At 38.4% G+C, this 72,089-nt stretch overlaps 3 protein-coding genes across 4 annotated transcripts in view; 2 read left to right on the top strand and 1 right to left on the bottom strand.

The window, feature by feature from the left end:
- The window catches only part of LOC308696531 (protein NLRC3-like), a gene marked incomplete at its 3' end in the record, with an annotated part of 54,263 nt that extends 48,264 nt beyond the window's left edge, over positions 1 to 5,999 (bottom strand). Inside the window, exons 1-3 of the mRNA XM_081375323.1 lie at positions 5,926 to 5,999; positions 5,537 to 5,699; positions 1 to 1,172 (exon numbers count right to left, since the gene is read on the bottom strand). The exon at positions 1 to 1,172 is cut by the window's left edge and continues 778 nt beyond it. Coding sequence (XP_081231449.1) covers positions 1 to 1,172; positions 5,537 to 5,682 — 1,318 coding nt within the window. The 5' untranslated portion in view covers positions 5,683 to 5,699; positions 5,926 to 5,999. The remainder of the gene's footprint in view (positions 1,173 to 5,536; positions 5,700 to 5,925) is intronic.
- Positions 6,000 to 27,886: 21,887 nt separating this feature from the next.
- Positions 27,887 to 36,697, top strand: LOC308688285 (uncharacterized protein). 2 transcript variants are annotated; one of them, XM_081361252.1, is made up of 8 exons: positions 27,887 to 28,219; positions 28,767 to 28,860; positions 28,940 to 29,562; positions 31,755 to 31,872; positions 31,948 to 32,038; positions 32,954 to 33,401; positions 34,022 to 34,227; positions 34,527 to 36,697. In XM_081361252.1, the coding sequence occupies exons 6-7, from the start codon at positions 33,132 to 33,134 to the stop codon at positions 34,217 to 34,219; spliced, it is 468 nt and encodes a 155-aa protein (XP_081217378.1). In that variant the 5' UTR covers positions 27,887 to 28,219; positions 28,767 to 28,860; positions 28,940 to 29,562; positions 31,755 to 31,872; positions 31,948 to 32,038; positions 32,954 to 33,131; the 3' UTR covers positions 34,220 to 34,227; positions 34,527 to 36,697. The 2 variants fall into 2 exon arrangements, with proteins under 2 accessions (XP_081217378.1, XP_081217377.1); XM_081361251.1 differs by having other exon boundaries at positions 28,940 to 31,872.
- Positions 36,698 to 38,424: 1,727 nt separating this feature from the next.
- Positions 38,425 to 48,452, top strand: LOC308688230 (proteasome subunit beta type-7-like). The gene is made up of 8 exons (XM_081361170.1): positions 38,425 to 38,660; positions 39,869 to 39,962; positions 40,173 to 40,270; positions 40,384 to 40,524; positions 40,724 to 40,839; positions 40,919 to 40,977; positions 41,351 to 41,502; positions 47,627 to 48,452. Exons 1-8 carry the CDS (start codon positions 38,602 to 38,604, stop codon positions 47,736 to 47,738), a joined length of 831 nt encoding a protein of 276 aa, XP_081217296.1. The 5' UTR covers positions 38,425 to 38,601; the 3' UTR covers positions 47,739 to 48,452.
- The last annotated feature ends 23,637 nt before the right edge of the window (positions 48,453 to 72,089 follow it).

Raw genomic sequence — 72,089 nt, 5'->3', positions numbered from 1 at the left:
CTTCTCTGTTGGACTGCAGGAGTTTCTCTGGATCTCTCTCTTCATACTTCTGGTTCCTCATGCTAGTTTGAATGAGGAGGAAGTGTACGTACATTTCAGTCAGAGTTTGAGGGATTTCTGCACTGAGATCTTGTTTCAGGATGTTTTGAAGCACAGTTGCAGAGATCCAGCAGAAGACGGGTATGTGGCACATGATGTGGAGGCTTTTTGCTCTTCTGATGTGTGAGATGATTCTGCTGGCTTGATCCTCATCACTGATTCTCTTCCTGAAATATTCCTCCTTCTGAGGGTCATTGAATCCCTGAATTTCTGTCACACGGTTGATGTATTTTGAGGGGATCTGATTGGCTGCTGCTGGTCTGGTGGTGATCCAGATGAGCGCAGAGGGAAGCAGATCTCCTTTCATAAGGTTTGACATCAACACACCCACTGATGAAGACTCAGTCACATCAGAAACTTTCTCACTGTCTGAAAACATCAGTGTAATTCTGCTTTCATCCAGACCATCAAAGATGAACACAACTGTACATTCATCATAAATCTTTGAGTCCAGATGTTGAAGTTCAGGATGAAAGTCCAGCAGAAGTCTGTGAAGACTGTATTGATGATCTTTAATCAAGTTCAGCTCTCTAAATGGAAGCACAAACATGAAATCTACACCCTGATTGGCTTTTCCCTCGGCCCAGTCCAGAATGAACTTCTGCACAGAGACGGTTTTTCCAATTCCAGCGATTCCTTTAGTAAGAACAGTCTTGATTTTGTCCTTCTTCTCTCTTCTCTTCTCCTCATATCCTAGTTCAGGTGAAGGATCAAAGATGTCATTGCAGTTGATTGGAGTGTCTTGGAGTGTCTTGTAACTTTTCTCCATCTGTAACACCTCATGTTCTTCATTCACTCCTTCACTCTCTCCCTCTATGATGTACAGCTGTGTGTAAATTCTGTTTAGGAGGGTCTGATTCTCTTGTAGTTTGATTCCCTCAAATAAGCTCTCATACTTGTTCTTCATGCTGGTTTTGTGCTGGTCTTTGACTCTCTGCAGATCATCATGCACTGGCTGGTGAGAGTCGAGCTGCAGGGCTGCTTCTGTGTCATGATGACTGATGTGTTTCTGACAGGAGGAGGATGTGCTGGTCTGACAGGACACATCTCTGATCTGGTCAGCTCTCCCACCACTGAAAACACATTAAGAAGACAGAGACACAAAAACCTCTGTTAAAATAAATATAAAAACCATACTACATGTAGAAACTGACTTTCTAATATATTACATTGAGATCCTCAGAGTTCTTGCACAGATTTTATTTACCCATGTTGCCAACAAACTGTTAATTAATAATGAACATCAGGCATTTGGGGGCAGATAATGACCTGCATATTAAAAGTAATGAGACATCAATATTTCAGTAGTCAAAATGTTCGAATAAAAGAGAAAGGCGGCTAAAATTCTTAACCAGATTTAACAGAAACCATTATTTTAAAATATCACAGAAACACTGACATGAAGAAAAAGCAGTGTTCAAGTGAAATGATTACATGCAATTGATTTACTTGTAAATGCTGACAGATGATACTTAAATTTGAATTTTTCAATTTGATTCAGATGGTAAATATCATATTAGGTTGGGTGTCCAACTTAGAGATAATCACCATATTTATAATGAATCCATTATATTTAAAAAAATTATATTAATCATATAAAATATCACAATTATTGTTACTACTGTAAAGCCAATATCATTTTTTATGGGATCTCCTTCAAAGCTTTCAGAATCTTTAGTTTTTAAATATTTTTTCTGTGTTTTTATAATGAACAGTTTAATTTTAATGATAGTATATTATTAAACAAAAATGCATTTCCTTTATTTATTAAAATAAACAGAACTTAAGTGATTGTTTTGAACAAGTACTAACTTAGATACTATGCAAAACACATTACTTTATTGCTAAAGTATTTGTATCAATACTGGGGGCCTTTTGCCCCATCCTGGTGAGTCTTTTAAATCTTATGGCAATAAGGTTTTTTTTTTTTTTACCCAGACTCTGGATAGTCGGGGTAAAAGGCTTAAAGGTTATTGCCACCTCATACATGTATAAGATTTTTTACCAAAACAAACCACTTTAATGATTTATTTTCCCACAAAATGTATTGATCCATCAATATTCAATAAAAACATGTATTTTTTCTGTATTCATATACTATGCATAAAGAGCAAATGGCTCTGAATAGAGAGTGAGATTCTAGAGGCAGCCAGAAAAACATACTCAGTTAATATTAGATCAATACTATTATTAAATCTTCAACTGCAGACCTGAGTTCACCTTCACTGCACCACAGTTTGACAGTGTTTAGACCCTCAACATAACAATAATCTCAGACAGCAGCGATTGATCAGTATCATCAGCTCTGTCGGCCTAGAGAAGTTTTAGATGCTGCTCTGATCAGACTCTTCACTGATAGCAACATCATTCCTCTGAACCTCAAATAATATTGGCATTAATCAAAATAATTATGCTGATTTGTGCATATATGATACATACATCTTCTGTTAAGCTGCTTTTAAACAGTTTATATTCTAAAAAGTGTTAAACAAATAAACTGTAGTAACTATTTAGATGGTTCACTTTAGACATTCTACTAACTAGAAGTAACTTTGCAACAACATGTGAACTACAAGTCATTAGAGTATGAGTAGACTGTTTAATATCTGCTAAGACTTTATTTTGATGATCCTCAACAGACATTTTACTGACTATAAGCAACTTTACAATTACATGTCAACTTATTCTACTAGCCCGAACCCTAACACCTTACCCTAACCTAACAGTCTACTAATACTCTAATGGGAGTTAGTTGACATGTAGTTGCGATTTACTTATAGTTAGTAGAACATCTAAAGGCACTTTTCCACTGCGTGATATATTGTATTGATTTTAACCAATAAAAAATCTATTGCAGTTTTCAGACACGATTATCTTCACCTTTTTTATAGTTTATTTGAGGCTGTTTCTATTTTAATGACAAATGGCGAGAGCGCATCCAAGTAATGCGCGAGCACAAATCTCTCGACTCGCAGGCGGATCTCCTTCACTCTCACACAGAACTGGACGCTCGTTCTCAAATATACAGTCTCAAGCTCTTGTCTGCTCTCACTCAGATATTACGTGTTCATGCTCAAACTCAAAATCTCTCCTTGCTCTTTCTCTAGAATGTTCTTCTCTCCTGGATTTAATGTTGCCAGAAGCTTTCAACCACCAGACTTTCACGACTGACTGACGAAATAACACGTGTACCTTTCAATAAAGAAATTACGGATTCACCTTTATTTCATGAGATAGCATTTTCAAGCTGATTTTAGTCAGCCAGTTCTCAAGTAATTTTATTATTTAATAGTTATTTTTGAGTGAAGTGCTTATTGTAAATAGGTATTTACTGAATTTTATTTAGTGAACCATTATGGATCATCAGATATCAGCGAGAGCGCGACTCTCAGAGCGACAACACTCATGGAGAGAATGTGCTTGTGTTTGGTTGGTAACATAGGCGTAACTTGCGTGTGGGACATGTCCTCACCACTTTTTGCCGTGGGCACCGGCAGAAACATAAATCAGCACCTATGGGTGGGATTATAGCCTGATCGTTATAGTTGTGCCGCCACCTTGACAACGATACAGACATTTCTTTTTTCAGGTTGCGTGCGACGGTCGTTTAAAAAAGTCGTGCAGACAAATGATCCTGCGGTGGCTGTTGCTGACTATTTAAATCTGTAGGGTTTGGCGTCTCGTGTCGCAAATCCAGTGATGCTGCAGTGAAGATCCTCTCTGACCCAAATTAGTGATCTGCAGTGTTTACACGTCACATTTTAATCTCGGTACGGCTCGCCTGGTACCTCAACTGAGGCGGTACTAAAAAAAATACCAGGTACTAGGAACTTTACACAGTGGAAACCCCCCAAAAGTGGGCCGTACTGAGGCGTATCATGCAGTGGAAAAGCACCATAAATTGGACCGTCGAAATAAAGTGTAACCATAAACTTGACATGACTTACGCATGTTGCTTACAGTAAAGGAAAATTCTGGGTTCAGTAAAATTGAAGTTCAATCAACATTGGTGAGATAATGTTCATTACCACAAAAATGCATTTATACTCTTCACTCTTCTGTAAAAAAAATAAAAATAAATAAAAAATCTTCAATTGTAAAGTGCCTCACCGTAACCTTGATTTTGCTTTTTGCAGAGAAAAAGAGTGACGAATCAAGAGTAATATTTGCTTTATGCTGAAATATAATTGAATATGTTTGGATTTGGTAGACGGTAATTTGTCTGAGAAGTTTGAGAACCTCTGATGTTGGTTATCATCTGTAGATATATTCAATTTGGATACATATTTTATATAGCCTTTTTGACCTTGCAAAGTAAGTTATTGCAAGGGGTATATAGCTCACTGAAGAAACTGGCTACTGTAGTAGATTTTTAATTTGAAAGAGAAGTAGCAAAAGCTTTAAGTTCATTATGAGGAAAGGACAGAGTTTTTCATTTATGAATGAAGTGTTGAAACTGATTTTATTTTACTGGTAACAGCCCTATAGTAGTGCCTTATTAACTGAATTGATCAGTAAAAATTAAGAACTTATAGGCTACATGATGATGCATATTAATAAGGTTTTAAAAAATGCCCCAGGAAATCAATTTATAGCGGGAATAGCACCTCTTTATGGAAAAGTTTGTTTCTGTTGCTGTCAACATTGTTTTTGGAAGATACATTAAAATGCAGTTAGCTTCTGTGTACGGATCTACAATGCATGGCATAAAATGTGGTTAATAGTGGATAATTTGACGCGCTTCCGTGTCACAGTGTCTGTTATCAGCGGATTCTGTTCATGTGTGGCCAGACATTTTAGAAATCACGACCAGCTGATGTTTTACGGCCATGTCCGGAATAAATGCCTATGTATGGTAAACCTATATACAGTTAGGGTGATACAAGCTTTTGGGCATATTGCCCATCAAACCTCTTGCGTATTGTTTGGTCACACCACAAGGTGTCACTGTGGCCTCAAAGCTTCAGCACTGCCACTCTGAGCTTGATTGCTATGTCTGAGGTAAAACAGACATACCCCCCCCCCCCAGTAATATACAGAGCAATAAATGTATAAATAAATATATAAATAAATGTGAAAATAAATAAAAGTAAAAATAAATAAATGCATAAATAAATAAATGAAAAAATAAATAAATGTGGAAAAAATATATTTTTATCCATAACTAAGGAAAAAAAAACTATAAATAGTCATTTATTTTTGTTTTTACATTTCGTCACATATTTAATTATGTATTTATTTATATATTATTAAGCCAGGTTTGGCATTCCATACTTATTATCACATTTATTTATCTATTTATTAATTTATCTATTAATTTATTTATTCATTTTTAATATCTGCAGGTTTTGTCCTCCATATGTTATTGACAGTTTTTAGAGGCGATGAACCAATATAATATCTTGACCCAGACAGCCCTGAACTTCATGATACTCACACAGGGTCAGAGGTCACAGCAGGTCCATCACTGAATTTAGGGGGATCATGCATGGAGTTGTTACTCTTCATGGACACACAACTGGATCCTGAAGATGGTCCATCACTGAATTTAGGGGGATCATGCATGGAGTTGTTACTCTTCATGGACACACAGCTGGATACTGGATATGGTCCATCACTGAACATAGGGGGATTATACATGGAGTTGTTACTCTTCATGGACACACAGCTGGATACTGGATATGGTCCATTACTGAACATAGGGGGCTCACGTATGGAGTGGTTACTTTTCATAGACACACAGCTGAATCCTGGATATGGTCCATTACTGAACATAGGGGGCGCATGCATGGAGTGGTTACTCTTCATGGACACACAGCTGGATACTGGAGATGCTGCTCTCTGAGTGTGAACAGACGCCTCCTCCTCTCTCTCCTCACACACACACTCATTTTACAGGTCTGGTTCTCCTCCTCTCTCTCCTCACACAAACTCATTTTACAGGTCCGGTTCGCCTCCTCATTTTACAGAAAGTTTGCTCCTTCTCTTCCTCCTTGATGAGAGACTTGATTTCAGGCCTGTATGTGGACACAGAAAACATGCGCAAAACACAACTGAATTTTGACACATTTGATTTAAATGGAATTTAATTCACTATAACTTAATGTCAACAGTCTTTCTCCAGTTAATGTAATATTGTTGTTTAGAGCAACATGTCGGCCACACTTTCAAACACTACAGTGTTTAACAAGGCTGCTGTGTTTGAAAGTGTGGCCGACATGTTGCTCTAAAAACCAACATGACTGTTGATGTGGGAAAATCCATCTTCGCACTGCAGATGTGGGACGTGCAGACGCTGACTCTGAATGGCATTAGATATTATTTACACAGACTGTTAATGCAGAGGAGCTATGGATGCATTTACACTGCAATTACAATTGCATAAATAATGTTAGGAGATTAATTTTTTAATATAACATTTTGAATATTGAAATATGAAATGATAGAATCAATGAAATGATACGTTTAAATATGAAACTAAAACAGCCAGTATAGGTGGTGCCAAGCCTCCATCGTAACGAGTGAGTTCAATCATTAACTCATCATTAACGAACATAACGAACATCATTAATCATTAACGAACATTTGATTCGTTCAGTAAAAAAAAAAAAAGTGTTTTCACGCAGCGGCTCTGTGGAGTTTGGAACTTCTTTTTTTTTCTGAAGAAACAGCAAAAAATAAATAATATTTTTTCAACTCTCTTACCGTGTGATAATATCATATTATAATAAAACTATCACATAGCCTACATAGGATTTGTTTTAATACAATTTTTAATTTTGGTATTTATTTATTAATTTTGTTGTTTGCAAGGTGACGGAAGAATTTTTTTTGCGAAATAAACCAATTTACACAAAAAATAGGCATTGAACAAACAATAGGCTATTAACAATTTACAATTCTCAAAAGGCAGACATAGTTGCAAATTACAATAAATAACAGCAATGAAGTCTCAAATCATATTTACAACCATGAAAGGCAAGGAAGAGAAAAGAAATAAATGAATTAAAAAATATATAATTTAAATAATTGAAAGAACAACATTTATAGCAAAGTAAGTTATTGCAAGGGGTATATAGCTCATTTAAGAAACTGGCTACTGTAGTAGCTTTTTAATTTGAAAGAGAAGTAGCAAAAGCTTTAAGTTCATTATGAGGAAAGGACAGAGTTTTTCATTTATGAATGAAGTGTTGAAACTGATTTTATTTTACTGGTAACAGCCCTATAGTAGTGCCTTATTAACTGAATTGATCAGTAAAAATTAAGAACTTATAGGCTACATGATGATGCATATAGATTGCTATTTAATAACGTTTTAACAAATGCCCCAGAAAATCAATTTATAGCGGGAATTCTTTATGGAAAAGTTTGTTTCTGTTGCTGTCAACATTGTTTTTGGAAGATACATTAAAAATGCAGTTAGCTTCTGTGTACGGATCTACAATGCATGGCATAAAATTACATTTTAGAAATCACGACCAGCTGATGTTTTACGGCCATGTCCCGGAATAAAGAGTAGGCCTAGGCTATATATGGTAAACATTTAGGGTGATACAGCTTTTGGGCATATTGCCCATCTCTAAGTCATTTATTTCCTGCGTGACCTGTAAAGTCACGTCCACAAACCTCTGGTGTGTGGATTCACCTGCTGAACTCTTGCAGGTGTTTTTCACAATCCGTCTTTCGTCTCGCATTAAGCAAATATGATGTTATATTTTTACGCGTTTATGTGATATCCTGTGACTACACGGCCAGTCTTACTGCGTCACTGAACACACATTATAATATACATTACTTAAATAATGACATAGTTTCAAAAAGTCAACCAAAGATTTAAACATTAAACTAAAATTCTTCTGTTAACAGAAAAAAAGTGTAAGTGTAAACCATTTTCGGCTATTTAATGAGTGTTACAAAAGACGTGAAGTATCACGAAAGTAACTTTACACTTTTATTATGTGTTTGAGTTCGGCATAAGGTCTGTTTAGAGGCAAAATACTCTATCGATATTACAGCTATGAAAAGTTTAACGAACTTACTGTCACATGTGAAGCGATTGCTGATTTTCTGTCTTCAAATGGCGTCTTTACAGTCATCGACTGATTTTTGATGTCACTGTGAGACAGGTAGATATCACAGGTTAATGTCCACCAGCCTCTCCTCGAGTGGATTCTTTTCTCACTTCCGGGTTTTGAACGAAGAAATAAATTACAGCAGGGCCACTTGTATTGAGGTAAATGCGAGACCTTTTTTGCATTTTCACTTGCACAATTTTATTATATAAGAATAGAAGACTTTGAAACAACATTTTGGGGATTAATTTGTTAATGGACAGCATAAACACAAACAAAAATGCTACAATTTTGGTAACAATTTATTTTGATGGTCTCTTTTAAACATTCTGACTAAGTAACTTTGGAACTGTATGTCAACTACCAGTCATTAGAGTATTAGTAGACAGTCTGCTAAATATAAATATCTGCTAACACTTTATTGTGACGCTCCTCCAACAGACTAGCCATAAGTAAAAAGAAAAGGGGGGAAAAAAACTTTAAAAAAATAAATAAAAATAGTCAAAGAGTCTCTAATTCTGTTGCGTCTTCTGTCAAAAAAAAAACAAAAAAAAACTTTGAAATGGTTTATGTAAAAATTGTAAACCTTCATATATGGATGTAGCCTAAAATTATAATAGCATTATTTGTAATGTTGGCTATTATACTGTAGTGTATTAAGAGTGTTAATGTGATATATCATAGATTATAAACATTGTAATCAGTTATTTCTTTATTTAAATGTATTTTTCATTTTTTGTTTAATTTTGGTAATGTCAGTCTACTGAGGCTGATGAGCACACGCAATGTTTGCTTCTCTCTGTGAATAGGCTTGTTTGAGATGTGCCTTGCCTCGCCTTCTCGCAGTGGATCTGACACCTGCGAGATCAAAGATGGATATCGCGGGATTCACGCTCGTGTACAGTGTTGCTAATAAACTGGATGTAGACGGAGGTCCGGCAAGATGGCGGCGATGGCGGTAACTTACTAGACGTCTCCTAATAAAAATCAGACTCCAAACTTAACAAACACTTAAGAGAACCTGAACTACACTAAACCAACTCAGCAAAATACCAACTAAAGACCCGAAATTCTTTAAAACTGTGTCAATTTGATTCACCGCGAAAGAAAGAACTTCAGAGTAAAACTGCTCGGTGAGTTGCAAGCTAGCAAATGCCTCAAACAAAACCTGCAAAAGAGAAAATGAGTCACCAACTAAAAAAGCCTGAACTAAAGAGAAAAGAGCCCTCTCCAAAAGAAAAGAAAGTTGGCCTCACGTCGCTTGGAGACCATAACTACCAGGGAGGTGCAGAAGTGGAAGAAGTGAATCTTGTCTCTCTTCCTGATAGCCTACCCCGCTAAAAAGCCCAGCACCCAAGAAACTTAACAGCGGGCAAACAGAGCCATCAATGTACGAGTTACAGATGACCATATTGAAGACTGTAAACGATCGAGCCGATGAACTGGCACGTCTGATAAGCAGCAACGCAGCAGATATCAAAGAGCTCAAAGTTTCTGTCGAGTTTGCACACGAAGAAATCAACGACATAAAATCAGAAAATGCTGCGCTTAAGAAGCAATGTGAAAAGCACCAGATGGCGATAGTGTCACTGAAAGAGCGCGTAACTGATGCCGAACGCTACAAGCGAAGATGGTGCCTGCGACTTTATGGATTACCTGAGCAAGATAATGAGAACGTCAAACAGAGAGTGGCAGAGATCTGTCAGAAAATCACACCAGAAATGGGGGCCAGAGCAGCTGAGGGAATTGACATCGCACACAGGCTGGGAAGACGAACGGAAGGCAAAACCCGTGGTGTCATCATCCTCTTCACTTTTCGCTCAGTGAGAGATGAGATCTGGAGAGCCGCCAAAAACAACGATTACCTACGTGAGAAAAAGCTACGTCTTGGGGAAGACTTGACTAAAGAAGACAAGGAGAAGAGAGCTGCGCTGTGGCCAATTATTGAAAGAGCACGTAAGAACGGAAGTAAGGCGTACTTTGTGGGAGTTAAAGGATTCATAGATGGTAAGGAGATTCGCCATGTGTCTGAAAACTAAACCCAAACTGCCGTTTATGATGATGTTTTTGCTCTCTTACCCCATATCTTACTCGCACTGATTAACAAGAGAGATTCGGGAATAAAAGAACTATATAAATGCAAGTTGGCAGAATTCGTTCTAAATGTTTAGACCAACCTAATGGATATGTTCATATGGTTAATATGTGAGGAACAATTTTCCAAAACTGCCAATATACTATATAATAGGCCTATGATTATTATTTTGTTATGTCCGAATGTAAAATACATAGGCTACTCGATACAGGAGTCATTTTATAGAGATGACGGACAAATTCAATGGAAAGGTTTTGGACAAAACAATTGATGATAAAGGACACTATATATTTTTGGTCTTGGAAATACATACAAATTTTGTTTTACTAGGGAACATTTATGGATATAACACTGACTTAATAAACTGTCACTTATTAGAGGAGGTTGAAAATATTATTAATTCCCTCACCTACAAATACCCTTCAGCCAAGGTTATTTTGGGAGGAGACTTTAATATGGTATGGTCTCAGAACCTGGATAGACACCCTTCTAAAGCTAGAGATAGAGAAAACAGTCTTACCAAATTTTGTACAAGATTAAACTTAGTAGACATATGGAGACACCGCAATCCAACAGAGAGGCAATACACATGGAATAACAATGATCTATCACGCTGCTCTCGAATCGACTTTTGGCTGATCTCTAATGACATAGAGAAACAAGTCACAGAAATTAAAATTTGTCCTACCATAATGACAGATCATAGAACAATTTTTCTCAAATTAAATTGGTCACAGCAAAATAAAATAAACAAATTCAATTATTGGAAATTTAACAATACTTTGTTAAATAACAAAAACTTTACAGAATCTATAAAAAGACTTATAAAACAACATTGGGAACTAGCAGTCTCTGTAGATGAATACGGGAAACAATGGGAATTGCTCAAATATGAAATCAGAAAATATGCCATTAGTTTCAGCAAAGACTTAACTAAAAGAAAAAGAGCAAGAATAGAATTTTTAATCAAAGGTATCTCAGACATTATTCTAAATTCAACAGATAATGAACAATCTTTGCAGTTAGACTGCTTTCAAACAGAATTGGATGAAATTTATAAGGAAAAAGCTAAAGGGGCATTCATACGATCAAGACTAAAATGGTTGGAAGAAGGAGAGAAAAACAGCAAATATTTTTTTGGCATTGAAAAAAGAAATATGGAAAGAAGTTCGTTAACTAAACTAAAAGTAGGAAGTACCATAACAGAAGATTATAATACTATATCCAAGTTTGTATCCGTATATTATGCTAATCTTCACAAGATGGACATATGTACTGAGTCATCGGTTATTTTTGATTCGCTTGTAGATGTCAAGAAAGCGAGCACCACCTTCAGAGAGGAATGTGATGAATTGTTATCTATCGAGGAAATAAAATGGGGAATAAAGCATCTTAAACTCAACAAATCACCTGGAAATGATGGCCTTATAGGTGAATTTTATCAAGCATTTCTTGAAGAAACATCTAAATTTCTTTTGGCAGTATATAATGAAGCCTTGAGTAATGAAGAATTACCCCACTCAATGAAGCAAGGCCTTATAACGTTAGTCCCAAAACCTAATAAAGACACTATATTGATTGATAATTGGCGTGGTATTACATTATTAAACAATGATTACAAAATTTTGGCGTCGGTACTAGCCAAGAGATTAAAATATGGAATAAACGACATTATACACGAATCTCAAAGTGGCTTCATGCCTGGACGTCACATTTCTAATAATATTAGATTAGTTTTGGATTTGGTAAATTACAGTCACCTGCTTTCTGGAGACCCAATTATTCTTTTTCTTGATTTTCAAAAAGCATTCGACACAATTAGTCATAAATTCATATTAGACACCCTATCCTTCTTAAATTTTGGCAATTTCTTCATTAAAGCAATGAAAACACTTTACAAAAATAACAATAGCTCAGTTAAACTTATGTATGGAACATCTCAGAGATTTAATGTAGAAAAAGGGGTTCGCCAAGGATGCCCAGCCTCCCCTTACATCTTCTTGCTTGTTGCCCAAATATTGAATTACTTGATATTACAAACTCCTTTTAAGGGAATTGGAGTACTTGACAAAGAAATCAAAATCTCGCAACTTGCAGACGATACCACTTTATTTTTGCAAAATATCGAACAAGTACCCCTCATTTTTTCTACAATATCTAAGTTCTCAAAAGTATCAGGATTAAAACTAAACGTTAAAAAATGTGAAATTCTGCCCCTAAAAGACAGCAGCCAATCTGAAATATGTAATATCCCGCTCAAAAACACTATAACTTATCTTGGTATTAAAATATCGAGAAATCCTAAAGAAACTCTGGACCTAAATATGCTCCCGGTGACTCAGACCATCAAAACCAAATTTAATTGTTGGTCTGCCAGAGATCTATCCATATATGGCAGAGTTCTGTTAAGTAAGGCAGAAGGGATGTCAAGAGCAGCTTATGTTTTCTCATCTCTAGATGCTCCAAAATCCACTTGTTCCCAATTAGATAAAATTCTCTTCAAATTTATATGGAAGAATAAGCCTGACAAGGTTAAAAGGTCTGTTCTCTCAAACCCTCTAGCTGAAGGTGGTCTGAATGTACTAACTTTTACTTCATTTAACCAAATTATAAAAATCAACTGGATTAAAAGATTCCTCAAGTGTCCAAATAGCATGTGGAATATTATTCCAAACAGCTTATTTGAAAATATTGGTGGTCTTAACTTTCTATTGATATGTCCTTTTTCGGTAGGAAAACTCCCAGTGAAATTAAGCAATTTTCATAAACAAATCTTGTTATGTTGGAATCTTATCTTTAAACACAATTTCTCCCCTCACAACTGTATTCTTTGGAACAATGCATATATACTACACAAAAACAAATCACTTTTTCTGAATAATTGGTTTATAAGTAATCTGAATGCAGTAAACAATTTGCTAAATACAAAAAATGAATTTTATTCTTATGAGCACTTCATGGAAAAATATGGTATTGATACATCTCAAGAAGAATTCGTAATGGTGATTGAGTCTATTCCTGTTAGTCTTGTTTCTTTAGCGCAGAGCATACAGACAGATACTTCTCTATCTGTAACAGTCAGTTCTCCTACTATTTCTGGTATTCCACTCACAGATAAGAGATGTAACAATACTTTTATTAGAAACATACTTGATCCTGCCAGTACTCCTATATGTAGACACCGATGGACTTTACTGGACAAGAAATTATGGAACATGATCTTCCTGCTACCTCATCAGTATATTATTGTAAATAAAATCAAAGAAGTTTTATTCAAAATTGTTCACAGATATTACCCTTCAAAAGCAAACATCTGTACTTTTTTTTCAACTGTGTGTAACATTTGTACATTCTGTGGCTGTGAAGGAGAAACCATTGAGCATGTTTTTGTTGATTGTCCCCTTCTAGCTTCCTTTTGGTCCCATCTACAAAGATTTATTTCCCAAAAGATAAAAAAGAACATTTCTCTAAGCAAATTTGAAATACTTCTTATAGTCACTGAGCCAAATTTATCAGCCAATGAAAAATATATAATTAACTTTATTATTTTAGCTAAATATTATCTGCACAAAATGATTTGGCAAAGAAGCAAACCCTCCTTTTACAATTTCAAAATTACAGACCTTAAAAAATATTGGAACAGCATTGAAAATTTAAAAAAAAAGAACAACAAATTAAACAAAACAATCAAATTGTTTCATTATTTTAACTTTAATGTATAAGCAGACCCCTAAGTGTATCTATGTGTTTTTATTGTTTTATTTTCAATTTTTTAATTTTTTTTTTTATTTTTTTCTTATTTTGTTCACCTTGTTAAGATCAGAGATATGAAGCTGTATATTGATTATATGGTGTATACGTGTTAAAATTGTAATTTGACAAAATGTTAATAAAAAAAAATAAAAAAAAATAAAATAAAATAAACTGGATGTAATTTAAGTTCTGTTGCTCTTATATGAAAATAAATATAATGAACAATACACCCAAAGTACTTATTTAATTCCATTCCAAATACATGTTTGTCAATCATTTTTTCTTTAAGATGTACAAATGTGTTTTCTTTTAAAATAAAAATTAGGCCTACAATGCATAGCCTAACCCATAGAGATCGCACGATAGTTTGGGAATATTCACACATAACACATAAAACATGATATCAGAGTTCATAAAACATGATATCAGCAACTGCGCTGGACTTTGTGCCCCCGATGCGGACTTCGGCCAAGCAAGAAGCAAACATTGCGTGATATAAGTGCACTTTCGCACCCTCCACACGAGTTACCTACCCAGAAATCATTGTGAACGCCCAATCAGATAAATGAGGGGAGGAGTTTTGTTGCTGTTTGACTTTCGGTGGCATGGAAGAGAATAAGATGTTTAGGTGTAAGTTTTGTTAAGATATAATTACAGAGATTATCATCATAAACCCCCCAGACATGGCTTTGACCAATAGCACAATTGATAATGAACACATTTAAACATATATGTTGCACTACTGCCTGAAACTGAATACTTATAGTGGGTAATTAAGGCAATACCATTTCCCATTATATAATGTGCTGCCAGTGGACACCTTTTCATCTGGTCACAGTTCCCAGATCAGCACCCTGACAGAATTCAAGGCTGGTCCCTCTGGTGCTGTTGATGCTGATTTACTGGAGCCTTTCTCCACCTTTCCTGAGCCAGGACCAGCAGAAATCGATTGCCTCAAATTTTTTAAGTTGATTAACTTAAAAGTCACAATTTTCCAGAACTTAAAAGGTTGGATTACTGCTACTTAAAAGGTTGGATTACTGCTTGTACCTTTTGATAACGGTTAAATTAAAGTGCTCATTTAGCTCAACTCAAACCATTTGAGGAAACCGATTGCCTTAAATCATTTAAGTTTATTAACTCAAACAATTTAAGCATAAAAAAAATATTTGATTTGTGTCCAAGTAACTCAATAACTTATTGTTAAGATAACTTGGGTAAATAAAGTTAATAGTACTAAGTCCATTCAATTAATATAACTCAAATCTATGAAGTACACTGTAAACCCGAATAAGTTGGCAGAACTCAAAACATTTAAGACAATCAATTGCCTCACATTTTTTTAGTTCTGAAATTCAAAGTACATTAATTCATACAATTAACTTAAAACTTTTATGTAACCTCAATGTGAACACTTTTATTAGTATAAACTTAGCTTTTAAAAGCTAATCTGTTAACATTCTAATTTGCTAACATATTAGCAAAAGTATGTTACAGAAGCACTTGCTGTGTGAGCGCATTAATATAAAGGTATTATTTGCTCTCAAATCAAGCTGCATGCACCACTTGTCACCATGATGGTAACTATCCTACACCGTAAAAAAATCCTAATTTTACAGAAAATAACTGTGATTTTTTGACGATCATTTTCTTTCATTTTAAATTGTTCTCAAAACACTGTAAAATTACAAATAATATCTGTAAAATAAAAATTCAGCTGTTATTTTAGGTATTGTGACATTAATGACAAATTCCAGTAATTCACATTTTTTATACAGAAAATTGATTGTATTTTTCATATAGTATTTTTTTCTGTTTTCTTAAATTACATAAAAATGTATGTAAAATTACAAATATAATCTGTAATTAAACAGTAACAGAACAGTTAAATGATAAAATGGTCAACTGACTGTCAGCTCCCCAAAAAACTGTAAAACATCCTAAATTAAATAAACTGAAAACACTGTTATTTTACAGATATTTCCTGAATAATCACGATCATATACCTAGGGTTTTGGCGGTCATCTCACAGCCGTCACCATGGTAACCCGGGACGGAACCACAATCGCGGGATGCGCAACAAGGACTGTATCGTGACAAGAACATCGCCGGATCGGATGATCTGGGTATGTATTATTGCTTGTGTCTATAACCTATAAGTTAATTTGACTTTGTTGTCGATTGATTAGATTATCGATTTTGATTGATTTTCCACTATGGCAGGATGTTTAAGCTGCATTATGATTTAACATTAACTTAGCAGCTACTTGTATTTGCTAGCACTAGCTATAGGGATGCAAACAGCGCGCTTTTCGGCGCCCCGGCTTTTTTCACGTCAGTTTGGGTGACAAAGTCATCTGAAGCCATTCCATAGCTTAATGTGAGGGACATAAGTCTATTTACATCATTAAAGTTTACAGAAACTCGTTTTCCCTCCTCTGCGGCTGTCAATCATAGTCTCCATTCAGTAACGTTATTCAAACAGCGCGCGCGCCTCTTGTGGTTACAGCAGGATGCACGTTAAAACTCTCTCCAATATGATATATTCACATTATAATGCTTGATCTGTGGATAAAAGGCTGTGCATTTGCATAAAATTACTTTATTTTGTTGGAGTTTGTTGCTGTTTTTAAACGACTCGCTACCGTGTGCTTGTTAGATCACACACATCACAAGGAATCGGCATCAAACGCGCACAATAACTGGAATTTAAAACTGTGAAGAAACAAATGATCAATAAACTGTTGGACAGATAACACTAGGATTTGTGCGCTCGACATTTCTTGGCTTTGTGCCGTGAACTTTTAAATGCGCACTTGAGCAGCGCTACACACTGACTCTATGTTGCTTTGAGCACATATTCTGCACCCGCGATGCGCTTTGTGCGCTCTCTGTTTTGAAGCGTTTCATATTTTCATGGTTTTGCGCACTGAAAGATTATTAAAAGCCTTTAAAATAAAAAATATATATATATATATCCTGCTCAATACATTTAAAATAAGCATAATTTAATTGTATGTTATTTCTGTGTAGTGTAGTGTAGTGTAGGCTATATAAATATAAACACTTCGGAATTCTTGACATTCATATATAAATATATAATTGTGAAATGTATGATTGCCTGATTCAATTTTATAAGAGTACTAATAGTAATGTGTTTTTATTAACATGTTTAGATTTTATAAAATTACTGTGCAGATTTTTTCAAGAATTACTTTTTGCTGCTGATTTATACACTCACTAAGTTTAATAAAAATACATAATACATTTATGTAATATTTAAAGTTGTTAACTGTAATTTATCTTACACTGCAAAATAATAATTTACAAAGGATTAAATTCATCACAATTATGTAAGTATCTTTGGATATTTGCCGTGGGGCGAGGGCTTTAAAAAACCATGGAAAGTATTAACTTTCTAAGCTATAGCAAGTGTTATTCCATTCAGCGCTCGCGCACCTCTGCTCTAGTTTTTAACCTTTCTGAAGAGCGGATAGACATACAGTACATAGTCAAACATGTAAAAATTAATATATTTTTTTATATGGATTCTTACATTCTAATGAAAAATTTCCATTATTCTTGATTTCCAGCATACACAGACTCATGGCCAAGCTAGCACTGAACAGCCCTGAATTAAAGTCTATCGAACAGGGGGTCAAGAATCGGTTCAAATGGAGCTGGTTGCTGGAGACTGTCCAAGTTGAGGGAAACACTTTCTCACTCAATTGCTTTAGCAAAATTAGAGAACCAGGCAAAGCTATTTGCAACATTTGCAACCACCCTATTAACTATGGCACAAGTGGGAAGATTGCACTCCGGAAACATATGATGCATCCAAAACATGTGAAACTGTGGAAGATACAACAGCAGAACATGCACATTGAGATCGCACGAGCTGATAACGTCATTGTTGCGGCTCCGCACAACAACTCGGCGCAACCCAGATCAATTCCTCCTCTATGCAACCGTGTTGCTCAGGATCAAGTAAGTGTTTTCTGATTTTGTAGTAACTCTTTTTCAGTCAACTCTTCTTTTCTTTTTTACAATGTTTGAAACAGGTGTTTATTAACTTAGACATAACTAGAGGTGGACTGAATTTAAACAAATCTACCAATTTGCTATCAAAAGCAGCAAATAAGATTGCTTCCAATGGGGAGAATACTCAAAAACAAATACTCCTACTACTCCTTTAAAATAATTATTTTGACTACATTATAATCAGTGAAGATGATATTATAAACCTGTTCATTTAATTATTAAAAATGATTTTATTTAGGATGTATGGTGTTTAATCAAATTCTGTTTTTCAGGCACTCATTCTTGGATTCATTGCTGAGAATTCTCTCCCCCTGTCAGTCACGTCTGGGATTATTAAATTGGCTCAAGAGTTGGCCAAAGATCCAAAAGCACTTGCTGAACTGTCAATGGACAGGACATCTGCCTCATACAAGCTCACCCATGGTGTGAAGAAGACTATCCTGGATGAAGTACTTGAGGAAATCAGAAATGTCCCCTTCTCCCTCAACATAGATGAGGCCACAAGCAAGACAAACAAAAGAGTATTAGGTGTGCTTGTCAGCTACTGGTCAGAGAAACACGAGAGGATGGTTGTCCAACACCTTGCAGCTTTGGAGCTCATATCTGTAACGGCAGAATCTCTCTTCAGTGCACTGGATGGGCTTTTTGAAAGGATGAATCTCCCATGGGATAATCTGGTGTCAATTCTCATGGACTCCTGTGCTGTTATGAGGGGCTCTAAAAATGGCTTGGAAAAGAAGATCAGAGACCGCCGTGCCCCTCATCTCCTCGACATCGATGGTGACTCATGTCACCACCTTCATAATGCCAGCAAGAAATTGTGCTGTCCTTTTGAGCGTTGGGTTGAGTCTTTGCTGTCAGACCTGCACACAGACCACAAATGGTCAGCTGACATGAAAGATGGCCTCAGAGAAATTTGCAGCATATTTGGAATCCATTTCTCGCGGCCAGAGTGCTATATTCCACACCGGTGGCTCTCAGTCTTGGATGTCAGTCTGGAAACACTGCGAATGTGGGATGCACTGGTCATGTTTTACTATGCCTTCCTGAGCAATGAAGATAAGTGTACATACAAGGACATTGTCAGTGCTATTCTCAGGCATGTGATTGGCTAAGGACAAAAAAGCAGGAAAATATACTGAGACGACACCCCCCCCCCCACCACCCAGCCCCCCGCGCGACCCCGACCCCCCGCCGCCAATCAAACTGGTGGCGGATCTATATGGATAGTAAAGCAGGACCCATAACAACTTATTTGAACAAAAAATACATTTTAATTTATTTTACAGCTAGTTGTGCAACATGCAACTTTTTTTGTACAGTATGACAAATGACAACTTATTTGGTGGATGTGTCGCAGTGGAAATCAAAGCCAAGTGTCTAATCCACTGCGCCATCAACACCATTCTATAATAATAGAATAGTAATATAGTAATAGTAATTACTATACTATAGTAATAGTATAGTATAATAATAGTAGTAATAATAATTATAACAACAATGACAATAACTTTTTTGAATTTTAAAACATAATATCTTTTTACCAAACCTATACTGCTAAATGTGCAACATCCAACTTTTTATGACACGACAACAACTTATTTGAATTTAAAAAATAAAGTATATATTTTTAAAACATTTTTAAACCAAACTTAAACTGCTTAATGTGCAACATCCAACTTATGTCATGAGTATGACACATAACAAAAAAAATGCAATATTGTGATATATTATTACAATTTAAAATAATTGGTTTTCCATTTATTAGCCTATACTTTAAATTATCATTTTTTTTTTCTGTGATGCAAGATGAATTTTCAGGATCATTACTCCAGTCCTTTAGAAATCATTCTAATATGATGATTCATTATCAAAGTTAGAAACAGTTCTGCTGCTTAATATTTTTTAATAACCTGTGATACTTTTAGGATACTTTGATGAATAAAAAGTAAAAAATTTAAAATTAAAAAAGAAAAAAAAAAAAGAAGAAAATGTTTTAAAAATAGAAATCTTTTGTAACAACAATATACACTACTGGTCAGTTATTTGGGGTCAGTAATTTTTTTCTTTCTTTTTTTGAAATATTGTTAGTATTGTGAAAAATTGATATTAAATAAGATATAGATATAAGAAAGAATAAGAAAATATATATTTTTAATTTTGAATAAATGCAGTTCTTTTAAACCTTTTATTCATCAAATATATTAGGCAGCAGAACTGTTTCCAACACTAATAAATCAGAACATTAGAATGATTTCTAAAGGATCATGTGATTGACTGGATGTCACATGTGACACTGAAGACTGGAGTAATGATCCTGAAAATTCAGCTTTTCATCACAGAAATAAATGATAATTTAAAGTATAATAAATTGAAAACCAATTATTTTAAATTGTAATAATATATCACAATATAAAAAATGTTTCTGTATTTTTGGTCAAATAAATGCAGGCTTGATGAGCAGAAGAAACTTCTTTCAAAAACATTAAAAATAGTAATGTGTCCAAACTTTTGGCCTGCACTGTATTCCCCCCAAAACTGCACAACTGTAGAGTAAAACATTAATAAAAAAGTGATAATAAATCAAGTCTTAAAACTGACATGATTGTTACAAAATCACACAGTCTGGAGACTCTGGATAACTCAGAACAACTGCTAACATTAAGTTTAAGGTAAAAATAACTGCCATGAAATTATAGTATCTTACTCCTATGCAATTAGATAAACTGTTCATTCACTACATCACTTTACCTCTGTCTTTATCCCCTTTTATCCTCTTCTCTTCTTTTTGGCACTGTATCTATCGCAGACTATAATGCTCATTTATAATGTGTCATGTAAATTCGGCCATCCGTCACAATCAGGAAACTTTCACCGTGTCTCGAACTGGCGCGAGGCCCGTTTCTACGAGCCTGTGTGTTAAGCGCCCTCAAAAAAAGCAATGCTGTCTACATTGGATGCGGCGTCGCGCACGCTACACAACAAATTACCAACAACTGATCGCGCGCGCGCTCTCTTTCTGACGCACTTCAAGCACTCGCTGGGCGGGGGAAAATTGCATCTCTTTGCCATCTGTAACCATGTTGACGTGCCGCCCGGTGTGGCCCTGTTGCGCGGGCGGGGACGGCGATTCGCGGCGATTGTGGTTCCGTCCCGGGTTACCATAGTGACGGCTGTGAGATGCCCCCCCCTCCCCCCCTCCTTTTTTTTTTTTTTACAGATCTGCATGATTTACGTAGGTCACATTTTCAGGTCGGAAAATCCGGAATTCCGGATTAATCCGGAAAAATCCCATCCCTGTATTCTACAGAAGCGTGAAGTACAGGGAACAGGCAGGGCCCGGATCAAGGAGTTGTGGAAGGAGTTGGGGAACAGGTCCAAGAACTTCACAAACGAGGGGAAGATGAGGAAGGTCAGGATTTGCAAGAAGGTGAGAAAAAAAACGCCCTAGACATCAGCTGAAGCTGTATTGGTGGGGGGAGTGGGCAAATTAAAAAAATTCAAACATTACATTTACTTATTGGTTATTATCATTATTATTAATAAGATTATTATTATAGATAATTGTAGCGATGGAGCAGAGGATATGACACTTGCCTTTGATTCCCACTGCGACATGTTCACCAATATGTCCCTGAGCAAGACACTTAACCCCTAGTTGCTCCAGAGACGTGCAACCTCTAACTTATAAGTAAATTTTGATAAAAGCGTCAGATTAATGTTTACATTACATTCAGCTGACTCTTTAATCCAAAGCGACTTACAATTGCAATAGATGTCAGAGGTTGCACGCCTCTGTAGCAACTAGGGGTTAAGTGTCTTGCTCAGGAACACAATAGTGTCTCACAGTGGATTCGAACCTCGAATCTCTCACACCAAAGGCATGTGTCTTATTCACTGTGTCATCGCCACATTTAAAAGTAAATATTTATTTATTTATTCAAGGTGCTTGTTAGATGTACATTGCTGTGATTGGTGCAGAGAGAAAATATGTTTCTATGTTTTAACAGGTGCTATTTGAGGACAAGAAAACCCTCCTTGAGCTCCACTTCTATTCAGCAGTCCTTCCCATGCTGAAACATTATGTCTTGCTTTTTCAGTCCAAGGACCCAAAGGTTCATAAACTCCATGATGAGCAGGAGAAACTTGTCAGGGAGTTTTTATCTTGCTTCATCAAGCCAGAAAAATTAATTAACAGCAAAGGAAGGAATCTGTCTGGGCCAAAGATGAAGTTGCTTGACCTGACATCGACAGAGGCCCATCTCGCAGCACCTTTTGTTGGCTCTGAGGCCTCATCCCTCCTTGACCAACTAGGGAGGGAACACCCTGTGGTGAAGGCTTTCAAAACTAAGGTATGGTATGGCTTTATTTAGGTAAAACATTTAAACATGTCATCGTAAGATGAGAATAGCCTGTGAAAGCGAATTAAACACTTATTTCCAACATGGTCCTCAATATTAGACACGACATAATGACATCACACCATAAATATACACATTTAATTCATTTAAAAGAAAAACACTTCCTAAGCAATTTATCTTGGAGCAGGCTCCACATATACAGTATGTCTTTACTTGTTTCTTAAACTGTACTCTATTTATAAAAGGTAATCCAAGCCTACACCAGCTGTGCAGGTGACCTTCAAACAAAGCTACCTCTTGACAGTCCAACCCTAAGGACTCTGTCATGCTTGGACCCAGATGCACGGGGAAGCCATCACATTCTTCCTCATCTCCAGAAGTTGCCGAACATGTTTCCAGCTGTGAAGCTTAATGAACTGGAGAGAGCTGGATTTCAACATGAAATACACAGGTGTATATAATTGTTGGAATGCCATTTACACAGATTCTTAATAAGTCAAATGTTTGATTATTTTGCTAGTAATTGTATAATGTAGCCTGTTGTTTGTAAGGAATTATTTTATTGTCAAATAATGAGCTTAAACTGTTGTTTCCCATCCTAGATATGCAAGTGACATGACACTACCTCAGATGACAGAGGAGGCAAGAGTTGATTTATGGTGGAATGTTGTGAGAAAGACTCAAAGATACCCAGCGCTCTGCAAGCTTGCACTGTCTGCACTATGCCCATTTCATGGTCCACAGGTGGAATCAGCATTCAGTGTAATGTCCAACATCCTGCAAGCCAAAGCTGCAAACCTAAGTGTTGAGACATATGAGTCCTATCAAGTGGTCAAATACAACCTGAAGGCCATGCAGGTGTCGGCCATTCAGCACTACTCCCGGAAGACAAAGGAGAGTCCTGTTAATGTACAGCTGTGCAGAAACGTAAAACGATCGAGCCAAAGGTACAGAGCTCTGCTCAGAGATAAAGAAGAACTGAACAAAAGGCCTTATCACTCTGAGAAGCCAACGGCCTGCAAGAAAATGGCAAAAGATGCCATCGTGGCAGCAGCTGTGAGTGCCAGGCGCAAATTCCAAAAGAAACGTGTAGAGGCTCTAAAAAAGCTTGCTACAAAGGCTAAAGAGTCATACAAAAATTGAGGCCTTCTTTTGGCATGAAAATGTGCATGTTGCACAAGCTGTTAAAGTTGGGTAAAAATGCATCCACCAAATAATTTGTTATTTTTCATACTGTACAAAAAAAGTTGCATGTTGCACATCTAGCTATAAAATAAAATTTTTTTGTTCAAATAAGTTGTTATGGGTCCTGCTTTACTATCCATATAGATCCGCCACCAGTTTGATCGGTGGCGGCGGCGGCGGCGGGGGTGGGGGGTGGGGGTGGGGGGGGTTCCTCAGTATATTTTCCTGCTTTTTTGTCCTTAGCCAATCACATGCCTGATTCTAAAACTGGGATTACAATGAATGGTTCTGGATTTGGGAAGAGGACATTTACCCACAATACAAAGTAATAATAAAGTATAATCAAGATGCACATCCTTGGAATGAAAATCTGACTAAATAAATGATAGTTTCTGTAATGTCTTACAACACAGGAATACTAACATGGTAACTTCTGACCAACAAGACGTAGAGAAGGGGCAATGATAATACAGAAGTATGAATTTATGATACTCGGGATAACAGCAAATTCTAAAGCTAAACCCTGAAAGATGAGGCTGTGATATTAATGTTGGCCACTAGAGAGAGACACAGGAGAAGGAGTCGTTTCAGCCTAATGTTTTTCACTAGTTTCGATTCCTTTGAATGGAATTAAAGGCATTGATTGATCTAGTTAATTTGTTTAATTATGGTGTACAAACAGTAGCCTATAGTACATAGAAATCTGTGAAATGTGAATCACTAATATTTTATATAACGGGTGGAAAATATTTACGTCATCATTTGTGTTTTATCTGCAGGTGGGGAATCAGGAGAGAGCAGATGCGGGTGAAATATCCAAGGCTATTTTTAAAATATCAAATAATGTTTATTGTTTATAATATTTTATTTACAGAATTGATGCGTTTTAAATGACACCTGTTACCGGCTGCTACATAAAAAAAAAGGATTTTTTTTTAATGCTATTCACTTTATATGAACAGTTAATTTTCATTTAACTTCATTGTATCAGGTTTCTCTTTCAAACACGATTGCATCATGTTAATAATACCCAGCATGTTGCTATTTCACATGCATAATCTGCAATTTCTGTCATATTGCCACAAATAATTTCAGCCTAATGTATCCCAAACTGTAACGTTAAATGTTTTCTCTTTAGAGAAAAAGGTAGTTTCAGCATTAGTATCAGATCACAACAGTTTTACAGCTATCCAAAATATTTAAATTCAGGGTATCAATTCAGCTAGATATAACATTTTAAAGAATTAAAATATATATAAAAAAATGCAGTAATGGCAAAACCGGTTGACGGAATCAAGTTCAGATTCATTGTTATTGCCTATTTTAGATTATAGCCACAAGTCAAGTCACCTTTATTTATATAGTGCTTTTTACAATACAGATTGTTTTAAATCAGCTTGAAAAAATGAATAAAAAATGAGTTAATGAAAACAGTGATGTCATCATCCAGCTCAGTTCAGTTCTCATATAATGGTGCCAATGCAGGCAGATCAATAATATTGTTGAATATTAAGTGTCCCCACTTCACATGCAAAATAAAATGTATTTAATAATACCCACTAGTGCATTCAGATTTATAGACACGCACAGGTTGACAAGGACCAGTCCGTGCCTACTCTTACAGAGCCCTGGTTTGTTCTGTCTAATCATCTCATCTGTTTGTTTTCAGGTTTTTCTACCCATCCTTTATCACTGAAATATTTTACAAATCAATCGGTTCTTTTAAGAACCTGTTTCTTTTTCCTCCTCTCTCTCTCTTTCTCTATTTCTCTCTTTCCCGTTTTGTATTTCTTTGTGCTTTTACTTTATCCTTCAATTATTTCTATTTAAAAACATCTACAAATGGCATCAGAGTCATTAAAACAATTTAATGAATGGCTGGAAGCAGCAAAAACCATGGCTGATGAGTTGGAAACCCAAAAAGTAAAGTTTTTCATTGTTCATTATACATATTTCATTATTTCTCTATCATGGTATTTACCTAAATTTAAAAGAAAATGCCTCTGCAAATGCTTCCCCCAAATGTATAATTTAGTTTTTACTTTCAGACTAAAAAGAAAAGGAAAAAAAAGGGAACTGAAGTCTCCAATGTTTCCTGGAGGAAGAGAGACCAGCATGGGTACGTCCTACCACAACGTGTTCAGAAGAGTCGATCTGGTCAGTAAAATACACTGCATACTGTTGTTCACAAGTGTCTCAGCTTTTGGTCAGCAGTGATGTTTTCTATATCATTACATGTTGTATTTGCAGTTAAAGCTGCCGGCACTAGGGTGATCTCAGAGGTCGAGGAGCTGCAAATTAATGATATTACGCAAGAGGTGCCAAGTCTTGGTAAGCATATTGAATTAAAAGCCTAAATAATTTCAGCTTTTATATTTAAATTTAAAATGTCACATATAGGCAACTGTAAAATTATGTAATTCCCATTTACATCATGCATATGAAGTGACAAAGCCATATAAGAAATTGCTAATTTGCTTTATTAAAAGGCATCATTGCAACTGGCTTTTTCCTTATTATTATTATTTATTTATTATTAATTTAGATCAATCAGAGGCTAAAAAACTGCTGATGCTGTTGTCCGGTGCTTAGACTGTGTCCCCTCAGGAAATCAGTGTTTCTGTTCATCATGTGACACCGAGATCCACAGAAAAACTGTTTTCCATGATAGGGAAGCGATGTTTGATGGTTTTTTAAAACCCATTCCACCAACATCCGTAGTGGTGGCTGATGAAAGTGGCCAATATCAACTCCGTGAACAAGGCATGTTCAGATAATGTAGTAGGTGCCCTCTGCAGTTTCCTTTAACTGAATCTTTTGTTGAGTAAATGTGTAGACATTACTGATATTACTTTCTGAAGTTTGATTTACTGCAGTGTGTGTGCTTCCAGTTCCTCCACCGATACAAATCTGTTCCTGTGGTCCAAACCAAGACTTCACAGTTATCCCAGGAAAGCAGACCGTATTGGTGACTATCAACGGCATGTCTTGTCACTTCCTTCTACCTTTTTATATCCGACCAGATGAAGTCAAGCATAATAATGGCTGACTATATTCTTTTGTCCTGTGCTGTACAAATACTGGTCAAATAGTAAACACATGTTTGTTTTAAGGTCCACACAACCTGTGTCTGCCGTGTATAAGCTGTCCACTTTGTTCTTCCAGATGGACTCCTGGGATTAGTGACTTGCTTCAATACAGACACTGGCCAGCAACCACCAGCTGCCAAATGCTGTTTAAGTTTGATCTGTTCACATCATTTGAGCAGATGAAATTAGCCAGCCCAGCTTTATCCCAACAAGCATTTCTCAGAACGCTTGAACATCGATGTCTTTGCACTGGTCGGGTAAGGACTGTTTTTATTTCCAAAGTTTTTAAATTCCAGACTTCAAAATCTTTTATTAACCAAAATAATACCATCCTTCTTTCCAGACGGGTAGTATTTGTGGTGATACCTTCTTCCACAGAGTCTTTCGGGAGTTTGCCTTCTGCAGTTTTAAGAGAGAAGATCTGTGCCTGATGGAGCCTTTAAATGCCCACATGCACACCAGACACGCTGGCTATATCTGCAGATGCTAATAGAAAACATCACTTCAAGAAATCCAAAGGGTAAGTGTAATCTTCTTTTCTTTTCTTTTTTTAATGTGGATATAGGGTGGTGCAGTGGTGTTTGTGTGTCCATGCTGCATCTCTCCTGTCACCCAGTGCTAGATGCGATGGGCTCTAGACCCCCCATGCCATGACCCTCTGAAGGAAAAGCAAGTATAGCTATTGGTTGAATGGTTACTGATAGTTATTTATAGAGAAACTGTACTTTACCTTATTTCTGTAAAAAATAACAATCATTTTGTGGCATCTAAACATATTTCTTTAAAGGGTTAGTTCACCCAAAAATGAAAATTCTGTCAGTAATTACTCACCCTCATGTTGTTCCAACCGCGTAAGACCTTCGTTCATCTTCGGAACACAAATTAAGATATTTTTGATGAAATCTGAGCCATATCTGAATCCTCCATAGGCTGCTAGTGTGACCGAAACTTGCTGGCCCAGAAAAGTTATTAAAGAGATCGTTAATATAGTCCAAGTGACTCCAGTGGCTCAATCTTAAGTATATCAAGTGACGAGAATACTTTTTGTGCGCAAAAACAAACAAAAATAACGACTTTGTTCCACTATTCATTTCCTTCTCTCTGGACCTGTAGTTGGTTTGCGTAGTGTTTTTGCGCAGCGCGTCCGTGTTACACGTCACCACGTAGGCTTACTATTGGCCGACGCGCATCATGTGTGTGATGCGTGATTACGTGGAACACGGACGCGCAGCGCAAAAACACTACGAGGCCCAGAGCGAAGGAAATGAAAAGTAGAATAAAGTCGTTATTTTTGTTTGTTTTTGCGCACAAAAAGTATTCTCGTCGCTTGATATACTTAAGATTGAGCCACTGGAGTCACTTGGACTATATTAACGATCTCTTTAATAACTTTTCTGGGCCAGCAAGTTTCGGTCACACTAGCAGCCTATGGAGGATTCAGATATGGCTCAGATTTCATCAAAAATATCTTAATTTGTGTTCCGAAGATGAACGAAGGTCTTACGCGGTTGGAACAACATGAGGGTGAGTAATTACTGACAGAATTTTCATTTTTGGGTGAACTAACCCTTTAACATAATTTTCTTTGGCTCTAGTCATTATATAATTTTACTTTTATTTGAAATTCATGGAAAGTAACAAAATGTGTCAAATGTGTGATTGCTTCACATTCAAACGTAAATGCTTTTACAATTTAAAGAGTGTTTTCAAAGATATAGCACTGTTTTAAACAAGCTTGTTATATGACAGCAATCTGGTCAATTGTTCAGGATCTTTTTCTCCCTTCTGTAGCCTGAAGACACAAACACAAATAAAGATTTAGTTATTTATTTTTGTACTTTAAACAGTATGTTTTTTACTTCTTACACGAGTTAATTCCACATTACAGCATTCATTTCCACAGGACAAACACAAGCTGATTCTCTAAACACAGTGTTCCAGATCAAATGTGATTCATACAGACTAAAATGTGTGGCACCTTTGTGGTTAATTGTCATATTAATTTAGGTGAATGCAACATTTAATCATTATTATGTAATTGTGTTGGAGATGAATTCCTCTTATTTAACAGGACAGACGAACCATCTCTTTTTGATGGACTGTTCATCGCACAAGATGCCAAAGTATCTGCCTTTGTTGACCACATTAGAAGCCAGATGTTAAGTGTAAGGATTTCTTTAACTCTTTTTAATTGAATGTTTTCTTGTCCTGGGATTACATGTAACATATTGTTTCTACTTTCAGAGGACAGGTCATGATGTCTGCGGACCGGCAACATTTCCAGCAGGCAGAGAAATAGCACAGAAGTCCAGGGCCAAGGTGGATGAAGAGGGCCTTGAAATAGCTGTGTGCAGACATGAGTCTCGCTGCAAGGCTTGAGCCTCTACCGTGGTGAAATATATGCCGACCCAATGTTCCTGCAGAAGGAGCCGGCACACGCTGCAAATGACACACTCTTTTGTAAGGACATTGCTTGCAGGGAGATAGCCATTGCCAAATGATAACTGAAGTTTTTACTGCTGTTTTACCTTTATTAATATATGCCATGCATGGGAATAACACCATGACTAGCTAAAAATCACACATTTTTTTATATTATGGAATTAGAAAATTAATATGGCTACTTCCTTATCAGTACTGATATGACAAATTACCATACATATGACTACATACTGTAGTGTTACAGGAATTGTACTAGTCACGTAGATCCTGGTTTGTCTCCTTACCAGTTTTGGTAGTTTTCCCTTTACAGGCACTGGCCTTGTTTGGAAAAGATGGCAGAAAAGTTATCCGAGCTCCAACCACTTCCCATGATGAAGCCTTTTCTGTCTGTAATGCATGCCAAGGCTCACACTGGCAAATGTGAGGTACTGTGTGTGAGTTAAGGTTATGTTTGAATGTTTTAATGAGGTTCTAAATTAACTTTTTTGATCATCAGCCAATGTGGCTGGTAACTTTCTAAAGTTACCAGCCAATCAGAATATCCACTAGCCAAATATTTTTTTTTTTTTTTTTTGAGTAGGCTACATGTGGCAATCCTGACAATACATGATGACATCATTTTCATTTCATTCTCTCGCAGCTAGTAACTTCACGAGCGTGTCTTTTCCGCTCCGTGTGTGCGCCGTTCTCTTCCGTGTGTGTGTGTGTGTGTGTGTCGGCGCGCTGCGCTCTCTGCTCTGTTCTGCTCTGTTCTGCTCTGTCGTTAACGGCCCAAATGCTCGAATCATGTACCGATCAGCGATCACGCACTGGAAAAGCGTGAAATTTAGAGGTGGATAAACACACTTAGAGGTGGGTAAACGGCGTTTAAGTGCGTTTAGCCTCCACTACATCCCTGCATGTAACGTTAAAGGGATAGTTCACTTTGAAATTAATTTTTGATATGTTTTAGCTTACCTCGAGGACATCCAAGATGTAGGTGTCTTTGTTTCCGCAGTAGTTTCAATTTTGATATTTTTAGGTCAAACCGTTCTTGTCTGTCAGTCATGTAATGCAGGTCTGTGGTCACTGTCTCAAAACACAAGCACAGAGTCCAAATTACAGTTTTTACCAACTGCTTACACACAAAATCTTTTCATGTCACACGATTTTTGAAACCTCTCACTCAAAGTGCAAAACTACATGCCAAATCTTTAAAACCATAAGCTATTTCTCAGCCTTTGACTCAGTTTTCAATTGCATAAAACACTTTTTTCAAAACACTACACTCAATTATCTTCCTAAAACACAAAAATCTATCAAGAAGTGACTTGCTTTCCTTTTCCAAACACAACCAATCAAAATGTTACACTTATTCACCAGGTCACACAGACACACTCCTCATATGTGCAAACACTAATTGCTTAACTGATCACTAACCAATCACTGCTTTACTGTAGTATAGGCCTAAATAGGTCAAAGGTCAGATGATCTGTTTTGAACAATGGATTCCTGGGACCCCCCGGGATATACTTTTGGTTTACAGTACATACATATGTTTATGGTTTTGTTGTATAGTACTGTAAACAACAATAATGTTAGACCTAATAAATATTTTCTGTTTCTACATTGCATTTGGTGTTTACAGTGTGCTTGTAACTTGAACTTGTACTTTCACTGTAGAACATTGTATTGAAATGTAGATATAAGCCTATGAAAGACCAAAGAGCTTTAGATTTAGAACAGCAGTGTTTACATGCTATATACAAAAATTTACTATTATGAAAGAAGTGTTTGCCATTTGATGCAAATGCATCATTCTGACTTATGTTTATGGCATTTTGAATGCAGTGTTGCATTTTGAAGGAGATGTGAGGCATTTTGCATTTTGTGTGTGCAGTTTTGAGAATTGTGTGTAGAGTTTTGAAAAAAGGAGACTTAGTTTTGAAAACGTGTGTAAGCAATTGGTAAAAACTGTAAAACAATTCCCCATCGTCCAAATGAAACAATTCCCCATCATAAGTACACATTGATGGCCTAAGACACGAAACGAGCGGTTTGTGTGAGAAAACGAACAGTATTTATATCGTTTTTAGCTCTTGAAAACAGCACAAGTCCAAATGATCTGACGGCGCGGGCGGGTATAGATGTATACTTAGATGTCGCCTTGGCTACGGTTTCGTTCCAATGAACTGCAGTAGCCAACTAATGAGCTGATGAGTAACATCAAGTGTGTCATATAAGAGAGATATACAACATGTGTAGTGCTGCGTATCCTCAAGGACAAGTTTAAAACCACTTATTTAGTGTCTGTGTGTGTTGGGGGTGTGTGTGTGTGTGTGTATATGCTTATGAACTTTTTAAACATAGTTAGCATTACTATCAGTGATCACACTGGTACAACAGTACTGGTCATTCTGGTTTAACAGCAGGGTTGTTTGCAGGATTTGCTTCCTGATCCCGTCCAAAAGTTCTGACTGCACAATTGCAGTTGTGAAAGCTTTTCCTTCATTGTTATCCTACCTCAGAACATTTTATATTTTCAAAATTTGCTCATGGCACCAAATTCAACTGATGATACACAAACTAATAAATAAGATGTGAATGATAAAGGTCTTGGTCTTCTTCTTGGGAGCAGGTTAGGTGGGGCGGGAGAAGCCAGGAGGGAGCAGGAAACACTGTTGGTGAAGAGCTGGAACAGGTCAATAGCTTCCTTTCAAGGGCAGCTCTTACTACAAACTACAGGACCAAGTCAGGTAAAGGGTTAACCAGTGTGTTTGACACACAATGCTAGATTGTACAATTGATTTGATCTTATTGTTTTTTTATAGGCAGAGGAGATATGATTACTGTACTTGCCATGGGATGAACAATAGGAAGGTGGAGAGTCTCCACAAGACACTGGCGAAAAGATTAGTCAAAGTAAGAAGCCTAGACCGCACGTTAAGGTGTTTCCTGGGCCCTCGAGACACTATGATTATCTTCTTCTCAGAGAAGATATTTTTCCACTTTTTCTAATTAAATTCATGATTTTTATGAAGCTACAATGAAATGACAGCATAATAAAATATATTCTGACAGGATTTGGTCTCAGAGGAGGGGTTCTGACTGAAATAAGTGGATAAATTACTTCAGAAAATAAATTTTTCAAATTAAATTCATGATTTTTATAAAGTTCAGTCACAACCTCCTCAGAGAAGGGGGTTCTGACTGAACAAGTTATTTTTTTAAAGGTCCCATTTTGTCAAAATTGAAATTTCCTGGCTTTTTTTCATAATAACAGAGCTCTAGGGGCTATGTAACTACCATATAAGTTTCAAAACAATCAAACCACAGACAAATGCACACAGTCTGCATAAAGTAGCTGTGCCTTTTCACAAGCCATTGTGACTTCCGTATAAATGTGATGTCAGAACTACTCAGTCACCACCCCTACCAATGGTGGGTCACTCAGAGAACAACAGGCCAATCAGAAGAGAGGCTCATGAATATTAAGTAGACAGGGCAAACTCGACCTGTTCTTGGCAGAGCTCCTGAGAAAGGAGCTGTAAAATATATATTGAGATGGTTTTTGGTGCTTATACAGCAAATATATATTCTCCAGGAAATAAAAAACCTAAAATAAAACTTCAGAAAGATGTATGGAACCTTAAAAGTATTTTTTTTTTCACTTCAAATAAATAAACAGTAGCGTTTTATTTTTGGATGAACCATTCTTTCAAAACTCAACACAATTTCCTTCAAAATATTGCTTTGACTTTAATTTTATGAACAAAAAGTAAATAATATTTGCCAGAGTATTCACATGTACCTTTCTCTGCCTTTTCTTCTCGTCAGCATGGCAACTCCAACATCTCCGGCAGCATTTCTGCGTTGCAAGTGCGTTGCAATGAGGTTGAACCAGCGAGCCCTCAACTTCACAAAAGGAGGAAAGATTACAATTAATAGGCTTAAAACAGAATCTTTAAGTGCTTTAAGCGATGGGACACAGATAAAAACTATATAAATAAAAAAGATGGGTTTACCCAAGAGTTCGAGGAGGGGGTTAGCTATATTTTACAACAATACACCCTGTCCAATGCATTTGGACAGATGCATTTGTTTGTTGGCCACAAAGGTTGGCCCTGGAACCCTGAAATTTAAAACTGTTCCACTGGAGATCACAGAGGAGGTGGAGAATCAGGCCAAACATGCCCTGTGTCCGTCTTCTCCCGTGATGAGTGGTGAAGAAGCGGACATCTTCTCGAAGGGTGGATACCTCAGCCTCCAGGGGAAGATCATGGAAGTGAGTAAATCTTCTATCCGTCTAATACATTTTGCAGTGTTAAACTAATTCTTTAAGCTTTTAACCTAATATAATTTACTAACTTGACAGCATACATCCTCATCATCCAGTTCCAAGTTGCCTAAAACAGAAATTTTTAGAAAAATGAACAGTGATAATGACCGTGTTCTGCAATACCTGTGGCAAATTCAATTATATTGCTAATTTTGTATATTTGAGCTGAATAGTCTAAAAAATATACTAAATACATTACAACATTGTATTATATTTATTTTGAAATAGTTTGTGTATCTAATGGGTGATTCAAAGTTATAAGAAAATTCGCAGGACATAACAGTTGAGTATATTGACACCATATACGCTTTTTCACCCCCAGATTTACTATCTATCTCTCTATCTGACCGTCTTCATCTGTCTGTCACTATGGCACTGTGATTTAAACACACGTTCAGGAAATCTCAACACTCCATAATTTGGATTTTTTCACTTATTTGTAAAACAAATCATGTAATTAACAAATTGAATAAAAAAAAATCTAAATGTGCAATGTTGAGGAAATCCAGGAACAAAAATAAGAAACAGAACTGTATTATGCTCACCCATGAATTGAATTTTTCCAGTTGCGTGGCGTGAGGATGACACACACTAATGTCCCCGTTCTGGACATTCAGCTGCAGTGTGGAGGAAAGTTGTTTGAGGTGTCGCTGTGGAGGGATGAGGCACTGACTGACATCTACGTGGGTGATGAGGTGGTGATTACTCACCTTCATCCCTGCATCATCCACAACGGGCGAGGAAAATTCCACTCCTCACCCTAACTGTGAAGGTACATAATGTACAACACTACTGCTGCCATAGTATACACTGAAACAGAGTAAAATATGCATTTTGGAGTTGTAAACCTACCTTTCAATTTATAAGTATCACATGAACAAAATCATAACTGTTCAGATTATCAGCAATATTGTAATCTGATAATAATGCAAGTGTGTTTTTTTTAATACAACAGGTCAATAAACAAGAATTTAATATACAGAAAAGCTAAATTGTACAAAAAGAAATACTTACAGTGAGGTGTTTCAGTACTAATACAATGAAACTCACCATAATGGTTTGTTTCCACAGATTCCTGAGGGGCAGGTCCAGGAGACAGAGGCGGACATCATCGGCATCTCTGAGGTCAAAGACACCTGCCACTTCCTCAGCAGTGAGTCGGTGGTGTACATAATTCCAGTCACCATCTTCTCTGGGAATCCTGATGACCTCATCACCAAGCTGCCGATGAAAGTTGTCCTCAGGCACATCAACAGACGGGTGCTTCAGATCCGTGCCGTGAATGAGACGGAGACCTCATCAGATTAGCCAGCACCCTCATCCCTTTTTCCACTTTTTTTTTTTCTAAGACTTCTACTTTAAATTGTTCTTGTTTAGTTTCTATAGTTTGTTCCAAACAACAACACTTTATTAAAGATAATAAAATATAATTTTACATGTTTCAAAGTGTTGTCTTCTCTATCATCCATATATTTTTGACAGCAATGCATACCCTCTAATTACCTGCAGAAAAGGTACACTGTTTTACTGTTGTGTTGTGATGCAAGGTTCTCATCTTGGATCTGAGGTGTGACCAGCCACTCGTGGACTTTAGTCACCCATTTGAATGCAACACTGGGAGAAAAGAAACAGAAAATTACAATCTTCAAGTTACACAAGTGTGAAATTACACAAAAATAATGCAAAACCCATTAATTGAGATCAACAAACTCATACATTTGTCATGCGTTTAACAGGATGTAGTCCCTGTGTTTCCCATTAACTAAACCTTGATGTTATAGACTACACAGAGAGCAGCCGATCTTGAGAGTCTCAAGCAGGAGTTGAACATCTCTATGGAGGATGCAGATCGGTGTGTGTGTGATGGCAAGCAATGGGCAGCCACTGGTGTGTAATATAGTCGCTGGTGTGTACATTTCCATATATACTTATCTACATTTTTGCTGTGATACTGTGTTTTCTGTAATGGTCGACTTTGCTTATTTCTGGTTTTCAAGAGAGACACAGGACTCACAGTAGCAGGAAGAGCTCCAGAGTGAAATCCATGAGATTATTTATTCCATCCGAAGAAAGAAGCATGATCCGTATCGACAAAATGGTATTTCAACTTGCATTTTGTAATTGTTATTTTTTTTCTAATGTTTTTTTTCTTTAAACTTGCAGACAGCAACCAAACAAGGCAACGCAAATGGAGAAGACTTGGTGAGCTCAAAAAGACCCTCAGAGAGAAGATAGTGCTGTACAACACCATTCCTGGCTGTGAAGAGAAAACTGACACCGAAGCAGCGTGCAGTCTCTCTGATGACTTTATTCTGCCTTGGGAAGCACAAGGAGATGCTAATTAATGTGTTTTATTTTTGTGCTGTTTTGAATTCACAAAACTCAGTTGATTGTTAATACAAGTAATAACACTCAGCAATTTAACACTGCCACCCAGTAAAAAAGGTGCAACATACAGTAAAGAATAACACATTATATATTCTGTTGCTCTCTGAAAAATGATCTGTAATGTTCCCATATGAAGACATAGGGCCAGTTGTTCAAAGGTAAGCTGATTGGATTTTGGTTATCGGATTGGATCAGATCTTGAAAATGGGTTGTTCAAAAGGGAAAGAAGGAATCTGAAATCAGATTAGATCACGCAATCCAATCCTAGTTTTAATCTGGATCAAACCTTCAGTTTGTGTTGTTCAAAACTTGTCAGTAGGATTTGGATAACTTTGATCCAAAAAAACAGGATCATCCTGATCCCAACAGGATTTCAAGGTGGATTCCAGGAAGAAAATGTAGTAAAACTTTAAAATTGGTCAAATAATACATTTGTATAATTTAGTGTATACACTTTTATTTATATTTTGCACTTGACTTGTGTAACCGTTTTAACAGTGATAAAGTAGACATAGGCGACCAATTAAGCTATTCAGTATAGTATAGTAAAGTAAAAATAAAATAAAAATGATCTTGTCCCCATGAAATAATCACCCAAACAGATTTCAATAACAAACAAAAATAATATATTTCATTTTTCTGTCATTCATCTCCATATATTAATTTCAAAGAAACAATCATCAGAGATGAAGAAGAACCCTGAACATTCTTTATTTTGTTAACTATTGGACATTTAGCCATTTTATTTTTTTTTAAGATGTTTTCAAAATATCCACAATGTATTTGTTAATGTATGTATGTGTGTTTTATTTGTTGTGGCTCAGATGAGGGGTCATAAAAGAAATTATGAATGGAAGTGGATGTTTGTGTTATTTCTGTGTTTTGTCTCAAAGTAAGAAACACTTACAGTGACCCCATGTTGGCTCTTCTGCCTGTTCTTCACATCGCTGCTAGCCCACATTGTGATATGTTGTCCCATTTAGAGCACTGGTAATCCGGATTTGGTAATCTTGAAAACTGTGTATCTGGATCAGGGTGATCCAGTCCAATGTTGCTTTGAAAAACCGGCATAAAAGTAAGACGGATCACCTGATCCTGAACAAGAAAAAATGGGATTTCCAAATCCGGATAATTTTGATCCAGATTAAATGTTTTGAACAACTGGCCCATAGTGATAATCTGATAGTTATTGTTACTCCTGTAACACACACTCTATACTAGTAGTGGTCATCACTTTTCTTTTATATATAAGAGCTGCAATAGCCAAACACATTTAAGAAGAAAACCATATCTATTCTGAAATGGCAAAATCCAACCCAAGCATGAAATAACTCTGCCTACCAATTAGATATCCTTTCAATATGTCTTTAATAATAATAAAAAATCTTAATACTGGGATGAGCATTTCTTTATCTTTCTGTTATATTGTAGTGTGATGTTTCAGTTGTTGTCAATTATGTGTATTGGCTGCATTATTATATGCATACTTAAGGGATGATACAGTTAGGATATTGTTATATTACAGTTTTTCTCGATTGTTTACGCACATTTTCTGAAAGCATGCCTCATATTCTCAGAACTCTACACACAAATCCAAAAACACACACACAATGGGCAAAACCCCTCAATTCTCCTGCAAAATGAAACTTTACATTCAAAACAATGTTATTTCTTCTCAAATGACACACACAAACCATCATATGAATAGACATTTATAAGAACCAGTTGAACACTGATGTGCTCAGTGTAAAACACTATGGTGAATGGAAAACACTTCTTCTCCATTCATCATAATGATTTAGGCCTTTTTTTTTTTCTCAGTGTTACACTTTCTACAGACAGTACATACATAAGTGTGTTGTTAAATATTTGAGAATATTGTTTTTATACTCAGAACACACAAATACATGGTAACAAATATATTTTATTTTTCCCACAAAAACAATGTACACAGTGTACATCCCAACCAACACAAAGTTGTACATACAGTACAGTGGTCTACATACAAAACAACAGAAGAATTTACTGTATACAGTTACAGTAAAAAAAAAAAAAAAATCCAGTGTTGTCATCCTTTGCTCCATTGAAGAGCTCACCTGTGGCCCTTTCATGCTAAAGCTCTGATTGCTAATTGTAAAACTGTGTGACGGGTGTTTGCCCATGTGATGAGTCAGTGTGTGGATCTGAATGGCAGTGTGTTCCTTGTGAAAACAAGATATTTTCTGCATGAAAATTGTGCCAAAAGCAGAGAATTGTGTGTAGTGTTTTGAAAAAAGTGTGTTTTAGATCTGCAATCTGAGTGTAAAGCAGGAATTGTACTTGTAGTTTAGCAGAATTGGTTCAGGGGGTTGGTGAATGAGTTACATGTTGTGCTCATTGTGTCTCAAGTACCAGAATTTGTGTGTAAACAATTGAGAAAAACTGTAAATTGGCCAGATTAAATAGATCAATAATAGAATAAAACTTTCTTACAAGAAAATAGACTTACCTATTTGTATGCACAAATAGGCCTAACCCCTAACCGTTCGGTTAGAGTAACTGCTTCATTCGACTGAATGGCCTAGAGAAGCGATCATGTGTCAGAAGTGAAAGTGAAAGAAGGAACTTCTGCAGTTTGGGGCGTTAAAAGTGCCGACGCACCGACTCTTTGTGTAAAGCTGAAGCGAGTAAACGTTCAAAAGCGGTGATCAGAAAGAGCTTTACCCAAAGCTGAGTGTTAGAGCCATACTTTACATATTATACAGTGTGCAGGTGAAAGATGCTGCACACATCGACAAAGACGCCGACCGGAGGATTCTCTTTTGAGAACACACGCAGGTGAGACATCTATAACAACATGATCAAGACGTAAACAATAAATAATATGATCAAGACATTACTACAATTTACATTGATTGCCAAGCGCTAATATGCTGACGAAGCCAAAACGATTGCAAAACATCAAAGTGTTTTGACACATGAATGAGTATGGGAGCGCGGGGCACAACCTAACGCGGGGTTAGTTGTAACACGCTTGTTTTAAATACTTCCGCACATGCTAGGATGACGGAACTTTGTTTATTTACTAGTTGCCATATCAACAACACTATATAGAAAAAAAAAATCCGCCAAAATTATTTTCTTTTTGGAAGATAGGGCCTATTCATAGACATTTATTAAACCATAGCAAAAGTAAATTTCTTACTTAAGTTAATTTTTCATCTCTATTTTTTTGTGTTTATTTAAAATAAGACAAATCTAATATTATTTTAATCTCCAAGATGTTATTTAACAGTTGAGATAGTTCTTTAATGCTTCGCTAACTAGCAGAAGACACTAGCAGGGTTTAAATCCCAGTTGTGCAGGCGGGGGCATGTTGTCACACTGCGTTAGAAATATGCTATTATATTCTATACTTTTATTAATTTTATTGAGAAAACGTGAGAAAAGGGTGAATAAAGACTGAGAGTCAATGTCCAGAAATTACTAATTATTTATTTGTTTTGAACTATGTTGTATAGCTGTGTTTTCATGTGTTCGTGGTCAAAACTCAAAAATGAGTTTATATTTAATTATTAAAAATTGCCATTATTTTATATGAAAAAGTTTTTTAATTGTATTTTATTTAGAAAATATTTTAGTTTGTTTTGTATATATTTTTTTATTAGATCAGATAACATTTTAAGCTGCCATATGTCATGTTACAATGTGCCCCTCACATGTTATGTACCCCACCTATGGGGCATGTTGTCACATTTCACTTCCATTTTTCAGGCTATATCAAGAAAAAAGTATATACTGTATTAATAAAACAAAAACACATAATTGTACTAGACATGTGGGAAATTAATGTGGGGAAAAATAAATACTCTGAACCATAAGTAGATTTACACAAACTGAGAAAGTCCAAAAGCGTTAGGTTGTCCCCCGCTCTCCCCTAAACATGGCCTACTCCTAAAACAACATAATAGTAACAAAAAGTAGGCCTAACTTAATAATGCCATATCTTTTAATTGTATTGTATCTGTTTGTTTATTCATTTATAGAAATGCTGTTCTGGAAGCAAATTTATCAGAGAAGGGTTACAGTGCACCAAACGCCAGGAAGACTGGCACCACCATTGCTGGCCTGATATTCAAAGTCTGTTTTGACGCTGCAAAAGCATGATTTGTGTTGTTAATTACTGATTAAATATTTATAATTTAAGTCTATGTTGTAATTCATTTCCATATCATTTAAGTCTATATTGTAATTCAAGTAATTGCAAATAAACTTAGCTATATTAAATTAATATGATGGTATGTAATATTTAGTTATAATAAACCAAAAAATAAATGGATTCTATTTTAGGATGGAGTGATTTTAGGTGCAGACACCAGAGCCACGGATGATATGGTCGTAGCTGATAAAAACTGCATGAAAATCCACTACATAGCTCCCAAAATCTAGTGAGTGAATCTTTTGGTTGCTCATCATCATAGTTCAAGTCTCTATCTAAACTAAATTTTATAGTGCCTGTTTTTATTGTTTTCTTTTTCTTTGGTTCTTCTTACCACAATAGCTGTTGTGGTGCGGGTGTTGCTGCTGATGCTGAGGTCACTACTCAGATGATGTCTTCAAATGTAGAACTGCATTCGCTGAGCACAGGACGACCTCCTCTTGTGGCCATGGTGACCCGACAGCTCAAACAGATGCTGTTCAGGTGAAAGTGTCATAGTCGTTCAATCTGATTTAAGTGATTAAGGCAAAGTGATTGATACATCAAAATACATCATTCTTTCTTTATTTAAGATATTGCTCACTAGTTAACTGATAATATTAGTGTATCTTAAAGAGCTATTTAAATATATATTATCCAGGTCCAGGACTAGGGCTGACTGTTTCCCTTTTTTTTTTTGTAGGTATCAGGGGCACATTGGTTCTTCTCTAATTGTGGGAGGTGTGGATATTAACGGCCCACAGCTCTATAGCGTCTACCCTCATGGTTCCTATGATAAGCTTCCTTTCCTTACCATGGGTACTTTATCCCCTTTATTTGAATGAACACAATCAAACATGTTTTTTCTGCACTTATTTATCAAAACTATATATTACAGGGTCTGGAGCAGCTGCTGCCATTTCTGTATTTGAAGATCGTTACAAGCCAAATATGGAGGTCAGACAACTGTTAAGACATTCTTATTGATATTTTCCAACATGGTATTGTATATGCTGTTATTGCAGTTACATTTGCATTTTAACTAGGGGTCTACGGACCCCTGAGGGCCCTTCAAAAGGGAAGTTGCTTGACGCTCGAGAACAGACCTCATTGGTCCCTGCAGAAGCTCAATGAATGATCCTCAATCATTCTCGTGTGTCAAGCAAGCATGTTTGATCTTACTTTTACCAAATTCAATCTGACATTTATTTTTATTCTTTGCTTCTTACCCTCAATGTAATCTTTATTGTTGAATCCCACTTCCCAAACACACGTTCTGTATTTGTTCTTGTCAATTCCACACCTACATAAACGCTTGGGAAATGTAAAGCTAGAGGAAGGAAAGCAGCTGGTGAGAGATGCCATCACTGCAGGCATCTTCTGTGACCTTGGTTCTGGCAGCAATGTAGACCTATGTGTGATCACAGAGAAAGCTGTGGATTATCTGAGGGGATATGACCAGCCTGTTCAGAAAGGACTGAGGTACGATGAATGTGGAAGTGTAATGTGGAAGAATGCAGTAACATTAATTCTTCATCATTTTAAAATGAGAATTTGTTTCAATGTATCCATTTTCCTGGGTTTTCCAGAAAGCAGGGTTACTCCGAACTCTTGGTTGATTACATTTATTATTATTTTTGTTGGCCAACCCAGAAGTTAGCATCACCCTGGTTCCCTCAACAAAAACTCAATAGGACATTTTCATTGGCTTTTTTGTATTATTGCAGAAAATAAGCTCTGTGAAAAAAAAAAAAAGAAGATTCTTACACTTTTTGTTCATCATGATAATCTTCACAAATTAACAACTTTTAAATCTGAAGCCTATAAATACAATTGCCAGAAGGCTATAAACAAACTACACCACATCGCAGGACCTCAGCTTCACCATCACTAGCTTCCAACACATTGACAATTTCCAACTAGCGAGTAGATGATTTTTCCAGTACAGTGTGATGACATTTAATGTCCCTGACAACCTTTGTAGTCCCATTCACAAAGCCACTTGTTAGCAATGCCTTTTTCAAGACAAGTAAAAACTTTTTAAAAAATTGCAATGATAACCCTAATCCCTAACCCTAGCCACAGACCTTATTTCTGGCAAAAAAAAACAAAACTTTAAAAATCTATTGACTTCAGGACGGTGGAACCAGAAGTGCTAAAATGCTAACTCATTTCTGGGTTTTGGTCTACAAAATGTCATCCCTTCAGCACTCTCTATTCACTTACTTGACTTCCTGCTCAGCTACTGTTCGGACGCTCTTGCCTACTGCTCCGCGCTTTGCTCTATCGCTTTTACATTTTATCTCCTATTTTTTTTATATTTTATTTCCTTTATTTTATTTCCTTTTATCAACTAATTTTAACTTCAGCAAATCAGCACAGTGCTCATACGAAAAAGTTTGGATTACTACAAAAACTGAGAATTCTTTTACCCGACCAGCTTACATTCCGGGAAAGGAAAACAAAACTGCCTACAAGGATAAGAGAAAATGCCTCTTCTGGAATCTACTTGCTGCACTAACTGCCACAGACTTTTACAAAGGATTGCAGTTCTTGAAACAAAGTTACTAACGGGACCACCAAACCAGACGGAGCACACAACAGAGCCTCGTCATGGACACCCTCAGCATACCGGTGAGTCCCATGAAACTAGTGCTCCTCGACAGGTAGAGAAACAAGCCGATCGACTTACTAATCGATGGCACAAACAGGGAGCGAGACCAAAAGGCACTCGAGACATCAGATTGTCACGAGCAACACATATTGCCGCAGTAGCATCCTCTACCCCAGATACAGCTCTGACAAGGATTGCAAACACTGGCCTCCTACCACCGCCTATACATCTTGAGAACAGTTTTGAAGTGCTAATGAATGTAAATGAGGAATCCCCAAATGTGATGAATGTGATCGAACACAGACTGAATGGGCCCGTAGCTAACACTGATGCTAACTGGCGCTCAAGGTCGAGCAGACAGCGGCACTCAGCTCAGAGCGCAGCCGAGCCCAGGACTCTGATAGTGGGGGACTCCATAATCAGAAACATTACCGGCAGGGATACAACTACGTGCTGCCTTCCACAAGCAACAACTTCTGATGTAAACAGGGAACTTCAGAACATTCTGAGGAAACATAAGTGTGCAAATCGACTCATCATACATGTGGGGAAGAATGATATTCATAAAGAGCAGTCAGAACTCCTTAAGAAGGATTTCAATGAACTTTTTGAAACACTTAAAAGACTGAAAGTTCAAACATTCATCAGTGGACCTCTCCCAGCAAGAGGAACAAACAGGTTTTCACGGTTGCTTGGGCTAAATACATGGCTGCAAAAAACCTGCAATATAAAAGGAGTGAACTTCATTGACAATTTCAATCTTTTCTGGAGTCAGAGACAACTTTTTCATCGGGATGGCCATCACCCAAACAAACTTGGTTCAAGAGTGTTAAAGGACAACATCTACTTCTCCATCAATCATCCTTCTGCAGTGTGTGCCAATAAACTCAATCTGAACAGCACACACACACCTGGACACAGTATGAATGACCACGGAACTTCACTTCAGCAGCAAAATGGACATGATAACACCACTCCGCCACAACAACCTGTGCTCACGGACACAATCTCAGCTGAGCCCTGCCCACAGAGCTCACCACAGACAGACATATCAGAACTGCTTGAAGATTCAACTCCCAAGGACGACTTCCTGGAAAACAGCCAGGGAAGCCAGGTCAGCATATCACAACCTCCTATAACACCAGAGCAACAGCCCCTTTCACCAGATACACTCTCTCTCTCCCCAGCAACTCCACTTTTGTGCTTCTCACAGAAAATGGAAGAACTGGTGTATGCTGGAACCAGACTATCCCACTCTTTTGCTGCAAGCCTCCAGATACCAACCAAAAAAAGACAGGCACCGCAACCACCCGCACCAAAGCCTGCACCAAAGCCTGCGGGCCCAGCTCGCCCTCCCCCTCCTGTGAGAGCTCTTCGGCCTCTGCCACAACGCCAGGGCCCACACCCTCCTCCATCTGCTCGAGGTGAACCAAAAACAACTGATACCAGCTCTCAGTGATGTGTGTCGGGTCCCCGTTTTGATAACAGTAACTTTCTCAAATGTTTACAAAACAAACGGGAACCCAGTGTGCCTGTATCTTTCTCTATTGCTGTTTTATTACAAGATAGAAAGTCTAAGGCCTTCAATAGCCGTACAGCAAACCCAACTAATCTGATGCCTATTACACGTCAAACTAATATTGCTGTGGGGAAAAGTAAGTCTGTTAAGTTAGCACTTTTAAACATTCGCTCACTTAAAAATAAATCACTTCTAGTCAACGACTTAATAACCACAAACAACCTGGATTTTATGCTTCTAACTGAAACCTGGCTTGAAGACAGCTGCAGTGCAACAGTCCTCAATGAAGCAGCCCCTCCGAACTTTACTTTTATGAGTGTCTGCAGAGCTGTTAAGAGAGGTGGGGGTCTAGCTGCTCTTTTTAAAGATGTCTATCAATGTAAGCAAATATCACTTGGGAATTACCCGTCTTTCGAATATCTGGGTATTGTGTTAAAAGGTGCTCCACGCATTTTACTTATCATTATTTACAGGCCTCCAAAATACTCTCCAGCCTTTGCTGAGGATTTTACAGAACTGTTATCAGCAATTACATCAGAGTTTGACTGTTTTGCCATTGCTGGAGATTTTAACATCCACATAGATAGTGCAGAAAACAACATGGCTAAAGAAATCAAAACTGTTTTAAAAACTTTTGACCTGACTCAGCATGTTCATGGACCCACACACAATCGTGGACACACTCTAGATTTACTTATCAGTAAGGGTCTAAACATTTCATCGATTGTTATTAAGGATGTAGCACTGTCTGATCATTTCTGTATTTTCTTTGATATATTGATCTCTCCTGCCACTGAAGCTAGATCTGTGTCTGTCAAGAAGAGATGCTTAAATGAGAACACTAGTGTACTATTTATGAAGGCCATATCTTTAACACCAAGCATATGTGCAGACTCTATTGATTTTCTCCTTGATTCTTTTAACTCAAAAGTTAAAAGTGTAATTGATGATATTGCTCCTGTTAAAGTCAGGAAGAAGAATGGCAGACAAAAAGCACCTTGGAGAAACTCAACAGCAGTGCAAAATATGAAAAGACAATGCAGAAAAGCAGAGCGCATGTGGCGGAAGACAAAACTTGTAGTCCATTATAACATCTACAAAGACAGCCTTCATGCTTTTAATAGGGAACTAGGCAAAGCTAGACAGACTTTCTTCTCAAATATTATAAACAGTAATTTAAACAACACACGCACTCTTTTTGCTACTGTAGAGAGACTGACAAACCCCCCAAGCCAGATTCCCAGTGAAATGCTCTCAGACAACAAGTGCAGTGAGTTTGCTTCTTTCTTCTCTGAGAAAATCAATAATATCAGAAAGGTGATCAGCACATCCTTGAGTTGCCCTGGGGTCAGACAGATCAAACCGCCTGAGAAAGTAGTTACTATGTCTGATTTCAAAGAAATTGATGGCAAAATTTTGGAAGAAACAGTACAGCACCTTAAAACATCAACCTGCGCTCTTGACACACTTCCCACATCATTTTTCAAAAGTGTGTTAAACAGTTTAGAAGCAGAGCTCCTAGAAGTGGTAAATGCCTCACTTCTCTCTGGGAGTTTTCCAAACTCCCTGAAAACTGCAGTTGTCAAGCCCCTCCTGAAAAAGAGCAATCTGGATAAGACCATATTAAGCAACTATAGACCGATCTCAAATCTTCCTTTCATAGGCAAGATCATTGAAAAAGTTGTCTTCAATCAGCTGAACAAATTCCTATGCTCGAATGGATACTTTGACAATTTTCAATCTGGTTTCCGACCACACCACAGCACAGAGACGGCGCTCATTAAGATAATAAACGATATTCGCTTAAATACTGATTCAGGCAAATTATCGGTGCTGGTACTACTCGACCTCAGTGCTGCATTTGACACTGTCGATCATAACATACTTCTTGACAGGCTGGAAAACTGGGTGGGGCTTTCTGGGATAGTCCTAAAATGGTTCAGGTCATACTTTGATGGGAGAGGTTATTATGTGAGTATAGGAGACCATAAGTCTGAGTGGACATCCATGACATGCGGAGTCCCTCAAGGCTCAATTCTGGCGCCACTCCTGTTCAACCTGTATATGCTCCCAATGAGCCAAATAATGAGAAAGAACCAAATTGCTTACCACAGCTATGCAGACGACACACAGCTCTACTTAGCCCTATCGCCTAACGATTACAGCCCCATTGACTCCCTGTGCCAATGCATTGATGAAGTCAACAGTTGGATGTGTCAAAACTTTCTTCAGTTAAACAAAGACAAAACTGAAGTCATTGCGTTTGGAAACAAAGATGAAGTTCTCAAGGTGAATGCATACCTTCACTCTAGGGGTCAAACAACTAAACATCAAGTCAGGAATCTTGGTGTGACACTAGAGTCAGACCTTAGTTTCAGTAGTCATGTCAAAGCAATAACTAAATCAGCATACTATCATCTGAAAAACATTGCAAGAATTAGATGCTTTGTTTCCAGACAAGACTTAGAGAAACTTGTGCATGCTTTCATCACCAGCAGGGTGGATTATTGTAATGGACTCCTCACTGGCCTTCCCAAAAAGACCATAAGACAGTTGCAGCTCATACAGAATGCTTCCGCCAGGATTCTGAGCAGAACCAGAAAATATGAACATATCACACCAGTCCTCAGGTCTTTACACTGGCTCCCAGTTAAATTTAGGATTGATTTTAAAGTATTATTACTAGTATATAAATCATTCAATGGCCTTGGACCTCAATATATTGCAGATATGCTCACTGAATATAAACCCAACAGATCACTCAGATCACTAGGATCACATCAGCTAGAAATACCAAGGGTTCACTCTAAGCATGGCGAGTCTGCTTTTAGCTATTATGCCAGCCGCAGCTGGAACCAGCTTCCAGAAGAAATCAGATGTGCTCCTACAGTAGTCACTTTCAAATCCAGACTCAAAACACATCTGTTTAGCTATGCATTTACTGAATGAGCACTGTGCCAATGTTCGTCCGACTATCTGTACTGTATTTTATTTTTTATTTTTCTAAACTGTTTTAATTATTCTTATTTCTTTTTATTATTTTAATTTCTTCTATGTAAAGCACTTTGAATTGCCATTGTGTATGAAATGTGCTATATAAATAAACTTGCCTTGCCTTGCCTTGCCTTGCCTTGTGAACTATTCTATGTCATTTTTTAGTAAACATAGGGCCAGATTTTTGGGGTTAAAAAAAAACACTGTCAGGATTTACTAAAGACAATAAATTTGTTGACATTTTTAATAAAACCGAATGTTAAGGTTTCATTATAATACTATATATTGCTATATATTTACTTGTATATATATTTACCACGTAAACTTATGCACGACCTGCTTTCTGGAATATACCCCTAATCAACTCTCATCCTGATCAATCCTCTTTTAATAACCTTCTGAGTTTACAACTGCACATATTTATTCATAAAATCTCTTAACATTCAAAAACATTTTCTCTCTTTCTTCTAAATCACCAGGGAGGGTACCTACAGATACAAGCCAGGCACTACTGCTGTGCTCACAAAAACAGTTATTCCATTACCACTGGATGTTGTGGATGAATCTGTTCAAGTGATGGACACTGAATGAGAATATATTCGCAATTCTTTACACTCTTTCCTTCACTCTTTAGGAAATAAGGTATATGTGAATAGGTTTCCTTTCTGGATAAAAATGGAAAACTATATTTTTCATAATTTTAGAACTAAGTAGCCATACGCTTTAGGACTTTCCATGTATTCAGTAATTTGCATTTGAGCTACTCAAGACTGTTTTGCAAAATGCATAATATTAAAAAGTGTGTTTCCTTACCTTTCCTTAACTCATCAGACATAAATAGTCCATTCAATAAAATTTAAGATTAAAAAATGAAAGATTGTCATTTTTGTTGTATTTTTTTTTTAATGATCAAGCTAAATATTCATTTGTTGGATACAAAGGCAATATTAACCATAAATATTTGTATCGTCTTATAAGAGCTTTACAACCAGATATTTCAGCATGATGGGAAATTGATTACTACTACACTGTTCACAGCAAAGTGAGCAGACATATTTATACATATTTGTATTTATATATTTACAAACTCATGAAGAAACAAACTGCATGCCTTTTAAATATTTTAAGTTAGTGAAAGCATGAGAATTATTCTTGGTCACAATTGTTACGGTGGGGAACTATAAATCAGTCAGTTAAAAATGTATCAGTTGCTGAATAAGACCCATTATAAAGTTGCAATATTTTATTGTAAAAATATTGTACTTTTTTTTAATAAAATGCAATTATGTAAGAGCATCATAAATCAAGAATAAATATAAAAAGTATAATTTAATTTTTACATTGTTAATACTGAGAGAACGAGCAGAGAGAGAGAGAGAGAGAGAGAGAGAGAGAGAGAGAGAGAGACTTTGACTTTTAACATCTCTTTAATTACAATCTATACCACAACTGTATACTCCTTTAACACATTTCTACATTAAAGGGGCTATGTGTAGGTTTTTACTTAAAAAATCTTTAAGATAGAGTTTTCATTTGTACATGTATGAGCCAACATGATGTAATAAAAATAATGACACCTTGACTGTCCACCACGGTTGCCTCTATCAGCCTGTAGGCTCAATTGTGTGTGGAGGAGTCGGGCCCGAATCGGCGCGTTCTCGTCTACTTGGGCTTACATCCGTACGGCACGGCAGCCATTATTAGTAAGCAGCGGCAATCGGTATTGTTTTCAAATGGAAAATGACTTACGCAATGCTCCTTTAATATTAAATAGCATATCCAGATAAAAAAAAGTCATAAAAAGAATAAAACATAAAAAAAAAGTTTCTTTTACAGCAATACATTGCATCCTCCCTCTTCGTTGGGTTTACATAAAACATTTTCAATCCCCCATAAGTAGAAGAAAGAATCGGTATCATTCACCAGTTCATAATACTTATACTCCATAACCAGCCTACTCTTTACCAGAGCTCTGAACATGTCCAAAGGGTCATTTTCGCTATTCAACTGCATTTTTCTCTTTCTTGTCAGCCAGATAGCCATTTTTGCCATACCAAATAAAACATTTATCAAGACACTTTTGCTTTTATTTGAGGTGCAAAAATAAAAAAACTATTTGTAAAAATGAAACCAAAATCATGACTCAGGTCTTTTAACACACCCATAATTCCTGCTAGCCTGAAACATTCAATAAATATATGAGACACTGTTTCTGGTAGCCCACAAAACAAACACTCTTCTCCTTGCAAAGGATTTAGATGAACTTTATAACGGTTTGTTGCTAAAATCCAATGAGAAATCCTCCATTGCAAATCTCCACTTCTTTTCTCGATTGGTTTCTTATACAACGTCCTCCAACATCCTTTCGGAGAGGCCCCTGATTCAAATAAATTAGTCCATTTGGTCTCTGGAAGATCTTGCAATGCTCTTAAATTTAAGTATTTTACACAAACAAGATAAAAAACCTTCTTAGATATTGTGTCAAAGAGACTAATCTCAGGTGTTGTAAAAGACAGTAATCTTCATCCCCCTCCTGCCAGTCTCCTACATTTACACCCACCCTGATGCTGGGGAATACGGTCTCAACCGTTTCTGCTTGCACAGGTACAGTACAAAACTCCTGCATCTCAGATAATAATCTTTCAACAATCCTAACAGAATGAACACCAATCTTCAAGGCCAGTGTTTCTGCAGAAATCCATTTGTCCCTCTGCCGAAGATGGCATATTTTACATATTCCTGCTTTAACCAAGCTTGCGCAAACACCTTTAGATTTTAACATCTCACTGGAAAAAAGCGGATTATAAATCAAAGGTTCCCTTTCGTAAAGGGAACTCCCGCTGCATCGATACTCGATACTTTGGGGAATGCCCTCGGCATGACGCGTCTGAAGTCTGTAATGGAACTATTCCAATCTTGATTGGTGCTCGTCACTCGTGACGTTGCATGTGACGGTGATCCGGAAGCTATAAAAGGACAACGGAACATAGCCGTATCAGCTTTCTGTCTTCAGCAAGCGTTCTGTGTGACTGTATTGTCTTATTTGGTGTTGTTTGTCTATCTCAATATATATATGGCGAATATAGAGAAACGACTCAGGCGGTGTGCGTCCCCTTGCTCGCGCTATCTGAGCGAGGGTGACACGCACTCGTTTTGTGTTGTTTGTCTGGGAGTGGAGCATGCACGGGCAGTGCTTGAGGGCGCTGTCTGTGCAAACTGTTTTCAGCTATCTATGAGAGAGCTCCGCTCCCGTTTGAGCTTGTTCGATCAATCAGATCAGGCTCGCGTTTCCAGTGCATCAGGTCCCGCGTCTGTTGAGGCAGCGCGCCGCTTGTATGCATGGGATTCGCACGTGGAGCTGGCAGATAACACTGAGACGGTTGCGACCCTTTCTCAGTGTTTATTAACCAGCTCCACTGGTCTCGCGCACGGTTCGGAAGCCCGCGATGCGGCTTCTTCCGACCGTGTTAAAGACACAGCGTTTGATTTATCTGGCTCCGAGGGGTTAGATATTATCAACAATGAATCACGTGGATATGGGGATTCGCCACCCCATATTCCCGTTATTGAGGAATTGCTGGAGGTTGTGACCAGGGCAGTGGTTAAATTAAATGTTGAATGGCCATATAATAAGCAGGAAGCGACTAAGAAAAATAAAATGGATGAGCGCTTCCTGCAGACCCAGTCACAATCTTTGTGTCAGAGCCTTCCCTTTTTTACTGATCTTCATACTGAGGTATCGAGATCGTGGGAAAATCCATGTTCATCTCAATTATTTTCCCCCCATGTATATATTTACTCATCTATTAGGGAATCTAATGAGAATGGTTATGGGTTGATGCCTCGGGTTGAGGAATATTTTGCGAAATATTTTCTCCCCGACGTTACGTCACCCCTGATAGCTCAGACACTTCCCTCTAAATCTCGTACATCGAATTTGTTAGGGAAAGCTTATATGGCGGTGGGTCGAGCCGGTGCATGCCTACACACGATGGGGTTATTACAGGCATACCAGGCTGACCTCCTCAAAGAGGTGGATGATAACTGGGAGGTCTCACTCAACGGTATTACTGAATTTCGTAGAGTAGCTGACTTATCTCTCCGTATTATTAAAGAGACGGCTCGTGCTATTGGCCGTTCTATGGCAGCAATAGTCGTCACAGAGAGACATTTATGGCTTAATCGCTTGGGGATCGAGGAGAAAGACAGGGCTTTCCTTCTCGATGCCCCCCTTTCACCTTCTGACCTCTTTGGCGACGCGGCAAGAACCGTTGTCGAAAGGTTTCAGGAGGCAGAGCGACAGTCAGCTATCCCCAGTTGTCAATCTAGGTCTCATGGGGTTGCTGCCAGGGGGCAGCCTCATGGGACAGCCGCCAGTTCCTCATATTTTGAGAAGGTTTCCTCTCGTGCCCCCCCGTATAAGGCTTGGGGCCAGAAGAGACATTCTCGTATGAAGCCCTCTATATCGAGGACAGGTCTGAGGACTGTCTCTCGGGCTAAGATGGCTTCAACTAAGAGGTCTTGTCGTAACACGCAGACCCTTATGGCCGTTCCCCCAGGAGAGCGAGTACAGGAGTCTCGCCCCCTTATACAGCCCTTAGGAAATCGATGTTTACTTCCCGCCGCCGAGGGCGCTTCGGGACACATCGGCTTCCAGCGAACACAAATCGCAGTATCTGCCCGGAAACGTTGCGGCCCTGTCGAGTTCGCTGCCTCTCAGGAGGTCTGTAGAGAGCATATTTCGGTTAGTCCCTGCCAGTTTGCTGCTTCAGGTCACCGAAACCATTTGAACATCTTTAGCCAAGGCCAGTCTCGAGGGACTGGTCCCCATAATAGCATATTTAGACACCCCGAGGGGTCTTCAAAATATAGCCTGGAGGGTCCTGCTTACAGTGCAGTTAATATACAAATAGTATCTACTAAGGGTGGTTCACATGTCTGCCAGCCCCGAGCAGGGTTGGTTCTTGGAACAAGAAATCTAGTCTCTCTTAACAAAGGAAACCTCAAGGTGGGCTCTTCCTCGGTTTCGGGAGCCCGGGTTCTACAGCCGGTACTTCATAGTTCCTGTGAGGGAAGGGGAGTAGGGCCTTGTTTCGGATCTCAGGGTAATGGATCAACCTCCGAGGGGGTTCAGATTCAAGATTCCGACTGTCAGTCAGACCAGCTCCGAGGACTGGTCTGTCGTGATAGATCCACAAGGTCCTTAACTCCTCATTCCCTTCTAACCCCATCACGGGAAGTTTCCAAGATCTGCTTTTGGGGGAAAAGCACATCAGTTCCGGATTCTTCCATTCGGCCTAGTATTGTATCCCCGCACCTCCTCGGAATGCATGGTCACTGTCCTAGCTCCATGGAGTCTTCAGGGCATCCTCATTCCTGTCCATTGACTACTAGAGCAGACGGTTCAACACCGAGGTGTTGTTCCGAGTCTCGTGAGGTGCTCGGGAATATGGCTCAGAGTATAGGAAAAATCACCATTGCCTCTTCAGAGAAACCGATTCCTGGGGACGGTGTAGGTTATAGTCATGATGCAGGCACAATTGTCTCCAGCTCAGACACTCATCTTCCTTACCATAGTCATGTATATCAAGCTAGGCCAGGCCACCACTACGTGACCTTATCAAAGAGTGGGCTCGCTGGCAGCAGTGTTCAACATACTATTCTTTGGCCTGCTGTACATGGGGGCCCTGTAGTAGTGGCTCAGGACCAATGGGTTTTCCCCGAGAGGGAACCCACTCCGCATGACCAGAGTTACGCGCACATGCCCTCGTTTTCTGATCATGGGGAGGAAGTTATGGTTCCTGCTCCTAGTACCTGTGTTGGAAACACAGGGTCTGAGGAAACTTCAGAGAGACCATTAGGTTCTATTTTTGACAGACACTATGTCGGTGGTCTCTCTGATCAAGGAGGGGGCAGTCATCCTGTCGAGGCAGGGGCTGCAGCCCGGGGATTTCGAACTCCACCCCAAGTTGGCTTTAGCCGGGATGGAGGTCGGTGTGTCAGAGGTGCACCTGTTTCCCCTTCATGTGGACGGCCACCTTCTGCGCCACCTCTCCCATGCTCTTCCAGCTCTGCTGGGTCTGGATATCATGATACAGACATGGTTGAGGCCATGTCTGTGTATACTTTCCCCGATTGTTCTGCCCCCGGGGGTTCTAGAGTACAAGAGGGTTCAGCAGTACGGGATCAGCTTACTCTTAGTGGCCCTGTACTGACAGGCCCAAATATGGCTTCCAAAAATCTGGGCCCTTCTGGCAGGCCTTCCGCGGTGAATCCGGATCAGGATGGTCCTCCCTCTTCAGCCCAAGGTCATGATATTTCACCCTTGGCTGTAGCCCAGGAAGCTACTGGATTGGCCCCTGAGGGGGACCAATTCATAAATTCTGGTCTCTCAACCGAGGTTGTTGAGACCATTCTAAACTCTAGAGCCCCCTCCACGAGGAAACTTTATGCATTTAAATGGAAAATTTTTATTTTATGGTGCAGAGAACATCAGTTGGACCCAGTTAACTGCCCAGTGGCTTCAGTACTGGAGTTCCTCCAGAATCGTTTCTCTGACGGGCTCTCCCCGTCCACGCTTAAGGTCTATGTGGCGGCTATATCAGCCTTCCACACGCCTTTAGGGGTGGGCACGCTGGGGACACACCCACTCATAATTCGTTTCCTTCGTGGAGCCAGGAGGATGAGGCCTGCTATCCAGCCTAGGGTCCCCACGTGGGACCTGGCAGTGGTCCTCGAAGGTTTATCCCTGGCACCCTTCGAACCCCTGGATAAGGTGTCTGAGAAATTTTTATCCTTTAAGGTAGCCTTCCTGCTCGCTATTACTTCCCTGAAACGAGTTGGCGACCTGCAGGCGCTATCTGTGGCTCCCTCTTGCCTCGAGTTCTCTCCTGGCAGAGTGAGAGCCATTCTCCACCCTAGACCTGGCTACGTGCCTAAGGTGCCCACGAATGTGGCACGGTCTATAATCCTTCCGGCCTTTCATCCTCCACCGCATGTGTCGGCTGATCAAGCTAAATTACACTTGTTATGCCCGGTCCGAGCTCTTGAGGCCTATGTACATAGGACCTCGGGCTGGAGGAAGTCGGACCAGCTGTTTGTGTGTTTTGGATTATCCAAGAAGGGCTCCCCGGTCTCCAAACAGACTATTAGCAAGTGGATAGTAGAGGCTATTTCTTCAGCTTACGAGGTGCGCAATCTGCCTTCACCTCTCCTGATAAAAGCTCACTCAACCAGAGGAGTGGCATCCTCTAGAGCCTTGCTAGCAGGGGTTTCTCTTCAAGAGGTCTGTGATGCCGCTGGCTGGGCCTCCCCACACACCTTCATCAAACATTACAGTCTGGATCTGTCCTCTACACCAGGTTCACAAGTTCTCATGTCTTGAGTGTGCCAGATTGCTTCACACCAGGGCAGGGTCTCTCAGTGTGGCGGCGCGGGTATTCGTTCCCCAAAGTATCGAGTATCGATGCAGCGGGAGTTCCCTTTACGAAAGGGAACGTCTCGGGTTACGTATGTAACCCTCGTTCCCTGAGTAGGGAACGAGACGCTGCATCTCTCGGCCTCACTTTTCGTGCTCCTGAGAACGACTTGCTTCGACCCTTTAAAAGCTGATACGGCTATGTTCCGTTGTCCTTTTATAGCTTCCGGATCACCGTCACATGCAACGTCATGAGTGACGAGCACCAATCAAGATTGGAATAGTTCCATTACAGACTTCAGACGCGTCATGCCGAGGGCATTCCCCAAAGTATCGAGTATCGATGCAGCGTCTCGTTCCCTACTCAGGGAACGAGGGTTACATACGTAACCCGAGACGTTCTTCAAGCACCCACTCATGGCTTATTTCAGACAGCTCTCTTTTAACAATAACTATTTGCCACACATTTAAGACTGATGCATAAAAAGGAGAGAGTCGTTAAAATCTACTTCCTTCAAATTCATTAAGAAAAGGTGTCTATCCAAGTTCATCCGCCCCACTCTTCTTAGTAAAGCACAAGCTACTTCAGTCCAGTTCTGCGGCTGATTATATAGGAGTCTTTTCACAATCTGCAGTCTGAACGCGGCTACCTTGGACTTGATGTCTATAAGGCCTTGACCTCCTTCGTTTAACTGCAGATACAGCACTGCTTCTCTTAACCAGTGTTGTCCAATCCAAAATAAACGAACAAACACTCTCTGAATTTCCTTAATGAATCCATCTGGTGGGTTTAACACAATTAATTTATGCCATAAAATAGAGGCAGCAAGATTATTAATGACCAGTACTCTCCCTCTGAATGACAATTGAGGTACAATCCAATTCCATTTTAATAATCTATTACAAATTTTATCTTTAACACCTTCCCAATTTTTTCTTTGGTATACTTCTGAACCTAAAAAGATGCCTAAAAACTTCAAATCCATCTTTTTCCCACCTTACATTTCCAGGGATAACAGGTTTTACATTGTCATTACAACTCTTTCTCATTGCACCAAAAAGCTTCTGTTTTACTCCAGTTCAGTTTAGCAGAAGACGCTCTCTCATATAAAGAGATACTGTGAATGACAACATCAATATCTCTTTGATCTTTCACGATCACAGTTATGTCGTCTGCATATGCTGTTAACTTAAACGCATTGCAGCAACCATCCACCTTTAGTCCAGACAGTTCTTTTCTTAACACACGTAGGAGTGGTTCCGCTGCTAAAGCGTATGACTGACCGGACAGTGGGCATCCTTGTCTTATGCCTTTAAGCAAACTCATTGGTTTACTTAACCCACCTCCTGTTTTTAGGACACAAGAGGCATTCATGTATAAGAGTTTGATCCATGACATAAAACCATCTCCTAACCCAAAAGCCGTCATTGTATCATACAGAAAACCATGATCCACTCGATCGAATGCTTTCTCCTGATCTAGGAACAGAAAGCCAACATTCTCTTCATGTAGTTTTGAGTAATCTAAAATGTCTCTGATCATAAAAATGTTATCATATATGGATCTTTCTGGAATGCAGTAGGATTGATCTTGCCCAGCTGGCATTCGACTGTAGCCTGGCTCCGCCCTCCTACGTACTTCCGCTCAATTTCATTTTCCTTCAGTACTACGTCTGGGACTGCTGTATATTCTTAGGTTTCCAGAAATCAATTTTTTTGTAGGACCAATCAGCGAACAGAGGGAGTGGCTGAGAACGATGACGTTGATGTAGTGCGTCAGTTTGAGTTGGAGTAATGGCAGCGGAGAAAGATGTGAGAAAAGCTATTCGGTCCGTTGTTGCAAAACTGCCGAATATACAGAAGTTAAAGCCGGAGCAAGAACAATGTTTGCTAAGTTTAGTTAGGCCATGATGTTGTGGCCCTCCTCCCCACGGGGTTCAGGAAAAGTTAGATTTTCCAGCTCACTCCGCTAGCACTAGAAGTGCCAGAATTCCATACTAGAACTGCCGCAAGCGGTCATTTTGATCGCTATTCAAAACTCTATATCTTTAATGATAAATCCCCAATTGAGAGATTAATGCATATTGTATTAGGATGTCTTTTAAAAACAAAACAACACCAAACTGTACATTTAAACAAGTTTACTTATAATTTATAAATAAATAATATTCGTAGATGCCCTGAACAAAATAGTAGCCTATGTTTTCATGTTTCCACTGTTTGATCGCGCCCGCCGACACACACACACACACACACACACACACACACACACACACACACACACACACACGAGGATGAAGAGGATGATTTTTTCCGTCGATATTGGAACGTGAGTGAAGTTCAAAGCCTATGATAAAGAATAGTTTACCATCCAAATACATCGCAAATGTTGAAACATTTTGATTCTAGAGTTACGTGAGCCCAACGCCGCTTACTTTCACTTTCGCTTATAAAGTATTTCATTTTGGCTTTAGTTATTTTTTCATTCTTGTTCTGTTCTGAATATCATTACATTTAAATGATTTGTTGTTGAATATGTTTAGTGTATTTTTTTACCACATTTTATTGTTGCGTATATTGGTATAATAATACCGCGAAATTCAGTGCGGTCAATATGACCGTCTATGGCCGAAATAGGTAAATATGTTCATTTGTTTTGTTTTTTGCCTTGTGTGTAATTTATATGAAAAACATTTTAAATGAAAATACTGACACTTTTAGGAAAAGTCAGGTACCAGCAGGATTGTATTTATTTTTTCAACAAAGTTATTGCAGATATAAAATTCAAAACGATCAAGATGACTGCCATGGCAGTTCTAGTGGTGAATGAGTTAGCTAAGGCGAACGATAGGGATGCAAAGCCGATAGATGTTGTCGTCTCCCCTCTTGTTGCACTAATGGAGGACCAGGAGGAGGCAGAAAAGTTGTTTCCGTATCGCGCAGTAGCCTGGTGATCACTGTACAGCATTTGCGGCAGATCCGAAACGACCGCAGCGGCGTATAATGATTAGACCCAGCTTCGACAGTTGACTGAATACATCACTGTCCTTAGTGTCAAATATACATTTAGAATTTGTAAATGTTTCCGGCCGGTTTCGGCGCATGACATACGTCACGACCATAGCCAGCGATTGGCTATGGCAGATCCTGAGTGACTCTGGGCTTATCCAATAGTTTTGAACTTTAACAGAGAACCCGCCTACAAGGAAGTAAACGTTTCTCAATGGAGAGAGGCCAGACTCTCTGTACAAATGAAATGTACGAGAGTCTGGTAGAACCAGGCTAATTCGACTGACCTTAAACGTTTAAATGTGGTTGAAATAATGTCAGTTTATGGAAAAACATTAATTCAACGTCAAAACAGTGTTAAACACCAAATGGTTGAAATGGTGTTGTTAACTCACTGTGGATTCAACATAGAAATATAAATAAAATTTGAGTTGTACGTCAAATCAACATTATTTTTACAACCATGACTTTTAAACATTTTGTTGAAATATATCAGTAGAAAAATAACGTTGTTCCAACATCCAAACAATGCTGATCAATTAACTGTTGAAAAAGTGTTGATGCATGAATAATGATACAACGTTGAAAGATCAACTCTGAATTAAACGTTTGTTAAGTAACATTAATTCAACGTCAAAACAACGTTGAACACTAAATGGTTGAAGTGGTGTTGTTAACTCACTACGGATTCAACATAGAAATAAAACATTTTTTTTTAGTTGTACTTCAAATCAACATTATTTTTTTTACAACCATGACTTTTAAACATTTTGTTGAAATATATCAATAGAAAAATAACGTTGTTCCAACATCCAAACAATGCTGATCAATTAACTGTTGAAAAAGTGTTGATACATGAATAATGATACAACGTTGAAAGATCAACTCTGAATTAAACGTTTGTTGAGTCGTGATAAAAGCGCTTTCTAACGTTACATCTTTTCTTTTTTTTTTTTATTGCATAACACATTTGTTACAATTTGCCGAAAAAAGAAATTGATCTTGTAATACATCATTTAGATACAATTCATGTTTTCATAAGGAATAAAAAATAAAAATAAATACACATCAGCCAAAAGAGAATTGAGACGCTTTCTACATCTCCTGGCGTACTTTGAGAGCAACTCCAGTCTGATTGATCATTTTGGAATATCGTTCAACACAAGAGCTTGATTGGAGGACGGCGGTTGTCCATCTATTGGCTCTGACGGTTCCAGACAACACCCGATTGCGCATGCGCGAAGTGGGTCTGTGTTGTCATCGTCAGGCAGATTCTGACCTGGACGGGTTCGGAATGAATTTGGTGGTAACATCTCAAAACGGTAAGCAAAGTTTTTGAAGTCACATTTTATAACTAGAAAATTCCTAAATAAATGTTGTGTGTGCCTGACTCTGTCACATATATTAATATGGGCGTCGTGACGTCATACTTGGCGTGGCGGCCATGTTGATGGCCTCGCGAATGTAAACATACAGCAAGTCGAACGAGGAGAAACAGAGTAGGGAGAAGAAAAGAAAGAAAAAAGATGCTAGAATCCCGAAAAGGATGTGGAATTTACCGGGATACGTTAAATGGGGAAACCAGGGACCAGTATGTGGACAAATTTTCCTGTAAAATATCCCGTATTTTAATACCTTACTCTCATAACATTAATGTTAGCCCTTCCATCGGACCTGTCAGTCTCTGCACTGTTGTCCTGTTTCTACCCCCTTGCCCTTTCAGCGAAACAGATGTTTTCAAAGCATCGTTTTGCTTACTTGAAGTCAACCTTAGCGTGATATTGGCCTTTTTAAGATAACAGCGTGGTTGTTGTGAGAGCACGATTTCATGCCAATCTGTAAGCAAAGTCACGTTAGACCTAGCTTCACAACTCGCATAGTTAATGCTGCAGTTTTGTAGTACGAATTTTTGCGGTCAGCAGAGGGATAGCAACAGAAAGATGAATGTTGAAATTTTCATTTTTCGGGATATTTTATAGGAAAATACTATACGGGAAGACAGCGGGAAAAGAGCTCTGCTGGAACAAGTTATGAAGTGAAGCCGGCAAACACTGAAGAAGAGCTTGAAGCTTTAGAGAATCACTTGGAGGACAAGAATGAGGGAGTAGAACTGGTAAGTTTTAAATAATTAATCTTGTAAAGTGCTGGCAAAGTTTCATTATGACAATTGGCTTGTTCACTTTGGTGACCACTACAAACTCCTCGTCCTCATCATGTGCCTGCTTTGTGGAGGTCTGACTCTGACCACATTTTCTGGTTATAATTTTAATTTCTTGTTTCTTGTTCTTTTCCGAGTAAACATCTGAAGATGTTGGGAGGCGTTGATGCTGCAGACCATGTGAAGAAGTCAATGGCTGCGTAAGTAACTTTATGTTCCTTTTTTGCATTAGTTTACAGTGATGTTCCCTGTCATATACTGTCATGCACTCCCCCCACACACCCACTTACTCACTCTCTGCTACATTTTCATAATGAACTTGATTGCAATATAATATTCTAATATAAATCTGTTTAACCATGGCAGAACTATGACAAATAAAATGATGGCCATAATGAGCCTCAGAGGAAGAAGTGGGAAGGTTGCCTTCATGAAGACCCGTCTCTACAAGATAATCTGTGGTGAGTTTGCTTTAACATAGTAGTTTTGTAACAGTGTTTTAAATAATTGAATATAGTAAGCAGAATAATAATTCATAAGAAATGAAGAAATCATTTTAGTTGGAGGACTCTACAGCATGGTCTAATATTATATACAGTACTCCATTCTGGGCTCTAGACTAACTTCTCTACCGGCAGCACTGGTTACTACCAACTGCCTTTTGTTGCTTGCCCAAGCACATGATTATCAATGACCTTGCACATTGATCAATACTAATTTATATACTTGAAACATTGGCAATTCCACAAAAGTTGATATTTGCAAAATATTTTAATTTGAGAGGTTAACGTTTGCTAATACTGATCTGTTCCCCCCCCCCATCAGACGCTGTCTTGAGCTCATTTGATACAACTACAACAAAAGCAGACGAATACATGGCCAAATACTTGAAATATGCACCAGAGAGGATAGGTGGCGGTGGCAGAAAGAAGTAACAAGAAGGGAAGATTTAACCAGCCGTGTTCAATGTTGCCCAATGTTTGGGCCGTTTTTCTAAAGGTTAAAGTTCGACACGTGTAAAATGATGTTGTGTGAAATGTTGGCACACTTGCAGCCATGCAATAAAGCATGTTTCTTACGTCAGTGAAATGTCTTTATTAATCTTCTTCCTGGTCTTGCTTTGACCAATTGGCTTCTTCCTAGCTGACTGTTCAACGTTGATTAGATTGACGTTGTAATGACATTGCTATTTCAACGTTGATTAGATTTGCAAAATCTAAACTAAAATCAATATTGATTCAACGTTGGCGAATTCACCTATGTTGAGAAACGTGACATTGGAATGACATTGCTATTTCAACGTTGATTAGATTTGCAAAATCTAAACTAAAATCAATATTGATTCAACGTTGGCGAATTCACCTATGTTGAGAAACGTGACGTTGGAATGACGTTGCTATTTCAACGTTGATTAGATTGACGTTGGAATGACGTTGCTATTTCAACGTTGATTAGATTGACGTTGGAATGACGTTTCTATTTCAACGTTGATTATATTGACGTTGGAATGACGTTTCTATTTCAACGTTGATTAGATTGACGTTGGAATGACATTGCTATTTCAACGTTGATTAGATTGACGTTGGAATGACGTTTCTATTTCAACGTTGATTATATTGACGTTGGAATGACGTTTCTATTTCAACGTTGATTATATTGACGTTGGAATGACGTTGCTATTTCAACGTTGATTATATTGACGTTGGAATGACGTTTCTATTTCAACGTTGATTATATTGACGTTGGAATGACGTTGCTATTTCAACGTTGATTAGATTGACGTTGGAATGACATTGCTATTTCAACGTTGATTAGATTGACGTTGGAATGACGTTTCTATTTCAACGTTGATTATATTGACGTTGGAATGACGTTTCTATTTCAACGTTGATTATATTGACGTTGGAATGACGTTGCTATTTCAACGTTGATTAGATTGACGTTGGAATGACGTTTCTATTTCAACGTTGATTATATTGACGTTGGAATGACGTTTCTATTTCAACGTTGATTATATTGACGTTGGAATGACGTTGCTATTTCAACGTTGATTATATTGACGTTGGAATGACGTTTCTATTTCAACGTTGATTATATTGACGTTGGAATGACGTTGCTATTTCAACGTTGATTAGATTGACGTTGGAATGACATTGCTATTTCAACGTTGATTAGATTGACGTTGGAATGACGTTTCTATTTCAACGTTGATTATATTGACGTTGGAATGACGTTGCTATTTCAACGTTGATTAGATTGACGTTGGAATGACGTTGCTATTTCAACGTTGATTAGATTTGCAAAATCTAAACAAAATCCAACGGTTATCCAACACTGACACCTGACGTTGATTCAACGCTGACTCTACGTTAAAATGCCAGCTGGGTGATGAATTACATCTCCTAATACAGTTTTCAGCCTATATGCCAACACTTTAGCTATTAGCTTATAGTCCGATGTTAGGATTGACACCGGCCTCCAGTTTTTAAGATCACTCAAGTCCCTCTTTTTTGGTAAAAGTGTTAATACTGCCCGTTGGGAACTTGTGGGAAGGCGTTTTTCTTTAAAGCACTCTTGGATCGCCTCATACAACTCTCTTCCGATGTATTTCCACAGAGCTTTAAAGAAGTCCACTGATAGTCCATCAGTTCCAGGTGCTCTCCCAGGCTTCATCTGTTTGACGGCATCAGTCAACTCCTCAAATGATACATCACTGTCCAAAATCTCCCGCTGTGTTTTAGTGAGAGAAGGCAAACGCTGCAGTATCTGTGACACACATTCAGGATCCGTTTCTTCTTTTCTGCACCAGTTTGAGTAAAAGTCCACCGCAATCTTTCTTATTTCTCTCGCCTCAAAAGTCTTTTGTCCATCGGGTTTTGTCAGACAATACATTTCAGACAACATTTGTTGTTTTGACACCTTTTCTAAGTTAAAAAAATACGCCGTGGGAGCATCTATCTCATGTACAGACATAAATCGTGATCTTATCAGTGCAACTTTCGCCCGCACTTGCAACAAATCTTCTAGATCACGTTTCTTTTCACCCAACATGCCAAGCTGAACAATCATTAGATTTCTGAATCATACCAGATGTAATGTGAAATATCTCTTGTTCAATTTCAGAAATTGATTTCTTGTTGAAAAACATGTATACTGCTGACAAAATATTTTTATTTGTGTCTTTCCTATTTCCCACCATTGTATCAAATCATCAAAATAATTTTTCTTAGAAACCCATTCCTTCCAAAACATTTCAAATTTCTCAATGAACTCTTTATCTTTCAATAATGCAGCATTAAATTTCCAGTACGGACTTTTAAATTTAGTTTGATTCAAAACAATATTAACTGTGATGAAATTGTGATCTGATAGACAACATGGAAAAATATTACACGCCATTATCGTATTATTCTCAGCACACTTGACATAAAACCTGTCCAGTCTAGCTACACTTATCATTCCCTGCGAGACCTTGGTCCATGTATAAAGTTTCACCTCTTTGTTCCTGTCTCTCCATAGATCTACTAAATCATTCTGACCTATACGACTTTTTAAAACAGCAGATGATACAGGATGTGGTTCCTCATTATTCCTATCTACAAGAAAGTTAAGAGAACAATTCCAGTCCCCAACCATGATCAACATACCATCTAAAGTATAACTTTTTAAAAACTCTCCTAATTTTCTAAACATGATTATTCTATCTGACCCTTTATTTGGAGCATAAATATTTATAAAAACGAATATCTGATTTTCAACTTTAGCTTTCACCATCAAAATACGTCCTCTCTATTTCCGTGTCTGATAAAATTTTAACATTTAGGTGAGTTGCAAATAAAATAGCTACACCTGCACTTACATTGGTGCCATGGCTTAAACAAACCGTTCCTTCCCACCACAAATTTAACTCTGATTCATTTTTGATATCACTATGGGGTTTCTTGTAAAAATATTACTTCTGAATCTTTAAGCCTAAGAAACTCAGAGAGTAAAACCCTTTTTCCTCCATCCCTCAACCCATTAACATTCAATGATCCTAGTCTAAGAATCTGCATGGCAGGGGAGAGGGAAAAGAACAAAAGACAGAGAAGCAACAAAAAAATTAGGATAGATCCCACACCCATGTGCTTTATTTTTTCCATTTTGACAATTTTACGTTTTCTTTCTGAGTTTTACGTACGCTTGTTAGAAACTTCTTCAGCCGAAATCGTTTCTGTTTTGAAATGACCTCATAGCCCGTCGTCTTCTGTGCTTTCGCCACGGATTTGATAAACTTATTAACATCTGGGAAATATTTTGCAACATCAACCTTTTTCCCTTTAGTTAAGTCCAGAAAATCATTTAATTCCTCGACCGAATACACATCCTCCAAAGCCTGACTACAATCAAACTCCGAAAACTCCGAACAATTGTCACAATCCTCCGTTTTTCTTTGTCTTGCCTTTCGCTTTTTTCGCTTTGAACTGTTTGCTCATCCTTATTTATTTCGTTATTTTCATTTTATGATTGTTTTCTATGCGGACACGTGAACTTCTTATGTCCTAAATCACCGCATTCGAAACATCTCAAGCTATCTGTCGTTGCAAAAATCACATAGGAACTGTCCCCTTGTTGAATGCGAAACGAGATATCCAATTCCTTAGATTGCGCGTTCAAAAACATGAATACTTGTCTTCGAAAAGACAAAACATGTTTTAAAGCTGCGTTTTTACACCCGAGCGGCAACATTTTAATGGATCCAGCAAACTTTCCAAAGCAACACAGTTCTTTTATAATTTGTTCATTAGAAATAAACGGAGGCGCATTTGAAATGGTAACCCTGGTAGGAGGTGCGCGCAAAGGCGTTACTTGCACCAGGGAATCGGCAACAACAATTCCTTTCTCAACGAGGCTGTTTACAAACTTTTCGTCTTTTAGAAACACCACCACCGCCTTGTTCATTCTAGAAGCCGATGCTATATTTCCGTGCCCTACAGTCTCACCCATTGCTAAAAGTACATCCTCTACGGTAAATGCTTGATCCGAGAACACTTTACACCCGTTCTTATAGATAACCCCGGCGTTCCCTCGCCTGAGAGAGACGCCATGGCCTTAATCAAAATAAATAAATCACCCACTGATCTATATAATGACTGGATAGCTCATGACGTTCTAAACTGCCACTAGGCAGTGAAGCCACCGGAAGTGTTCGAGCGGCCATCTTACGATTCCCTACCAGCAGAGGGCTCCAACGCCCGTTATACAGAGATTGGTAGCTCCGACGGCACTTTTAAGATGACCCGCTGTGCAGTAAACAAGTGTAAAACGACGTTCACAAAAGGATGTAGAAAAACTGCCCAAAGGTTGTAATTCAAGCCCTTTAAGTAATAATTTATATGCAAAATTGTCGCTATGTCCGTGTTGTTTTCTCCGAGGCAAGAGTAATGCTGCTGCTGCTTCAAAAAACAACGATAAAACAGTCAACAGTAACCTATAAGAAACCTCAGGGCAGCAATAATCACAATTACGGCTAAGTGTCCAATATCGACACCATTTGACAGCTTCAAAAGAGCTTCGTGCAGACTCCGTTTACCGTTACATTAACCATACAATTTGTATTATGCATTTCCTGAACATGTACTTGCTAATCAAACACTTTATATGAACAAACTACTAATCTATAAAACACATTCGGTCTTCCGACCTTTTACTATTGTGTCAACTGATGTTGATATGCGCGAGGGAGAGAGAGCATACAGCGCTCGTGTTGTTTGAAGGCGGTGAGAGTGCGTGCGCGCGGCCGGGGCTCTCTCTCTCTCTCTCTCTCTCTCTGCTTGTTCTTATGCGCCCTGTCCACCTAAATAATTTGTTGTTACGACGACTTATTTGTTCCCTCGTTTTAATAAATCGTGGACACTTTGAACTAATTCCCTCCCTCATTTTGATTTAACGAATTACAACGTGGCCACAAGATAACGTGCTGAGGCATTATTAATTCGTGGCCACGAAACAATATTCACCTGGATATTCACCAATTCACAAAAATATAGGTCTGTAGCATTCACTATTTAATTAATATTATCTAACTGTTTTTCTTACCTGTGAAGATAGCTCTTCAGTGAAGGACGACTAGTGTTCTCGTACAGCTTTTTATTCCTTTTGCAAAGAAATTGCCGTTTTTTAATAAGCAGGAAAAATTTCCGACTTTAAACAAATACCCATTTAAATGCTTAGGATGTTTGCGTTGTGAGAATATACAGGGAGACTTTAGATTTAAAAACTGTGTCTCGTTAGGCAATGTTTTCTGAGTCAAATCATACAATTTCCTATTGATTCAATAGAACGCTTGAGCTCACTAGGGAATACCAATAGGCCTATATCACGAAAAAATTGAAGACCGGAAGTACGTCTTTTAGTAGGGATACGGCTCTTCCGGTTAGCTCTTTACAATGGCGGAGTCCGATAGATTCCGCTGGACCAAATCTCTCCGCAACCTGCCTGAAGTCACATATGACGATGTGGTTCGGATGGTAAATGAAAACTCTCAAGTGGAAAAGCGTGAAAGCTGAGTTATGGCTGTCTACGTCCTGACGCAGAGCAACCCGGTACACTACAACAACAGCGGTGGGCCGTTCGCCAGTTAGGTAAACGTTTCTATGGTAACAGCGAGTTGGACCAATCAGCAGACGTTGCTGCTACGCTTAGGATTGTGGGTAGTGTAGTTTTTTTTCATAAGATCGCGGATAAAACATGTTTTTCTTAAAACAATGTTGATTTCATACGAACTTATAGCTTCTACAGGAGCAAAAACCTTCGTTTCACAACCTCATAGCTCGTGGTCATTCTACCTCGGATGGTTTAGACATTATGGCTGATAATCTAAATCCTTATGGAGAAATACTGTTGACCGGAAGTTCTGAATCCCTACTCCGCGTTCCGGAAGCAGGAAGTGTGACATAGGCCTATATGGTGGCGCGGTGGCTTCACTGTTTATGACGTCATGAGCTATCCAGTCATTCTATATAGATCAGTGAAATCACCCCATATTTTTTTGTTTTTTTTGTTTTTCCAAATTATAAAAAATGTGACAAAAAACAAAAACTTAACTAAACCACAGTAAAAGAAATTTAAACTTGAAAACAAATTCAAAAACGTGCCGCTCTCAACCCCCCACACCACACTTCCGCTCCCAGCATGCAACCCACACGCAGAGAGAGAGAGAGAGAGAGAGAGAGAGAGAGAGAGAGAGAGAGAGGATTCTGAGGAGACGAGTCACACTTGAGTTGAGCTCCAGATAAATTGCAAGAAAAATAAGATTTATTTGCTAACAAGCTAATGAAAAGAGAGGATTCAACATACAACAACATCTAGACAACATCTAAACAAAGATTTAGTTGAATCTGGACAGTTTTTTTTTTTTTTTTTTACACTGTCACACCTGAATTTGAGGAAAAGTTCAAGAGAAGCTGATCACAGGATAACCTCTGCAGAAGAGGATACTCATGTTGGAAAGGATAACATCAAGCAAAACAACAACAACAGCAGCCACTATAAGAAAACTTGGAGGAAAAGAGAGGTAAAAACATTTTGAATAGACAGTGCTATTTATCTCTCTTTGGACTTTTGCTTGATTCCTGTTTGAAAGAACAGCACAGAACTGGACATAACTGGAATTTTTCATATTTTCCCCATTTTTGGCTTATTTACTCATTTTGACCAGTTTTATATCTCCACTGAGAGATGATAAACAAATCAATTCAAAACAGTGGCAGTTATTTCAGTTGACTGTTTACATTCCAAATCAATGATGGCCAACGCATCATCTTGGCCCCGCCCCTTCATCTACCCTCAGAAGAGCTCTGAGGCCTCCAGGCTGATGCTCAGACACAAGCAGATGAAGGAGAGGCCCGACACACTGTTTGCTGAACAACAGGACCACAGTGCCATCAACAACCTGCTCTTTTACACTTCTGGAAGTAGAAGTAGTGGAGATGAAAGAATTAATACTATCCCACCTGAAAGACAACAACATGGAGCAAGTGACAATCGACATAAAGAACTTAAAACAAGAAGTTGAATCTCTGCAGAGACACAGAGAAGAAATGCCAAAAGAACTTCAGAAAACCAAAGATGAACTGAGGGAAGTAAAATCAACATTAGGAAAACAACTAACAGACGTTAGAAAAGAAATGCAGGAGGAGTTCTCTGCCTTGAAGTCAGTTCTTCGCACCAAAGATGAACTCATCACAGATCTGAAAGAAAGACTCGATTCTGTTTCAGCACCTAAAGAGTCTTCTGCCAAACCCTTGACTCGTCCAGAGATGCTCATGGAAAACCCTCAACCTGAACAGCTGCCAGTGGAAGAAGAGCCTCACTGCTCGACTGATCCAGCACCCCAGATCCACAGCTCCTCTGCACAGGACCCGGGAGAAACACATGCTCTTATCCTGACGGACTCTAATGGGAAATATGTCAATGAGAGACTTCTACTACCAAACATGAGAGCCAAGACAATCTGGTGCCCAAACACTAGAAGTGCTTTTCAGATCCTGTCTGAGAGTAAACATGAAAACTACAAGCACATCGTGATCCACACAGGGATGAATGATTTAAGGGCCATGAAGGGTCGTGTGGCTCCTGTGATGAGAGAGGTGGCGATCAGAGCCACACAACGCTTCCCAGAGGCTAGAGTAACTCTGTCCACACTGCTGCCACGCACCGATGTGCTGATCCACGTGATCCACGGGAATAATGTGGAACTGCGCACTCATTCCCAATGTTCATCTCGCCCATCACAAAGACATACAGCCTCATCATATGTATGACCACATACATCTCAATATGCAAGGAGTGAAAGTCTTTGCCAGAGTGCTGAAAAGCACAGCCCTTGGAAACACAGCAAGAAACAGCAGAAACTCCGATAACAGGCGAAGCTCTCAGCCACCAAGAAACCCTCGTCCTCCAGCAGAGCCCAGACGGACCACTGGACCTCCATCCCAACACAAGAGCTACAACGTCATCTGCTCCAGACTGAGGACATAACACACACACACACACACACACACACACACACACACACACACACACACACACACACACACACACACACACACACACACACACACACACACACACACACACACACATTACAGAAAAAACTATCAATGAAATCATTTAAAATCAGTTGTTGGAATATACAAGGTCTGCACTCTTCTACTTTTGGCAATAAGACTGCAGACCAAGACTAACTCAGCAGTGTGAGAGATATGGACATCTGTATCTTTCATGAGACGTGGTGTCGTAGTAATGAGACCTTACATTGTCCAATAGGATACAAGGAAATTATGGTTCCCTCATCAGAAAATTCTAAAATTAAATGTGGCCGAGACTCGGGTGGAATACTCATATGGCACAAAGACGATTTAAAACATTCGATTAAAGTTGTTAAAAGTGGAAAATCATCCATTTGGCTTGAAGTGAAATCCGTCATATATCAGTCTAGTCTTTACCTCTGTGCAGTCTATATTCCCCCTCATGACTCTCCCTATTACGAAGAGCAAAGCTTCCCAACATTACAGACTGACATCTTACACTTTCAGTCCAGAGGAAATATCCTCATCTGCGGAGACTTTAACGCCAGAACAGGGCGAGAAATTGATTATGTAAATATTGTAGATAATGCCCACATCCCCAGTGACACCACGTTTCATTCCTCATCGAATATCACACCGAGAAACAGCTGCGACACTTCAGTGAACATTAGTGGAAAACACATGTTGAAACTCTGTAAAGGTTTAGGATTGTACATTATTAACGGCAGAACTCGTGGAGATACATTAGGTAGATTCACTTACTGCTCCAGATTAGGAACCAGTGTGGTTGATTATTCAATAACAGATATTGATCAAAGCTTTATTAATGCCTTCACAGTCAGACCTCAGCTCCCGATGTCCGATCACTGCCAAACTGTGCTTTATCTGAAGCCCCATGTCAAATAACCAAAACTGCTCCACTTGAATCTGAAAAACTGTTTCCTTTGAAACATAAACTCACCTGACCTGACCTGGTCCTGCTGTCCCGCACGACTGGGCCCTGACAGTCAATCTGGACAAAACCAGAGTCATGGTGTTCCAGAAGAAAGCCCGATCTCAGGGACACAAACACCAGTTCCTGTATAAAGGCACTAGCTACAGCTATCTCTGTGTGTGTGTGTGTGTGTGTGTGTGTGCACAGCTCTAGCTACAGCTATCTGTGTGTGTGTGTGTGTGTACAGCTCTAGCTACAGCTATCTGTGTGTGTGCGTGTGCGTGTGTGTGTGTGTGTGTGTGTGTGTGTGTGTGTGTGTGTGTGTGTGTGTGTGTGTGTGTGTGTGTGCACAGCTCTAGCTACAGCTGGGCATCGACATCAGCGCTTCGGGACGCTTCGGTCTGGCTGTGAAAACACTCGGTGAAAAGGCTCGGAGGGCTTTCTATGCTATAAAGTCACGATGTGGACACTTAAAATTACCCATTAAAACCTGGATAAAATGATATAATTCAATAATAAAACCAATTATTTTATATGGATGTGAAATTTGGGGACCAGTACTAAATAAAAAAAAATTGGGATAAAACATCAGTAGAAAAACTACAATTGGAAATTGTCAAAAATATTCTCTGGGTTCACAGAAGCACATGCACTGCCGCTGCAGGGCTGAGCTGGGCCTGTACCCGCTGAACATCCAGATCCAGAAGAGATGTGTTCAGTTCTGGCATCACCTCCATCAGTCTGATCCAGAGTCAATGCAATATAAAGCCCTCCTCGCCAATGAAACCTCAGCAGAACCTCATCCTCTGAACACACTCGCTCTCCAACTCGTCCATCAGAATATACTCCCCATCAACCCCAAACCTATCATTAACCAAATCCACAAACATCTAAAAGACACTCATGATGAATCACTAAAAGCACATTTTGCCCTCCAGAATAAACTCCAATGTTACTCGACCCTCAATAGAGCCACTAAACTGGCCAGTTATCTATTTATTAAACATTTTAAAGAAAGATAAATCCTCTCCAAATACAGATTAAGTGACCATGATCTAGAGATAGAGAGAGGAAGACGTAGACTAACATGGACAGAGAGAGAGCAGAGGAGTGTGTGTGTGTGTGTGTGTGTGTGTGTGTGGACAGAGAGAGAGCAGAGGATCTGTAGACACTGTGACCTACAGCACATCGAGGATGAGTGTGTGTGTGTGTGTGTGTGTGTGTGTGTGTGTGGACAGAGAGAGAGCAGAGGATCTGTAGACACTGTGACCAACAGCACATCGAGGATGAGGAACACTTTCTGCTCTTCTGCTCTAAATACTCCAGTATAAGAGAAACCTTTCTGCCCAGATTTGAAATCTTGATTCCATCATTCTTTGAACTGAGTGACACTGAAAAAATGTTCTTCTTACTGGGAGAAGATGATAGTACAGCTGCACTAGCGGCTAAATATGTGTTAGCTATTCACAACGCCAGAGTCAGCTAATTCTCTAGAGAGACCCACTGTATATATTCATTTATTAGGATAAATTGTGTTTATTTATCTATTTATTTATATTTAATATGCTACATATGACATGATCTATACATATATGTTTTGTTTGTTTGTTTTATTATTTATATATAATATGTTGATGCTTTGGCAACATTGTGTTACACAGTCATGCTAATAAAGCTAATTTGAATTGAAATTGAAATTGAATTGTGTGAGTGACCACAGTCTGGCTGTAGAGAGAGGCCGGCACAGGCAGAGATGGCAGCCGAGAGAGCAGAGACTGTGTTCACTGTGCTCTCAGAGAGAGGTGTGTGTGTGTGTGTGTGTGTGTGTGTGTGTGTGTGTGTACAGAGACTGTGTTCACTGTGAGAGAGAGAGAGAGAGCGAGGGAGAGAGAGGGAGAGGGAGAGAGAGAGAGACTTTTTTGACTTTTAAAACTCTTTTAATCAAACAACTAGTTTAAAAACAATATTTGCACCACAAACAAACAAACAAATAATAATAATAATAATAATAATAATAATAATAAATAAATAAATGAAATAATAATAATGACAGTAAGTCACAATATTACCAATTAAACGATAACTCTCCAAAAACATTTCTCACCACAAGAGCATTTTTCACACTCCACCTTGCATCAAACAAATCAATATTATTTGTTAATTTACAATAGGCATATTCTACAGCGACCCGGTACTTTACCAATGATTTGAACATTCCAACCAAATCAATATTTTCCCCCTCATTTTTACATGTGTGGGATTTTAGAATTGCCAACTTTGCCTGCCCTAATAGAAAGTTACCCAGAGTACACTGTGCTTTCCATTCCTTCTTGTATTTCAAGCCCAAAATAAA

The sequence above is a fragment of the Scardinius erythrophthalmus genome (genome assembly GCF_964197995.2).
Source record: "Scardinius erythrophthalmus genome assembly, chromosome: 1".
Classification (NCBI taxonomy): domain Eukaryota; kingdom Metazoa; phylum Chordata; class Actinopteri; order Cypriniformes; family Leuciscidae; genus Scardinius; species Scardinius erythrophthalmus.
This window is presented reverse-complemented; position numbering and strand designations above follow the sequence as displayed.

What these genes read in the sequence shown, in the direction of transcription:
- LOC308688285 (XM_081361252.1), top strand. Translation starts at nt 33,132, where the DNA reads ATGGGTTTACCCAAGAGTTCGAGGAGGGGGTTAGCTATATTTTACAAC. An exon ending in TCCAGGGGAAGATCATGGAA is followed by an intron (nt 33,402 to 34,021) that starts GTGAGTAAATCT and finishes GAATTTTTCCAG; the next exon opens with TTGCGTGGCGTGAGGATGAC.
- LOC308688230 (XM_081361170.1), top strand. Translation starts at nt 38,602, where the DNA reads ATGCTGCACACATCGACAAAGACGCCGACCGGAGGATTCTCTTTTGAG. An exon ending in GTTACAAGCCAAATATGGAG is followed by an intron (nt 40,978 to 41,350) that starts GTCAGACAACTG and finishes GGAAATGTAAAG; the next exon opens with CTAGAGGAAGGAAAGCAGCT. An exon ending in CCTGTTCAGAAAGGACTGAG is followed by an intron (nt 41,503 to 47,626) that starts GTACGATGAATG and finishes CTAAATCACCAG; the next exon opens with GGAGGGTACCTACAGATACA.